At 39.0% G+C, this 72,089-nt stretch overlaps 2 protein-coding genes across 8 annotated transcripts in view; one reads left to right on the top strand and one right to left on the bottom strand.

Annotated features, from left to right (window-relative positions):
- Window positions 1-2,497, top strand: part of GAL (galanin and GMAP prepropeptide) — a 7,601-nt gene extending 5,104 nt beyond the window's left edge. The window contains exons 5-6 of the mRNA XM_041421160.1: window positions 175-252; window positions 2,190-2,497. Of these exons, the coding sequence (XP_041277094.1) occupies window positions 175-252; window positions 2,190-2,242 (131 nt within the window). The 3' untranslated portion in view covers window positions 2,243-2,497. The remainder of the gene's footprint in view (window positions 1-174; window positions 253-2,189) is intronic.
- A 26,324-nt stretch (window positions 2,498-28,821) lies between these two features.
- CPT1A (carnitine palmitoyltransferase 1A) lies at window positions 28,822-71,510 on the bottom strand. 7 transcript variants are annotated; one of them, XM_041421095.1, is made up of 20 exons: window positions 67,453-71,510; window positions 54,677-54,756; window positions 54,380-54,534; window positions 53,243-53,382; window positions 52,672-52,843; window positions 49,464-49,565; window positions 48,628-48,765; window positions 47,696-47,773; window positions 46,887-46,994; window positions 45,968-46,055; window positions 43,451-43,646; window positions 42,700-42,888; window positions 41,589-41,694; window positions 39,724-39,840; window positions 38,686-38,850; window positions 37,822-37,956; window positions 36,578-36,730; window positions 35,418-35,522; window positions 33,412-33,504; window positions 28,822-31,936 (listed from the first exon to the last, which is right to left on the bottom strand). In XM_041421095.1, exons 3-20 carry the CDS (start codon window positions 54,518-54,520, stop codon window positions 31,850-31,852), a joined length of 2,313 nt encoding a protein of 770 aa, XP_041277029.1. In that variant the 5' UTR covers window positions 54,521-54,534; window positions 54,677-54,756; window positions 67,453-71,510; the 3' UTR covers window positions 28,822-31,849. The 7 variants fall into 7 exon arrangements, with proteins under 7 accessions (XP_041277029.1, XP_041277030.1, XP_041277031.1 ...); XM_041421096.1 differs by lacking the exon at window positions 67,453-71,510 and adding an exon at window positions 66,851-67,236; XM_041421097.1 differs by lacking the exon at window positions 67,453-71,510 and adding an exon at window positions 66,943-67,236.
- Between the last annotated feature and the right edge of the window lie 579 nt (window positions 71,511-72,089).

Raw genomic sequence — 72,089 nt, 5'->3', positions numbered from 1 at the left:
GCCTTTGCCCTTCCATGAAATGAGGTCTTCCATCAAGGATTTTGAGGAATAAGGAATTTCAGATAGTTTTGGTGGTTTTTTCCTCCCCAGAGTACTCATAGACTTAGCCACACTGTCTCATATGATGTGTCTTTGAACCAGGTTAACTGTGAGTAACACCAGCTTGTTTTACAGGGAGCCTTGGAAGACCCCTGGCTGATGAAAACATTGTGCGCACAGTAATTGAATTTTTGACCTACTTGCATCTGAAAGGTTAGTGAATAACTTTTAATCTTTCACAGTTTCTGGGAGGAAATTTACTGAGGAGACAAGACTATCCCTTAATGTACACATCTGCTGCAGGTTTGAGTGTGCAAGACTTGCAACAGCACCTCTGGCATCACTCACACAGAGCGCAGGTGACCCTGGAAAATTGCAGCTCAGTGGAGATCTGATGTGGCAGAGTTCTGATACCATTCCAGCACTTGTTAGTGCCAAAAGAAACACATCTCTCTTTTTGCACCTATTCTACAATAAAGTTGCAAGACAAAATTGCAGCAACACTAAGCTGAATGTTGGCAAACAGCTCAGAGTGCTCTGAAGTAAAAGCTCTGTACAGTTTAGGTCTTCTGAAACTGTCAACAAAATGTATAAAACCATAATACATAGTTGCAAAGACACCAACAGGTAGAAAAAAGTTATTCTACTGCAAGTGTTTGAGGATTTTTTCTGTCTCAAAAAGTAGACAATTCAATAAATCAGTAACTTCCATGTTCTTACCTTTGTATACAACAAATTATAAGCAACTCTGTGGCAAGTGTATGCTGTGAACTGTGTGTACATTTGTGTTTTAATTTCATTATTAAAAGAGACTTTCAATGGATTGGTTCATTTTCTGCATAGCTGGGATGCTTTTGACTCATTGTTTTCTGAATTATTTGTATCCACCCAAGGAAAATAATTCTCATTACTGAAAATGTGAACCCAATGTTTATTGAATTGAATTTGCATTTGAAAACAAAACCTCTTTATAGCTAGTCCTAAGGGCCTGAAATAATTCAAGTACATATTTAAAGTAGCTTATTAGCATATATATTTACTGTGGACCAAGCAGTTTGTCTGCTGTACCACTGTGAAGAAAGAGCCCAAAACTCTCCTTTACTCTGCTGTGTGAGCCTAGGAAGTAAAATCAATATTTGGACACAGGAAAAAGGGTGTAAAATAACCTAAATCACACACCTTCTGCGTAGGCTAAAAGCTACTAAATCAGACAAGAAAATAAAAAGCATCTCACAGAAATACAAATGGCTTCTTCCCTGCAACAAATGGGCTAAAAAGGTTCCTTTTGTAGGACAGTAATGACAAACAGTTGTTTTTATTCAGAAAAGGTGGTGGTATTACCATGTCCTCACGAAAAACAAAAAATGAGCCTGCAGATCTGGTTTTTGCAGACATAGTTCTTGTAGTCTCCGGTTGCAAGAGACACAGAATGTTGTCACATATTATCTCTTAACAATATTTATTGGGAAGGCTTAGTACAAACTCTTACACAAACCCAAAACTGTAAATTAGACAGGTGAAAACCGTATTTTTTCATGATAGAAATCCTTCAGCAGATTTGCTTAAATGAAACCTTACTACATTAAATACATTTGTTTAGATTTGTTCCTTGGTGGGGGAAGGGGGAAAACCCCACTCATGGGGTTCAGATTCAGGCAATAGCTATGCAGATTAGATATACATTTTAATCTGCAAGAAAAAGGCAGTATTTTTGCTGCTAAGAAGTGCCTTGGTAATAACTAAAAGTGGCCTTCATCTCTTTCTCTTGGAAATTATTCCCTCCAGCTTTAAGTGCTTCTCATAAAGAGCAACATGTAGAATGGCAGCTGTAATTGGATAATATTAAGTCTTATGAGATTCTGGGATCCAGCAATATCAATTGACATAATAAAATTAATATAATTGTTGTTCTGTCACTGCTGTTTCTGAAATGTTGTAATTGTGTCAGGAAGATATTATTGACAATCAAAAGGCAAAAAAAGGCAGTATTTTACAAATTAAAATATGAAAAGTTCAAAGATTTGCCTTTTATAATTGAGAAAAGTATTACAAAAATTTATATTACCAAAACTGGATTTCATTACTTAATTGCTAAGATAAATATGCATATTTACATATGTGCTAATTATAATTTTTTCCCTATTTTGCAGAGGTGGGAGCACTTGACAAGCTACCTACACCAGAGGAAATGAACCAGTCTTGAAGAATGCATTTTTTTGTTGCAATGTAGATTTAGACTGAATTCTAAACAAAAGACCAAAATGACCTGAAGTTAAGAAGTATGGTTTGCATTGATTTGATAAATGGTAAACAGTGTTCTGCCCTCTGGTTGGTTTGTTGGATTATTTTTTGCTTTTTTTCCCCTTCCCTCCCTCACCTGCAATGTCATCGTGTATAATTTTGCTTTGGTCAATTTTTTCTGTAGGTAAATGATAAAATAAAAATAAAGAGCAACAAAGTTGTTTCATTTTAAAATTATGTACATACCAGCACACAATGCATCATATAGAAAGCTTGGGGTAAATTGTAAGATTACACTGCATCTATACTCTGTGATATTAGAGCAGGATAAATCATATACATTATATATTAGGTACTTTAAATAACAGAAAAACAACTTCAGAGTGCTGCCCTGCGAATCATTTGGAGTCACAGATCTGTCTATAGTTCTGTGCTTCTAGGAAACATTACTCCCTGTTCATATTTTCGTAGACATGACATAAACTCCTGTTCCTAATAAATTTCATATTATTCAGCTCTACTACACCGGACCATTGGCTGGAGCATACCTTGATGCAATGCAAATTTAACTGTTTTGTGCAGGGTTACACAAATCTTATGTGTAGGATTCCCATGTCTTGGAGAACACTGGGGCTGCAGTCTTAATGAAGAAAAGCTCCTGGCTGCTGCAAGATTGAAAATTGCTTCATGAGATGCTTTATTCTGAGTCCAGCAAAGCACTTGGATCCATGTTCAATCCATGCAAAACAGCTTTGATGTACTGGACCAGGATGCTAGGCCTGCACACAATAAATGTCATATCCAGGCTGAGGAAAGGTTTGAGAGGTTACAGAACCTTAGAAAGGTTTTTCGTACTCAGACGACTTCCAGCCTCTGCACAGTGCAATGAAATATCATCCTTTCAAAATGCTGACGTGCACTGGAGTGCACAGACTGACAGAAAATTTGCAGACCTTTATCATCTAATCTGTTTTTCACTTTTAGCATAGCAGAATTCTAAAGGCCAAGCCACTAGTGTGTGCTTTGTACCCACAGAGCCATCCCACCCTGTCACTCAGGCTGTGGCTCTTCCTGTGATAGTCACTCAGCCTCTGATCTCATGTCTGATGTTTTCACTTTCCAAAGGGTGGAAACACACTTCATGTCAGATCCAGTGAGCCTCTGAGCTAGCCCTTCACACTACTGTGTTGTACTGGATTTCTTCTTGTTTTTTCAGAGTAATGAAAAAAGTATGCACTGCTAATAGACATGCTGCTAGTTCAGCATTATTTGGCAAATTTATGGGCTTCCCAAAATGTCAAAAAAAAAGACCGGAGTGAAATTTGACCTCTACATTGGTGTAGCTCAGAAAGTCCAAACTCTCATTTCCACTAGTCATGTCCACACTCCTCACATAACCTTGAAGGAGAGCTCACTAACATCAAGAGGTTTTCTTTTCGTGGTCTTCTGTGTACTTTAGCTCATTGACTGCCAAAATCCAGGATCTATTTGGAGAACCCAGTAGCAAACCATCTCTGGTAAAGCAGCTGAATCTATGATCAAATAAAAGGAACTTCATCTTAGCATTGAATTTCTTTCCTTTACAAAAAGGATAAGAAATTAGAAATAATATGATAGAATTAGAAAACAGTTATTACGTTGATCCAATTCAGCTTTGACCTTCAGCTCCTTAGAGTTGGAGTCATCCTGTTAGAATAGTTATTCAAAATTCTCAAATTTGAGATTATTTGAAAGAGTGGAAAACTCATAGGATCAGGAAGATTTAAGGCACTGTCTAAACAGGGAGGCTTACAAGGTTTTACATTGTGCTACACTGTTATGTGTATATATTTAGTAACCAGATTATTATAAACCAATTACCAAAAGCAGTCCACATACTTTCATTTAATAATTTCTGCATTCAAATACATATTGATAATATTCTGAAATAGAGACAGGTAGCATTTTCAGTTTGTTTCTTCACCCTTGTAATGCCTCTTATCTTTGCAAATATGAAGGGGGAAACCACAGTAAGGAGTTCTGGATCAATTCTTCTGGATCAATTTTGTAATTTCAGTAATATTATTATTTCATTAACACTCATTTTATTTAAAGTATGTCTTAAATCACTTAATCTCAAACATAAGTTCTGTAAATATTTGGAATAACATCTCCATAAGAAACCTCTTGGACAAACACCTGATAAAAATGTTCCATGTCCTTTAATCCACAAATTGAAAACAATAAGTTTCAATGGGGCAAATGGACAATAAAAGAATGTGAAATTTCAGTAAAAATAATTCAAAAATCCCCTTTTCCATCTCCTAGTATCATTTATTGCTTATTTGTATATATTCTATTCCATTGTCATGTAGGATTAGGTCAAACTTACATTTACATTACAGACAAAAGCCAAATAAAAAAACCCCAAATGAGTAAACATTTTTTTGTAATGTTTGCCAGTGATATGAAATTACCCTTCATGCAAATTTAACTCTGACAATGAACAGAAGGCTTGCATGATGCTGAATGACTGGACAATAAAATGGAAGATGAGATTAAATGCTGATGCAAGCAAATTATGTACGCAAAGACAACCAACTCTAATTTTATACATACGCATGCTGATGCTCCAAATTATGTCTGGAAATATAACTCAGACTCATTGTACACAGTCCTCTAAAAATGTTCTTTTAAACCTCACCAGTGGATAGAAAGCCAAAGGGAATAGTAGGAGTTGCAATGAAAATATACCATTCCCAATTTTTATTCCAACTGCAGTTCTGGAGAGCTTTTCCACTGCAGAGAAAAAAATCACTGTCAGGGCAGAAAAGCCATAGGGAAAAGTGACAAATATTTTTACAGTGATTTTCATACACAGAGGAACTAAATAGGTGGGAGATGAGAATCTTAAATGTTGTGCTAAAAGTGCTTTTTCTTGTAACCCAAGATATAATGATTAAATGCCAAATGATGATAAAATTGTCAAGTAACACTTTTAAACTCCACACCCAGAAAAAGTCAGAAAGCTTTCCCATACATCTCCTGATGAAATTGTGGCACAGGACTTTATGGAAGCCATGGGTGTTGAAACAGTTATATTCATGGAAGAAAAGTCCTTCAAGCTCCAAATGTTTAATTAATTTTTTTTTCAGACGAAATTAGGTACGTGAGAGCACAGAGCTATAAAACAACCCTTAGAACCTGATCCAAGGATTAATTAAACAGAACTCCTTCAGCTGCACAGCATTTGATGCCAGTTTACAAGAGAAACACGGAAATCACATATATTTGGCTAAAAATTCTGCAGAAATACTGAATTCTGAGCATTACCTATAACAAAAAAACTCCTATAATTTTATACAATGTTTCATCTACCTGCCAGGTAGTCTCATTAAAACTTGTTTAAATGCAAATGAGCTCAGCATAAAAGGGGGAATTTCTGGTGGCACAGCTGGCACAGAAGAGTCTATTCAGATTAGGAAGTCATCAGGGAGCTGACAGGATACATGTATTTCCCCACCTGTCTGCTCATGTAAAGGTCAGACTGCAGCATTAGCATAGAAAAATTAGGCAGGACTCAGAGCCCTGAGGATGTTTGAGGGGTTGCCAGAATCCTGCTTCCAGGTTTAATGTTACCGTGGTTCAAACTGCAGCTCCTTTTTCCTGAGGTCGTGGAGAATCTTGGTGTGAGTCCATTTACAAAAGATCCTGACATATCCTTAAGTGCTCTTTTGTATTTCCAAAGAGATGAGGAGCTATGATACGAGATAGCACATGGATTAATGTGTTTACATTAATAACCCCCCCAAAAAGTGGCAGAAGTATTTTAAAATTATTTCAGGATACGTGACACAAAATGGAAGCAAGTTAGAGAAGTATTTTGCAGTTTGTCCAGAATGCACATTACCTCAGGAGTTTTCCAAGTTTTAAAGGGTTAACAGAAAGTTTAGACTCAAGTGCTATTAGCAGAACAATTTTTCACCAATTCACAGAGTATTTCAATGGTGCAGTACTTCTGTCACTATTTTGTGTTTTATCACTTCTTTTTAAATAAATGCCAATAATAATTCTGATACCTAATTGTATGAGGACTGAGTGTGACCCAGCCATAGAAAACGACGCCTCACTGATCCCTTTACTACCCAGATTCAGTAGCTGAGTGTACAAATAGCAAGTTGTTAAGGTTTTTATTACCTCAGAGCGCTGGACATTTGTCAGTGCATGTGCCACACTCAGAAACTCCCAGAGCTGAGCTGTGAAAAGCCAGGGCTGAACTGAAGATGAGAATTATTTTATGTCCTTGCTTGTAAAGGAGCAAAAATGGTATCAAAAATTTATTCCCTAAAACTTTATCAAATTCCCTTGAGATTCTACTTATGCATTTCTAATTTAATTGATCTCCACAGATTTTTTTTCTAATTAAGTATATATAAATCATACAGCCTTTCTGAGTGCTAGGAGACATGAGTCCAATACAGAATGTCTGCCTGAGGAGAAATTCTAAAATACCTGCTACCATTCAGACTGGATTTTTTTACAGTTTCTGACATAAATGTTGCCTATGTATCACTCACCAACACAAATATAATTAATTCAGAATGTAATGCTTCTATAATTTCCCCTTCAAAACATTCAAAACAAGATATTGCATTTCCTTGAAATTATTCTATTCCATTAAAAATCATTCTACTGAATAATAATTGATCAGATTTATGAATGTTGTGGCTATTATTTACATTTATCAATATTAAAGCTAGCATTTCTTGACAAAATCTAAAACTGATGCTTGAATTATTTACATCAATATAAGTTCCTATGTCATCTCTTTAGGAGTATTCTTTGCTTACTATTTATTCAGATGACAGTGTAGGAGAATCACACCCTGATTCCCTAAGATCTTTCTGCAATTTGATTATGTTACCTGATTCTTCTTCAACTTCTGATCTAAAAGATAGCAGATTTAGGAATCATTAGCTTTCTGATAGCTTTCATATCTGTTGTTCTCTGCAGCAATTAAAGTAATAAAGTATTCTACTTATTCTCCAAAGGTTTCTGTGAGAATTTGGTGCATCTTTCTTGCAAATCAGAGTTTGAGGACACTTAGGTTGAGTGAGTGCTGCTAGGGCTCTCCATGGGCACTCTGAGCTCTGGAAATGAAGGGGGCAGTTCTGAAAAATGAAATTTACATCTGCTCCCTGCTAGCAGAGCGTGGGTGCTGGCTCTGAATCCAGAACAACCTTTTAAATGAGACATTTGGGTTTCCTCCTTCAATTCAAGCAGAATGAACCCAGGCCCTAAGGCTTAGAGATCCAGTAGAAGCAAACAGGAAAAAGAACCATGTTTTTACAGCTAAATGTTACATTTTTGCACCACTTTTCAAAACACAGTTTTTCAAATTATCCCTGCTTGGTTTTCCTGCTGATTACCCACTTAGCCACTGTTTAAAAATAAAGGTCATCAAATCCAAGATATAAGGGCTAAATCCTGACCTATGAAACTAACTGCAGTGGTACTGTTGACCTTGAAAGTACATTTATTTATATTAGCTAAGGTTCAGTTTCATCCAGTGCAGCAATGTTATTAAAAGAAATGAATTTTAACAAATCTCAGATCTTACATAAAAAAAGAAATTTCAGAAATAAGACTACAGTCACCCTCATGCCATCAACAATACTCCTCCTTTCCACCTGCTGCAAAGCACGCTGTTCATTAATTCCTAGTGTCACTTTGTGCTATCAGAACCATCTACTGATTCTAGACATTAAAGAAATTATACTCTATCTGTGTATTATTTATTTAATATCTGTGAAATTTTACTTAATTTCATGTAGTTCAAACTATGTAACACTTTTCCCCCCAAAATATTTACATTTTGCTTTTCTGTCTAGTCCATTTTTATTTTAATTCCTTTTGCAGTGCACATTATAGATGGTATTTTAGTGTTCACCAGAGCACTCAACCATCTGTTTAAATAGACATAATAATTTTGTCATGTTAATCATTATTTTGATATTCTTCTCCTCATTCTAGCTATATTTTAGCATAAAACATAGTAATTATCAAAAATTAATATTTGTGACAATTAATATTGTGCTGATAAGCCAGATATTGCTGACAGGATGAAAGAAAGAAGATGTAACTTGTTTTTTTCCTTCTATTATCTATAGTAGTTATTAAGCATAAGCTTTATTCTTCACCTCAGCCAGACAGAAAGGAAAAAGGACTTGTTTTTACTTTCTGGGGAAAAAACCCTAATATTTTTCACCACACTACCTTTTGTGAATTAATGGTGGAGTCACATCTGTAGACAGACTTGGGATACATTCTTCAGAAGAATTAAAGCAATAAAGGATTTTAATTCTTTATTTTGAAGAACGATTTGAGGACTTTTTTTTTTGAGGTGTTAAGATGCAGAAACACACTTGATTGGATCTATTAGACTGTGCAAGGAAGTCAAGTATTGAATTACCAACAAGATTTGAAATTTTAATTAGCTATATGCAATATGAACCATTATTAAAGCAAGAACTTATGTGCTGTTACAAATCCAACTTTATACACGTCTTAATCTTAGGATGCCAAAATAAATGCCCTCTGCAGGTGAAAGTATGGAGAACACTAATAACTTATGCTATCAAAGTTTTGTCTGTGTTACTATTGATTTACGTATTTTTTTTAGCAAAAATGTGATGTTGTGCAGCAAATAAAATGAACTGACAAACATCTCAAGGGCAAAAACCTGGCAGGAAAGTGTCAGGGCAAGTCCAGAGCAAGGCGGCTGCAGGTTCTGGGCCAGGCAACGCAGGACACCCCACACCAGCAGCCACTGCCTGCCAGCTGTGGCTGTGCTGTGCTCTGCCTCCCCCCACACCGGACAGCAGGCTGGATGAGGCAGGCATCACCTGAATTTCCTCTGAAATATTACACGACTGTGGTATCACCTAATTTCCTCTGAAACATTGCAAGACTTTGGCACCAAGATGCTTGAAATCGTGCTAGGGACTTGCGTCGCCTTCTGAAAACCTTAGCCTTGTGCTATATGGGAAAAAAATGTGCAGAACTTTCAATTCCTGTTAAGATTAATAAGCCTAAAATCACACAAAGAGCTGAAATTATAGCCTGCAGCAGGAAGGACCTTCCTTTAGAAGAAGAAGGTATGACTAAAGAGATGAACACTGAATGTACGAGTACGTTCTGAAAAGAGCCAGGAAACTCTGGTTTTGGTTATGGCACTTCCCTTCTGAGCTCCCTGGTTCCTTGTGCCAGCAAAACCACGACCAGAGGGGACAGATACACTGTATTCCTGGGCTCATCTTCTGTTCAGCTGTGCCTTTTCTACCAAACACTTATTTTGTTGACCATGAACATGGGAATAGTTTTTCCCTTTGCTGTTACTAAACCAGTGTGTTTCAGGTGAGTTACTATGCCCTGTCTCACAACACTTTTCTACTTTTTTCCCTAAAGGTAAAAAACCAAAACTTGCTAAACTTTGGTAAGAGTTTCCAGAAGATATTTGGAATATCGAGGTTTCCGATATTTGGGGGATCAAGGTTTACAGCTTTCTTTGTTTTTTTTTTGTTTTTTTTTTTTCCTTTAATTTAAAATATTATGTGGAACGTGTTAGGGCTGCTTGTTCTTAATACTTTAGTTCTCTAGTTTTTGTGCATGCAGGTGAAAGAAACGATAAAGCAGAGGAGGCTGCCAGTCTAGAAGACTGCAGCACTCCAGCACTATTCTTCTGAGTGTAATAGATGGCTTAAATAGCCACAAGGTGGTAATAGTGCTCTTCATGGAAAAGCTCAGGCAAGCAAGGTTAACTCTATAGAGATGTCTGATTTGCTAAGAATGATAATTGCAAAGAGCCTTTGGAAATGAGGAAGTGGAAACTTGCAGCAGAACACTGTGTGCTGGCCAAGAGAAAAGTGCCCTGGCTCAGTGATACCCACTGACAGTAAACTGTGATTTAAAAAATGCTCTTGTAGGAGCACAACAAACATTAAGGAATCATGGGAGTAAAGTCAGGTGATAAAATCCACAAGAGTCGTGCAGTGGCTGTCTGGGTAAATTGCCAAAGTTTTAGTGAGAAATAACAGGGAAAAGCACTCATAACTTTTGCATTCGAAATAAGTAAGCTTATAGCGTCTTCTGATTTGAGCTGAGGTATAGTTAGTTTTCTTCCCAGAGGCTAATATGAGGCTGTGTTTTGAATTTCTGCTGAACACAGGGTTGATAATACAGAGCTGTTTTTGTTATTGCTGAGCTTAAAAGTGCTTAAAAGCACAAGAAGAAATCTTATATTTATAAAATACATATTTATTTATGTACATCTGTTTTATGGAAGACAAACTTATCCATTTAGAGAGTAATAACTTTGGATATTTGGGCTTGTAGACAGGGTATCACTCCCAGGCATAAACCAATTGTCTGATCATTCACATAAATCAATAGAAACATTGCTGATTTAGAAACTGTTCTAAAAACACAGCAAATGTCTGTGGACTCCAAGGAACACCCCAATGTGAAAATTGTATGAAAAAAATTTCCAGACAGTAGATGGATATTCATGCAGAGTGTGACACATGTGAAGTGACACTTCAATTTCTAATCATAGAGCTCAGCAATTATTATGTGGGCAAGCAATTTCATTACAAGGTTTTACTTACTCTAAGATGATGCTCGAAGAACATTATTGCAATGCAATCTAAAATTTATTTCACATCATTTCACAAGGGATCTGTAATTCTTCTTGTGTTCCACTTAAACCCTGCTAGCCATGGCAGACTTTACAGCACAGTGCTCTACACAGGCTGGAACAAAAGGAAAATAATGAATTTAAATTTTACCATCACTTCTGAGTCCAGACTTTTAAATCATCCCATAAAGTAAAGTAAAGTAAAGTCAAGGTACTATTTCCACAACTAGATACTACCTCCACTAAAAGTTTTAGAATTGGGCCTTTTATCCATGACCAAATAAAGACGAAGGATTGCATCAATTGCCCGTGATGATGGATCATTGAATCATGTGAGTAATAGTTCTCTCATCTTCTGGCTGTCTAATCCATGGTTAGTGAGTGCTCTTCATGCACCCTTCACCAAAAGGACTCAACTCACAAATTGCTGCCCATTTGTGAGGGCAGCACATTTCGTCTGAAGAAACAGACTTTGCAATGATGTGACTTTTATGCTTGTCATCTCTGCAAAAGGTAGCAAGTCAATGGAAAAAAAGTAAATCACACTACCTTGACCCACAGCAATTTTCTTTTGTCTTGGTACAAAGAGATTCTCACTTAAGCATATAACAGGACAGAATTTAGTTTACTTTATCAAAAAGGGTTTTCTTTTTTTTCCTCATCTCCTTAAAAGGACCTCATAGATGCTGTTTCTCTTCAATAATATATTTTAAAAAAGTTTTAATTATAATTCTGTAACCTTTTTTCCTCTTGTGACTTCCCTGACCCATTTAAAGATCTTGCCTTTAACCACTCTAAGGTTTACAATACCTCTTTCTGTAGAAAAGGTAACAATGGCCTCCAAGCCTGTAAACAGGGAGAAACCAGACTGCCTGTGGGGTGTCCAACAGTTTGAACTCCATGACTAGTTCTCAGAGCAAGGAGCTCTCATTCTCAGGAGTGCCAGCAAGAATAAACAACTTTTAGGTATGGCAAGGCAGAGGCAGACATTGGTACTGGGCAGTGGGCACGCAGAATTGCATGGCATGGATTTACTCTCAGGGATGGTACAAACCAAAAACCCCTTAGCCCACCAAATTAAGTCCTCTGCTTTCAGTACCAGTGAGCTTACACAATCCCTGTGCTTGTTAATAAGACAGAGCTGCCCACATGTTGAGAAAAAGAAATGTTTAGCGTAAGTAAGTTTTAAGTAGAATGAGTTACACAGATTTATAATACTGTGTGATTTAGTATGTTCTTTGCTTAACTGTACTTGCTCAGCAGGAGCAGTGTGATTTGCTCAAACCTTGGGCTGCAAACTGTGAGGATATATCTAGGTGTCAGGAATCACACCTAGATATGTTTTCAGCTGAAATAGAGTTAATTAATGAATTTAATAATAATAGAGTTAATTTGCAGCTGGAACAGAGTTAATTTTCTTACTAACTTTCCCATCATCTGATACAGTGATGTGTTTCATCTTTAGAGAAGGACGAAAAGGAAGGAAGGAAATTGAGAAGGAAATTGGCAACACACATTTTGGTTGTAGCTAAGTAGTGTTTATCTTGAGTCCAGGGCTTTTTTAGTTTCCATGCTCTACCAGCAAGCAGGTGCACCAAGGAAGAAGACAAGGGAGCTGTACCCATCAGCAGGAGCTGCAACTTGACAAGATAAGAACAGGGTATGGCCTGCCTGCATGAGCACAGAGGAAAAAAATCTAACAAGGTGTTAAAAGACCCCAGACCAAAAATTGCCATTCCACCAAGAGGTACATGCAAAGTGCTTGAAGAACAGAGGAGGGGTGGGTACATGAGTTATAAGGGTATAATTGCTTTAATTATTTCTTTGTTCTGGGTCCCTCTTGAGAGGCACCCAACTTGACTTGCTGCTGTACCACACCATAAAATTATTTATTTTTATAAATGCAGTGCCTGGGATTCTGCTCCTGGGGACCCAGGGAGAATCCTGGGTCATAAAAGGAGGAAGTTCAAAAGGGCTCAGGTCACAGCAGGTAAAGTTCTGTGGCGCTCTGTCTGCAACTGCTCAGGCAGAGGCTTCTCCTTTAACATAAATGTTATTCCTCACTGTGTCTCTGCATATTCAAATTAGGCTACCTGGAAAAGGTTAAATCAAACAACAGCTCTGTGGAGCTCATTCAGGAGGCAACATTTCTGACAGAGATTAAAGGGGCTGTGAGTGCCCTCAGATCCTTCCTTATAAAAGCATATTCTGTACAGGTAAATGCCACATCTTTCTTCTGTGCAGTGAATACATTGGTATTGTGCCACATTATGTTATTAGAGTTCTTATTGTCCTGAAATGATCATCCCAATAAGGATGCTGGGAAATAGCTAGTTCACAGAAACCAATTAAGAAAGTTGTGTCTTCCTTTGTCATAACTCATCTGATGTTCCTTCTGTATCCATCACAGCAACATAATCAACCCTCTTTCAACCCAGCACTAAGAGTATCAAAAGAGAATTAACCTAAAGAAGAATTTATGAGTGGATACTGAGGAAAGTTCTGCCAATTCTGTGTAATAATTAAGTTCTCATTAGTGTGTGGGATGGATTGAAATGAGATTAAATTTGTAATAAATTATCAAAGCTGTGACTGAAATGACCTATGGGAGCTTGTTTGGACAAGTTGTTACAGATCACTACAGTTTGCTTAATAAAAGACAGGAAAGAAAAAAGAAAAAGTTCTTTTCTTCATTTTCAGAACTTCAGCTAGATAACACTTCTGTGGGAAATTTAGGAGGAAGATATTCCTGTATTTCCCTCACCTTTGGTATTTTCTCTGCTGCTAGGCCTGCTAACTGAGAAATAAAAATGTAAGCTGTGCTGAGTTTTGCTTGCTGCAGTTAAGATGTAGAAAGTGATCCCATTTTCACTATTTACAAGTATTCTATCACTGCACATTGTCACCTTGCACATCAGCACACAACATCCTTCAAACACCTGGGGAATGCCTGACATTTAGTCAACTTCTGTGTTGTGGTTTTTTTTCTTTCAGGTACAGATTATTTCCAGATCTCCTGGGGTCAGCTACCATTAGCTACCCTGGTATAATGGAGCCTGGCACACAGTCACAAAAGTAGCCTAGTATCTTACACCTAATTTTCACAAACTCATCTGCACACAAACACTGTGAGACAAAAATTTGGGAAGGACCGAGACCACCTGAACTGAGATTTATATAATTTATGATCTTCAGCTTTTTTACAGGTTAAATGCTTGGGCAGCGTTTGAATGACAGAAGGGAGTGCCAGCAGATGCCATAGAACTGTAAGATAAGCACACAGATAAACCCTACCTTTTATCTTATGTTTTTGCTTGTAGTCAAGCTTTCAAAACCAGACAAACATAATTCATTACCTGTTATTTTACCAGGAAACAGAACTATGCACCTTATTGCAGGGTTTAAAACACCAGTTCTGAGGCCTTTTAAGGCTACCAAGTAAGGAGGTAGTCTACTTTTTACTGATATTTAAAATAACCTACATGGTATGCAGCCCTCTTCTTATATTAAGAAGATGCTTATATTACTATATTAATTGAAAAAAGACAAATGCTTGTGAGTAATGATTGAGTGGAATGTGAAATTTGCTGCTGCTTGACAACAGAATGTCACTGAGTAGGCAGCCCTTCTACAAATACCTTTGAAACCAAGACATTTGAATTAATAAGTCACTTAAAGAACAGAGAATGCTACACCTACTTCAGATATTATTCAGGTGGCATTTTCTCTAGAGACTGTGGATTATATCTGACCTACTGTTGACTTTTAAGATTTATGTCCAATACTTCAGGAACAATTTCAAGGAGTGAGTGATGATCCAGGAGTCACCCCTGTAATACTCTATATCCTCTGGTTTATCAAAAGTTAGTCAGTCTTGCCTAAGAAGTTTTACTCTAGATTGAGGCATTACTACAATGATCTTGGAGCAGTTCAACTTGAAATCAAAATACTGTGAATATGTATATACATTAATCCTGAGGTGAATTTAACCTCCATGGGATTATTTGTCAAAGCAGGATAATCTTTGGCAGAATTGAGACACTAATGATGCCTTATTCCTCTCACTGGGACACTGAATGCCAGGATAAGGAGTAAATGATTCTTCCACAGGTGTCAGAAAAACTTTATGGAATTGCAGCAAGTTATAAACTTCTCCACACTTTTGAATCATCTGTGCTGGCAGAAAACCAGTGCAGGCCAACAGCAGATATGAGGCAGTCTCACACCTGCTGCCTTGAAATGGGTCTGTGTTGGTGGAGCAGTTTTCCTGAATTGTTTGTTTCTTGCTCTCATTGTTACTAGATGGCAGAAGATATGCCTCTGATAATGATGGACAATATTACAAGCTTATTCTGGATGATTTTTTCTTTTCAAAGCAATTTTAAAAGAAAAACTCTACATAATTTAACAGTATAATATGCAAGCTACATATCCATTGTTTTTTATCACATGAAAAGTAAAATACTTTTCAGATGGTGTAAGTAGTTCTAACTACAAGGGATTATTCACACTAAAGAGAATCCATTAGTTAGTTTGGTATACTGACTGAAATCTACAGGATAACAGAGTGAGGTCAGGATTTTTGAAAGTGGTCTCCATTATTCTGTCTCTGCTGCCAGTGCCAATCTGAATTCTCTAAGAGCATAATTCACTAAGCACCCTGTGCTGCTCTCTCTCCAAAACCAGTGGTATTCTAAGAATACAATTATTTGTTGGAAAAAAACCTCACCAAGTTAGAAGTTTTGTGATTTTTCTGTGTATCTGAAGTAGAGAAAAGGCTGACAACAGTTTAATGCACTCCCCACATCCAAAAGAAGAGCAGCAGGATGACAGCAGAAAACAGAAACAGCCCTGACAAGATAAGGATGCTGTGAAGCAGTGTGAATATCACAGAATCAAAGCATGATTTGGGTTTCATCTCCTGGTAGGGAGCTAGATAAATAGATACTCTCAAGGCTTAGCAAGAACAACACCCCAGGCTTGTAAGATGAACAGCTATGTCTGCAGCAGCTGCTGTGCAGATGTGGGACCCAAAGCCAACACCTGCTTATGTCAGAGGAAACTTCTCCTTCTCAGCGCAGCAATAATAGCTTAGGAAAATTAATCATAGGTACCAAGCACTGCTCTCTGCAGAATGCCCAGGAAATACATGCATTTTTGGTTTTTTTCTGATTTGGACTAAACAACCTGACTTCAACACCAAGGAAAGTTCGGAACATCAAAAGAAGATTTACAGCACGACATACACAGGTAAGCTGATTTTAATAAAACAAAGCTTTGCTGATGTTTGCTGCAAACCTCTCCTCACGCTGAAAATCCTCACGCTGCATATTATATTAATCAATAGTTACTGAATGTAACTATTGTGAAGTTGCAGTGTAAGTTTCTTTAAAGACCAGAAAGTGTTAAATCAATTTGTTCCAGGATGAAACTTTATTTTTTCTCATTAAAGTTACACCTGAGAGTTATGAAAGCTAAAGGCTTACTAATATGGCTCGTCTTTTCTTCTCCTTACATTATGCACGAGACAGTACAAGCAAATGAAAAGCTTATAGCTCCCCATACAATTTCCAAAATTGTCTGTGGGAAGCACCAGTATTCAAAATACCAGATAAATATGTCTTTGCCATCCTCAGAGAGCTTCCTTCCAAACCCTGCCATGTGGTGCAGCAATATTCATTCAACTCCATGATTATATTTAGCTTCTCTCTGTTCCTGGGCCTGTCACCCTCACACGCTTGGCTGCTAAAGGAGTGAGGTCCTCCTGTAAGCTCTGTCTTTGTGATCACCTGACACAGCCGATGAAAAATACCTTTTGCAACACAAAATGTTCCCACATGTGATCACATTATCTTTAAAAATGTAGCTTTGGAGAGCTTCCTGCTGTAGTTACTGCCCACTGTCCCCAGTGGTGTTGGCATGCAACAGAAAAATACAGTCTTCTCTTCCATGGTTTCTCATCCTGCAAAAAATGTTTTTGAAGTTGTTACTCAGATCTCCTAAGATTTCTAATTTGTAAACATTTTAAAAAGAACAACTTCTTTCACCATGAATATTCCTAGTAGATGTAAACTTTATACAACAGTTGCTAAGATACTTGCATAAAAGGAATTTAGCTGAACCTGACACATTCTCGTATTCTGCTGTGTCAATTGAAAAACCAATATTTAGTTGCTAGGATTTACCTTAGTAGTCAAAACAAGTTTGAGCACCATGTTAATCCTGTGAGTTTTTCACATGATGCATTGCAAGATACATTCCACAGCTGAACATTTCTTCTCTATCAGCATTTCAATCATGGCTCGTTGTTCCTACAGAAAGCAAAATCTGAATGGAATATTTATATAATTTAACAGACCCTCATCAGCCCCCAGCCAAACACAAACTGCCACTCTCTCATGACCTAGTGGATCCCTCTGTCAGTGAATTTTGACACTGCACAATGTCTCTGAAGAGATTAATTTTTCAATATCCCTCCTAGAATATTTAGGTTTTTATTACTTAGCTACATTTACAGAGAATGGCCGGTCTGCTCTCCCTCAGCTGTTATATTAAACATCTGATATTGTATTAAAGAAAATGTCAAATGCCAAGTTTCCCTCAAAGACATAAAGAGTGGTGAAAATTAAAATAAAAATCAAATTCTATAGCACACAGTCTAATTAGAATCTGACACTAGCATTCAGGAGGTTTGCCATTAAATCAAAAAATTAATACCCATTTATTTTGTGTAAAAATTTAACCGTATGAGTTTCTCTGGAACATCTGGAACCAAGAAAATTGCACTTTTGCATAATAAAATCTACTGCAAAGACAGACATCTTTCAAATACTTTCAAAGTACAGAACACAAACTCATTCATGTAGTTCAAATACATTTCCTCCATACTTGCTAAGGCATCTACATGCAAAAGATCTTTTTTTCCCCCCTTTCTAGACTAAGATTTTATAGCTTCAAACTCTTATTTTGTTTCCATGCTCCTTTCAAATATGAAAACTTCTCCTACGCCGCATCAATAATGTAATTATGCCTTAATGTTTCTCTTGTTACAAAGAATTGAAGCATTACACTGCCTTTTACCAGCTTCCTTGCTAGGACAGAATACAGAGGGATGTGTTTTTAGCTACAGTAATTACCTTAATTTTGTAGGAACATAAGATTGCTGTGTAATCGGCTATTACTAATGCAATTACTCTGAAGAAATGGCTCACAAAGAGATGTGTCAGGGGTGCTTCTACATCAGCACAGATTGAAGTAATTTAATAATGAGTCACATTTGGTCTCTGAAGTGGGTAATACTGAATGGCAAATATCCACTCTGTAATGAAGATTTATGAAAGCATTATTTTGGCGTGTAGTTACAGGACAGCTACTGGGTTTTGCAAATTAACTACACACCTCTTCTCTTTCCAAACATGTAATTTATGTCCTAGTTGAGACCCCAGCTGGGCTCAGAGTGCCTTTCTGGGAGGTACCTGGTCAGGACCTGGTATTCCTTACTCTTCTAAAAGCCCAACTCAGAGCTTGCTGAAGTAAATGGCGAGATTTTGGGTGAGTTATGGACTCAGAAGCGACAGTACAGGAAAACAAGGGGGAGGTAGGGGCCTGTCATCCCACTTCCAAGAGTCCTAACTTAAGAAGGCCCTTGACAACATAACTGCATTCACCCCAATATTTTCCTGAGTCAAAGCCATGGAAATTTGGTGAGTGCCTGAAGCCCAGCCCAGAAGCACGTGACACAGTGCAAAAGTGAACTCAGATCTTTACAGTCTCTCTTTAGCTCCTTAGCCACATAATTTCTGTCCGTAGCGTGCAAATAACTGGTACATTTCAAAATTATTAGCACATCTCAAAAGGCCAGACATAGCTTAATTAGTTATGGACTGTGGTTGCAAAAAACCACCATAGTGGTTTTTTGCAATCACAAAATCATAAACACTACAAAATATGCCACAGCAGGTTGCCACACTGCAACAGCTGGAATGAAAACCATTTGGGTGAAGATCAACAGCTCACAAGTATCTCCACAGAATGAGCTGATTTACCATGGCTTTCCTGCAGAAGCAGAAACACAGACACACCCGGAGTACCAAACACACACAGAGCTGTCACTACAACAGCTATGTAAGTCTTTTTCTCCCATTTTTTTTTCTATTCCTGCAACTGAAAAGCATAAACTTTCACCTAAAATCACCTAAACATAGGAAATAAATCATGACAGTAGGGTTCTGTCATTCAGTAAGAAATGACTGCTCTCCTTAACAGCATAATAGAATGAGAAGAATATAATAACTTTATATCAGTACAAAATTAATCACTTTCAGCAATATTAACTACAAAGGTATGTATACAGAAGGCCAGACCTGGCCAGGGTTAACACAACAGGTTGTGAAAAAGAATCAGATTCTGCAGATAACAGAAGCTGGCCAGTGTGGGGCTATATTACTATGACAGCAAAAGGAGAAAATGTCTAGATTAAAAATACTGAAAGGGAGTTTCCTGAACTCCCTTTGAGTGAAGAATGAAAAGATTTACTGAGGTCACTAACAGAAGGCTAAAACGAACAAGTCAGGATGCAACCTCCAGCCCCCCAACTCTTCAAACAACAACAAAAAGGAAAACAAACCCCAAACTAAACACAAAACCTAACAAAACAGGGAGTATTCAAAGAGTAAAATGGGGATGAGCTGTTTATTAGATAGGGAGAAAAAGGGGCACCTGCTTTACAGGTTTCTGCCTCATCAGCACAACCTGGAGAACGATCTGTGGTTCTGCCGTACTCTCAGGGCTCCAGAGCACCAACAGATCCCACAACCTCCTCCTCCCCTCCTGGCCAGAGGCCATCAACATCAAGTAAGCCTTTAAATTAGCAGAATATTGTTCTCAATTCTCTCACAGAGAATCATTAAAAAAAAAAAAATTGTCATTGAAAATTCTTTCACGATCCAAAAGAGTGTTTGGCCAGTTCAAGCTAAAGCATTTGAACAGGACTATTCAATATCTCCAGGAAGGTGAATACACACTGCCTGCATTTTGCCTCAGCATCTGTTGTTTAGTGTTCAGTATCCAGTGGTTCTAAGAATGACATATCAATGAGGCGAAGTATTTTTTTGCATGCCATGGGTGACTAGTAAAAGTCCTGAAGTATGAGATTAAGGCAAGGAAAAATGGCATAACCTACTGTCTTTCCTTTCAGAATCGCCTGAACATGCCAATATGCATAGACACCCAAAACTTTGTACCAGGGATTTATTGTCTCCAGGAAATTTGTTTCACAATTTTAGAAATTCCATTTAAAAATAGTTTAGGCTCTTGTTTCACAATTTTTGGAAATCTGTTTCACAATTTTTGAAGTTCCATTTTTAAATAGTTTAGGTTCTTGGCTCACACTATCCTCTCTGGAAGAACACTTCAGAACCTGACTCTTTGAACAGTTAAGAAAACCTCCTTTCCTTTCCAAATTCAAGTGATACATATCCGTTAACGCCTTCTAGTCCTCTTCAACATCAGTTTCCTGAATTCAGTTATGAAGAGGAAGCATATGTCTTCTCAGACTTAATTTGCCTAGACTAAATCAAACTCCTCTGTTCTCTCTATTAAAGACACATACTCCATTCTCTCATTTGTCCCAGGAGACTTGGAGGACTGCATCTGTTCCAAATCAAGTTTATTTTTCGTGAGCACAGATGACCAGAACTCCACACAGTAAACCAAATGATGATTTCCCAGCATTTTATAAAATACTACAAACATCCTTCCTTCTGCTACTAAAAATATACTTTCCAGTATTCCCTAGAACAGTATAAAGCTTTTTCATAGCTGTATGATATGAACCAACAGTGGTAGCCAATGGTGACCTTCTGATTCACCATTTAATTCACATCTTTCTTTTTGCCTCCCCTTGCCTCAAACCAGTACAAAACTAATACAGAATTAGAAGCTATTTCTTGAATCTTGCTACTTTATTCCAGTTTACACTCTTCCTGAGGTGTATCTCTCATATTTCCATTTCCTTTCATGTTCCTCTGCATTCTGCTTTTTATTAAAACCTGGGCCCTTTTGACATTTACCCTTTTTCTGTCCATATATGTCAGATCTTCAAGTGGACCATGTAGTGTAAAAAGAGAAGGGGTTTCCTGTCAGAATGTGTTACATTTTTTTATAATCTCTACATTGAATAGGAAATATTTAATCCCTAATAATATTAAGTATAGTTGACTAAATTTGATGTCACCTGGTCTAACCAAGCAGGGACTGACTTCAAACATAAATAATAGGAAGGGCAGCTAATAGCAGCTTTCAATTTTTATGTAAATATCTCATGGAGTGGGTTGTATTTTAATTCTCTGTATTATTTCTTTTAAATTTTCCCAGTCATTTTTCCTCTTTATTATTTTCCTAACTCTTGACTAGTCAAAATTCCTATTTTTTTTTGCCATCATTGTTTGAGTTCATCTGTCTTTTGAACTTAGTAACTTGACACTTTGTATTCTGGCATTGTTCCCTGCTGTGTGTTCTCAAATAAAGATGCATCTCATGATGAGAACATGCTACATGAAATTCAGCTTTTCAAGAATTCTAAGTTCATCTTGTAACGTATTTCTTTTTTTCTACTCCTCCCAGTGATTTTAATTCTTATTTTTAATTTATGCTCCTCATTTCTACATTTAATCCATGTTTATGTCACTAGTCCTAACCCTAATTTGTTGTTTAGTGGTTATGATCCTACTGGAACTCAATCATACTGGGAATTTTAGGAAGTGTATTTCTGTTCTATACTGAGTAGCTCCTACTTCTAACAGATTGCTTCTGATTTTTCTTAATTTATCATGTGGAAGACTATGTTCTCACTGCATAATGAAGCTATATCAATTCTGCTGAATGGGTGCAGACAGGGAAGGGTTAAACAAAAAGTCTCTTGCTCCATCTGCATGCAACAGTCAGATCCTGCCTCATGTCCTTTACTTATTGTCTGACTTTGGGATACAATATATTTTCATTCAAATAAAAAACTTTCTGAACTTAATTTTGGGGTAGAATGCTTCCTTGAAAGAATAAAAATGATCATCCAGTTAACATATGACTAGTATTAATCCAACATTCTGTGAAGGGAATGAATGACATCCCTACATTTCTTTATGTAAATATAATACAGAGGTAATGCTCAGCTTTGTTTAGGCTAAAAAGAACATATTTAAAATACTGTAACTAATGGAAAAAAAAAAAACCCTGTATTTTTTATAAATGAAGCTGATGCTAGTGTGTACTGTACATTTTTCTTTTTCATTTTTTTAAAAATCTTAGTGGCTTTTAATCACTCAGTTTCATGAACTCAGTTGCTGTAACAATTACTGCAGTTTCAGTTGTTGAAAAAATCAGCATTGGGAAAGCAATCAGTATTTATGATTAAACATGCAAAACAACATAAAAATATTTTAACTGGTTTAAGTTTTGAAATTTAAGCTCTACTTTTAAGCAGAATGTTCAGTTTCTACTAAAGAAAAAGGTTTGTCTCTGTGCAATTTAATCAGATCCAAATCTACACACTGAGCTTCTCTCTATCAAATTTACATTTTGTAAAATATACCTAGTCCATCAAAGAATGAAATCTAATTATTGTGTGTACATCTCTGTGCGTATTATTCATGTATGAAAGCATCAGTAAGACAGGGAACCTTCATTTTTGTACACAGCATTTGCATTCTACACAGGATTTTCCAAACATGCTTCCAGATTCACTTCTTATTCCTCATGCTATGGATTATATGAAGTCATCAGCCCTGCACAAAATTCTGAGCTTCTGTGACACAAATCTACATCAACTGTGGATCTTTCTATCTCAGTATCAGATGAATAATTTTTAACACAAACATGATGTTTGTCTTAAAGCACATGTCCTGTATGTTTGTCCTTTCATCTACACACTGCAATTAGTAACCCTTAAATGCTGAAACATTTTTACTTGAAGACACTGAGATTTGGTGCAGTTATGTGGTTTCTTGGACTTTGTAGTCCCTAAAACATCAGGTAAGCTACACAGGTTGAAAAAAAGAGAAAAAACACGCACAACTACAAGGAAATGATTCTATCGTTTTGAAATGGTAAGTACTGTTTTTATCCTTTTTTTTTAATTGCTGCTACCTAACAAGTCTGCCTCTTACTTAAAAAGGCTCTGCAATTAAATATTAAAGGAAATAATTAGTGTTAAAAATACAGGCTAAACACATGCTCATTAGATTTTGAAACATCTCTATTAAGTAAGATAATGAAATGTTTTTGAGGCAAATGAACTGCACAATTGCACTGATATTAAGAAACCTGAATAAAAAGACAAATGTGTGAAAAATCCTAATGGAAGAAAATATTCTCCCTTTTTTGGTAAAAGTCAACGTGCTTTTGAGCACCCCAGGAGAGTCTAAAAAGGGTTATCAGAAACAGCATAATCTATAGAATACCAAATTTTACGGTTCACAAGTTAAATAAATGTCTTTTTCTCACCAAAAACTGTATTTTTAATTCTGGTGTTACTTCTAGCACATTTTGAAACCAGAAACCATTATACGCAGAAAGTATAGAGTGCCAGCTAAACTACTGTGTGAACACAATTGAAAATACACAAGCCTTCACAACCCATTTCAAAAAGAGGAAAAGGAATGTATGTTGTACTTTACATTGTAAGAACACAAAATGAATCTTGAACTTGTATTTAATTCCTTCCCATCTAAGGAAAGAGGAAAATGAAAAAAAAGAAACCAAAGGACATCACAAAAGCTGAAGAGAAAAATCCCAAGAAACTTTCAGTTCCTTGTCTTAATTCTTGTACTTACTGTAAAGCGAGTAGAACAAAAAAGCTCAAGCAAACAAAACTAAAGAACATATTCCAGCATGCCCCCCATCAGGGTCTTCTTCCCTGCCATTACAGCAAATAAATGACAATTGGAATTTGAAAGGGGAGCACTACCTTTAACTTGAGTGTGTGTTTTACCCTTCTGATGGCTTCTGGCAAATAAAAGCAAACAGGTTCCACACCTGGAGCATTTGCTGAGAGATTTCCACTCCCAGCCCCTGCTGCTGCTGAGAGCAGCATCTGTGCTGGTACGGGGCTCAATGTGAAAAGGCTTTGTGTTTCAACTTCTATCAAAATTAAAGACGATATAAAATTATAATAATAAATAATGAAAGAAAGCATGTGAAAATATTTTGAGCAAGCTATATTTAGGTAAAGAAATACTTCTGTACATTAAAACTGAAATTCAAATATTTTGTTGCTGCTTAAATGAAAACGTGTTCTCCATCTAAACAGCACTAACTTTAGGACAGCAAAACCCAGGGTTTTTTTAACAACTTCCCGGCATTTCAAGTTCACATAATTATCTAAATATTACTGAGACATTCCAAATCCCATCACTGAAGAAAATCCCGTAGCCCTCAAGGCTTCTCATTTATAGAGAAACAGTGTCCCTTGGTGGCAAACGGGGGTAAATGCAGAATTATTCAGGGGCTTGTGCTAAAAGTGATTTATATGGAAAGTAATCTATATTAAAACTTCAAATAATTTTAACATATCTATTACTCTTATGTCCCTGGAGTGCCTAGCAATTTTTCAGCTAAAAAATAAATGAAAATAATAAGTGGTGGTGTCTCCATTACCTTTGGCTCATCTGCCCTGTTGCTGCTTAAGAACACAAACACAAGCAGTTGCAAATGAACAATTTATGATACACTAGTTGACAGTATATTATCTAGACAAATATATACATTTGTACCTATATAACATCAAAATATCTGGAGACAATTTTTGTTTTTATCGTACCTGACCGAAGATAAATATTTCGGTTGTGATAATCAGGAATTAGATTAACTAATTTTAGCTTCTGTGTGCCACAACTGTTTGTATGAACTGTATTTGAGTACCTACTTCCAACTGGTGGATAACCTGGAATGAAAAACTGATGATTAGTTTAAATCTAATGAGATGTAATTCCAAGCACATAAAGATTTTCCTATGAGTACTACCTAAAGCTTTATAATTACAGCTGGAACCTCTAAAAACAAATGGATCACGGTGCATTAAGATGTTTGCTTTCCCCCCCTTGATTTCTGGAAGCACCTATTAAGATCTGAAACTATAGCTCCTTAACATGCCATTGTAACACTTCATTTCATTTATTTAGTTGTGGTTGATAAATCAAGAGCTTTCCCCAGGATAAAGAAATCTTCACATAGATTTTTCTGTTTGTTTGTTAAACAGCTGTTGAATAGAAAGTAATATGTTTTATATATACAAAATAGCACTATATATATATATACACACACACATACATATGCAGAAGCATAGCTAGACAAAACTTATTGCAAGTTCAAGGAACTACCTTATTATTCTTGGTACGGCACTTACTAAGTGTGACTTCCCATGCTAGCACAGTACAAATGAGCCAATTTTCTCTAGCATATAATTTTGCTATCAGTTACAGCATATAATTACCACAGGGCTGGAATGAGTTCTGTGTGAACATCTGGCTTCCTCTGCTACACTGTGCAATGCTAATAACTTGCAGCCAGACTTGTAAACATTTGTACTCTGAAGAATTGCTGTCTCAGTAACAATACTGACTGTCTCTCTTACTTCAGCCAGGAATATGAAGTTTTAAATCTTAACGGGTGTGCTTTAAAACCTACTTTAAATCCCAAACAAAGACAATAAATTTTATAATTTTCCTGCATAAATAAGGTTTTTAAAAGCATGGATTGTATTCAAGTGTAACACTGTGAATAGTCAATTTATCAATGGCAGAATGATTTTTGCTTGTAATTCAAGTAAAAATATTCCTAAAGAATGACAATGAACAGTAACATACTTCATAGTAACACTGGCATTCAGTGTTTTCAACACCAAGAAGCATTCTCTTATTTCTAAATGGCCCTGAAGAAGTTAGGCAATAGTCACAACCAAGTATGTAAAAAATGACTTAAATTTGAACTACATAAATTGACAGGATAAGTGGGATTTAGTCTAAGTAAGAAATAATCATCTGAAACTGACTACAAATTCAGCTGTACCACAAATCATTGTTCCAAAATGAGCAACTGCGTGCTGTGGCACTTCATCACAGGTGTGGTGCCACCTGCACTCACAGGAAACCAATCTTTCAACTACCTTGCCAATCCACCAACTCATTAAGGGAAATTAAATCTGAGTCAGCAGCCAGGAGGGCCAACCCTGTCCTGGGGGCATCAGGGACAGCCTGGCAAGGGAGGGGATTGTCCCACTCTGCTCTGCATTGGAGCAGCCTCGTCTCCAGTGCTGGGGGCAGTTTTGGGTGCCACAATATAAAAATGACATGAAGTTATTAGAGAGTGTCCAAAGGAGGGCCATAGGGATGGTGAAGGGCCTTGAGGGGAAGCCGTGCCAGGAGCAGCTGAGGTCACTAGGTCTGTTCAGCCTGGAGAACAGGAGACTGAGGGGAGACCTCATTGCAGTCTGCAATTTTCTCCTGAAGGGGAGAGGCAGGTACAGGTCTCTTCTCTCTGGTGACCAGTGCCAGGACCCGAGGGAATGGCCTGAAGTTGTGTTACAGCGGGTCTAGGTTGGATATTAGAAAAAGATTTTTTACCTAGAGGTGGCTGGGCACTGGAACAGGCTCTCCAGGGAAGTGGCCACAGCACCAAACCAGACAGAGCTCAAGAAGTGTTTGGAAAACGCTCTCAGGCACAGGGTGGGATCCTTGGGGTGTCCTGTGCTGGGCCAGGAGTTGGACTGGATGATCCTGATGGGTCCCTTCCAACTCAGCATGTTCTATGATTCTACAGTTACAGTGTCATCTTCCCAAAAGTCACACTTCTAGAGTGAGCCTTGCTGCTCTCAGTACACACTTTGACCCCTGAACAGACAACCTTAAAAATCCTGTTTTCTAATTACAGTACCTTTCAGAAACATCTTTCATGAAAAGCCCAAATTTCTGTAACTCATCTTGCACATACCTCGGAATTTATATTTAAATAAGAATTTTATATTTGATCAAGAATTTTAAGAGAATAATTAAGTTGTAAAGAACATCCCTGCAGAGGCAGGGGCTGCTGATGTTAGAGGCAGATTTGAATACTCAGCCCTGGTCTTTTACATACACTGCAAATGGGAAAAAGCTGAAATGTTAATCAATGAGCTGCCCAGGGTTATTTGGTGCAGTCCCACTTGGCAGTTTGGGTTCAGGTGGCCTTAGGAGAAGATCCCTTCCTAACTATCCTGAACTGGAATCAGAAAGTGCAAGGGAAAGACAGGAGCCAATTAGACTTGAGCCTTGAGGACCAGAAACAGGCAAAAATTCCAGATGCTATTGTGCCTTGCTCCGCAATGTAGGAAATCTACAGAGCAACATTTTTCTTTGCCTCTCATTTGTGAACAGATCAGATAGTGTTTGAAAGCACCCCTTACCCTCTGGCACTTAGAATAAACCCCATTTTAGACAGTCAGTGGTTGGACAGATTCTTCCAATTAGCATAAAACCTTGCCTGCATACTTACTGTTTAATCATACACAGAAGCACAAGTGTGAGGTAAACCACAGACATCACTGAGGGAATTCTAGTACATAAAATAATGCATGCCTTGTGCATAAAAAGATGAGTGTTTTAACCAAGAACTCCCTTGTAGCATCAATAAAAGATTTTGATGTCACTGCAGTATTACATTCTTGTGAAAGAAATATTACTATTCTTTTGTAAAAGATGTGCTAAGGGAAACAGTTTGAGCGTTTCATGTCTTTGAAACAAAAACATTTATTCTTACCTGCAACTGGAGATAGGAATGATATGAACACCTGAAGAAAAGAAAATTTTACTTATAACAATTTTAGGTATTAAATGATTCATTTTTAAAAAGCCAAATGACCAAACAAAAACCATGACTTAGTGATGCTGAAATGGGAAGTTACATATATTTTCATAACATAACAAAGCATATAAATGCTGTGGCCTGTTCAGCATAACCAGATATCATTACATATTTTTAATATAATTTGTCTGTTCAGTTCTGGTTCAGATGCATTCACAACTATAATAGCATCACACTTAATACCTATATTTGTGTTTCAAAAATAAACCAACTACACAGAAAACGGAACAAAGACAGAAACCAACTACAGCTGGGTTTTCTAGTTTCAAACTGGAATTTGTTTGAACTTGTCAATTTGCTCTCCACCTGTGTGTGCTGCGCTTCCTCCTTACATAGAGAACAGTTTAGGAAGGTAAGCAAGCAGCATAGAAACAAGCAATCAGTTTTATTTCAATACAATTTTTTCAACCTGATCAGAATTTCGCTCTAATACCTTCAAGAAAAAGGGCAAAGGAAGGAGACATTCATATATAGTGTGATGATAAACTGTAAGGAAGCGAGCTGGTCACAAAGATTTTTCTAAATTTAATTTTTAGCTCCTGGTACAGAGACCAACAAACTTTCATTATCTTCAACTTATCTTTCTTTCAAGAAAGCAACTGTTCCACCTGATCACATCTTTATTATCTGTATGACTGTTCCTCCTGGAGGGAGAATGCTTGAAGTTGAACACTGAAATTCTTATGTGGCATCACTACAGAAAAAAGAAAGCGGACACAATTTGATGGCAGACAAGGCTGAATCCACATGTTCAGCTTCTTCTGGGAGATTTAATTCCCTGTAGTTTTAATTGTTCATTAACACATTCCCTATTAACTAGAAGACATGTTTAAATCACTGCAAAAATAAACTGAACAGTTCACTGCTGCTGCTCCTAACTGGATTTAGCAGCAATGGTTTCACAAGTCCTGAATTTCAAGCACCTACGGCAAGGGAGCTGGGAAGAAGATACAAAAGATATTAAACATTGTTCAAAGTAGTGGCAATTGTGAAATTTTATTTTGTTTTTTGAAGTCACAGAAGAAAGTAGAAAATAGAGACAAAGTGTTGGACGTAAATAACCAACAACAGATGTAAAGTAACTAAACAAGATTAAAAAAAATCCACCACCTTAAATTAATATATTTTACATGAGAAAACAATTGGTACAAAGGTTGAATTAGAACCATGATTTTCAAGGTCAGGCACACACTTCCCTAGTCCCTCAAAAGCCTCAAGCCTTAAAAGAATATTCAGCTGGGAAGAGTATTAATCCCTAACAATGGCACCCTGTAAATGGACTCCATGCTTGCCTAACTTCTGCCATGAAATAGCTGAAATAATAAATTTGAAAAATGCTCACTCCAAGTATATTCCACCAATTCCACACTGCCATTTCATAAACAGAAAAAATTATTATCATCCAACCTGGCTTTTAGCCACCTCCTCAACCCTAAATTTGATCTCCTAAACAATTAATTGAGAATCAATGATTCAAAGTTTTAGTATCAAATTAGCAGTTTTACTGGAATATGAACATTTAACTTTACAATAAAATACACTGTACTAGAAGGCTCATTCAAATCTAGGTAATTTCAGTTACATTCCTATGGCTTTGAGCAAAAAAACCCAAGCAGTTTTACTGTATGTACACAATATTGAACATCAAGATTTAAATTATTTATTAATAACCTACATTCACTGTGGATTTCTAAGATTTACATCCAAAAAGCATATTTTATTTACATGCTGATGACATTTTAAAGAAAAAGAAATAAAATATTATCTGCTCAGGAACTATATCTATTCCAAAATTTAAAAAGATACATTTAACACCACAAAATATTTTAAACATTTACAATAAAAAACAGCTTTCTGTGCCAATCATACTTACTCTCCAAGAATGCAAAATTGCACTAACAACAATTAGACTAGAAACACTTAAGACCTGAGAGTCAAATCTAAACCTTTTTTTTTGTTTAAAGAAAATCCTAAAAGCTAATATGTTAATTTAAACACAGACTGGTCAGTGGTCAATTAAAAAAAAAGCCAACACCAAAAACAACCCCCAAAACCCCCAGTGCATTATTTTTGCAGCTCCAAAAATAGATCACTATAAAATTGTTGCAGTAGCTTGGTAAGTGCCAGGCCTGCCAGATGCAGTAAGGCTTATTTCAAAGTGTCCTTTCCCACACACTGTACCCTAATCAAATAATGAGTGTCTTGGATCAGCTCCTGTGAGGATTCCCACATTTATGTTAGCATGCAGTCACTTAAGTATGCATCTTGGATTTTTGAGGGCTCCCACCCCAAGGACACACACACAGGTGTTTGAATAGCTAGATCAGAGTAAAAATAAGCATGAAGAGGCATAGAAAGTTAGAAATACTGGCCAGAAAACATTCAAAGTCTAATGAGAAGTTTTATATCCACCCCAAGGGTCTTTTAAACTCAGCAGAGCTCAGGAGCATCATTCACTGTATTAGTAACCATCATGTACCATATATAAAATAATATTTATAATAACAAAAACGGCTGTGCTAACAAGTACACTTTACTGCACTGCAGGGTGTAAAAAAAGTACCACAGCTATAAAGCCTGGGGAAGAGAAGCATCATGCAGAAGTTGCTCCATTTGGTAGCAGCCATTTTATTTCTGCACTCAGAAACACCATGCTCCTTCCTGAGTGAAAAAACTTCCCCTCCCTCTCTCCCTCTATCCTTCAGAAACTGCTTGACCAAGAGCATCTCCCAGGAGAGGTTTGAGAAGGCCATGACTTTCCCACTCTGGAGCTATTTCCCATGGCTTTAGTAGCTTGCCCTTCTCCTGCAGGTGGCTGGCAATGCAGCAGTGGTCCTTCCAGGCAGACTGCAATCCATCAGCCCACACGGGCAGCCTGGCTTTGCAGGCTTCCCAACAGCTTGGGAACTCAATTAACGTTTCCCAGGACCCAGAAACCCAAGTGACCACCAATTCCACCCACTAAAACAAACACATGAATATCTGTCAATCCCAAACAAAGTCTGTCCTGCCCTTCCTAAGGACCAACCTTTGCTATTTCAGACAGGAGCATTTCATTAGAATTTTAAACCTGACTGCACCATTTGGCAACATATTCACGTCTGCTTATGCCACTTCATCCTAATGTGTAATTTGAAAACCAGATCTGCCTTACTACAACCTTCCCTCTTTCACCACTGAAACAACTCCCAGCATGTGCCTTTTGCCTGGGCTAAGGATCTTGTTTTTCTAAGGCACTGGCATGAACAAGCACACAGGTCCATTTATTTATACAGAAATAAAATCAATGTCATGAACAGGCTTGCAGGCAGTAAGAAAAATGTGATACCTGCTAATGAGAGGACACATTGTACTATCCAATGGCTGGGTTTCTTTTTTTTTTTTGCTTTCAAAAATCACAACATTTCTACAACTTAGCGTGTTAAGGTGGGTTACAGCAAAGATTTTTTGGTATGTTTGACAGAGTTTACCTCTAAAAAGAAACCAAGGAAGGCAAATGGCCACAAGTTTTGTCACACGTTTGCATAAAGCAGCAGATACACTGAAGAACATTCTGCTATTAATACACAGCAAATCTAGCTTTTTCTAGTATTGAAGTCTGTGTGTTTTATCCCTTTGATTCTGGAAACAAGTAAACAAATTTAAAGTTAAAAAAAAAACCGAAACAGAGAAAGTGTATACAAATTAAGAGAAAACTGCAGAAGTTAGAATATACGTGACTTCATGCAATGACACTATGCTTCCTCTCTAGAAACACAGAAGATTTTAGAAGTCATCCTTTGTTGAAATAAGCTCTTCCATACTACTGACAAAAAAAAAAAAAACCCAAAACAAACCACAACAAAAAAGACACATTTAATATACTGCTAAGGTTTTAATAGGTGATCAAGAAGGTGCTGACTCAGTTTCTTCTCCAGCTACTCTTCAACAAACCTTGCTCTTGTTCACTGTGCAGCAGAGTTCTCATCCCACCAAGAGGAGATTGCTGGGCATCAAGAAAGCAGATCACTTGGTGCAGTTTTTGCTGAGGTTAAATAAAGCCATGATGTCAACCATTGCTTTCTCGATGTTCTTTCCAAAGCGATGAGAATCCTTTAAAAAGAAACAAACAAAAACCAAAACCAAATACTTGTACTGTCCATCAACAGATATTTTTCAGGCAAAAGAAGAAACTTTTTAATATTTTGTAGTTTTTGAGCTTCTGGAATTCAAGCATCTATTTTACCATACAATGGGGATTTTAATAACAGAACTTTTAATACTATACAGATTAATCCAGGTTTATGCAGTACTGACCAATGAGGAGTTCATTATGCATTTACTTTCCTACAGTCAGAAATGAGATCATATCCTCTTGAAATCAGATGCAGGCATAGCTTTCTGCTACTTTTAAAACTGCTGGTTTTGATATTGCTTTTCCCACAAGATTTTGCAACAGCTCATTTTCAGAAAACAAAGGAGTGTTCAGTGAGTGGATGACTAATGACCAAGAAGTACTGAAAGAGCAGAAAAATTATTTTTATTCGAGTTCCTACCAGAAATGCTGAATCATTTGCCATTGAAAAAAGAATTGGAAATGAAACTTTCTAAGTGTAAACAAAACAGGAAGTTGTTCTGTTTATTCTAAGCATCAGATGAACGGTACAAGAAAGAAATTAAGATTACAAATGTAAATTATTAGGTACATTACAGGATCTACAATGACCCTATTAATATCAAGGCCACACACACAAAATGGCTGCCTTTTCTGTATGGACCTTTGACTTGATTGATAAGTAAAAAGAACAGAGTGAAATTTAAAGTACAAACTAACATGCATCTGAAGAACAATTTCAACTATGAAAAAAACAAAGTTGTATGTACTAATCTTTAATGATTAACCAGAAGCACCATGATCTCCTGGACAAGTTAAGGTCAAAAGAGGAAAACTAGGTCAGCTATGTAACCCTGAATGAACTCAGCATACTTAGTAAGGCCATAAAAATATAAAGTGGAAGGATGAATTGAACTCAAAGCAGTCCTCCACAACAGCAGCATATTCAACGTATGACATCTACTGTCCTCTAATAATGGGTGTTATTTTAATAAATTTTTTGATTAGTTATGTTTCTTAAGCACAGATTACAATTTATGGGTCAGCTTTGCTCAGTATTATTTAAACCAGGAAGGCTTAAATAGACAGCATACATTTTACTCTGTCTTTTCTGTCTTTACAGCTGCAGCCTGAGACAAACCAAAACTGTAACAAGAAAAACCAAGATATGCCCATCTTTCTGTTCAGGGGACACGTGATCATTGCACATGAGTTGCAGGGAACTATACATGTGCAAAGATGATCCTGGGCCACATGTTTTCTTTATGCTTGAAAGTGTAAGTGAAATAGAATATGGTATCCTTGATTCATTAAACTATTAAATTGATACAGCTGGAGACAAAAAACTCCAACAAAGCAGCATATACTGAGAAAGAAAAAAGACATTATTTATATTTTAGACAATGAGTAGAACAGTTCCATAAGCACACAGCAGAACAGATCTATTAAACCATAGGAAAGGACTGACTCTTACCGTCTCAGAACAAGATATTTTGCTGGAGACATGGAAATGGATGCAATTCTCACCCAAGATCATGTAAGAAACACCATAACCATCATCAGCCACCTAGGGGAGAAAGAAGAAACAAATACCTTCTGAACTTTTTCTTTCTCCTTCATTCTCAATCAAGTTATGTACAATTAAGAAATTGTTACAGTTTTTAAAATCAGTTGCAATTTCCTCGAGTCAAATTTCAACTTCTATATTTAATGCATAATTTCTGAAGATTGGCTCCACTTAAGGAATAGTTCTAGTCTCATCTGAAGTGCCTGGAATAACCACTTTCTGAATATTTGTCTGCAATATTTCCCAGCTTTAACAGTTTGAAATTAAATGCTTATTCAGGTATTATTTGGAAATAGAAAGGCAATAGGAAGTCCTGGTGCTAAGCTGCTATACAGCTTCAGTGTTTAAGCAGCAAGGAATAAATTAGTTCAGTTGTATACCTAAACCATCAGCCTCCTGGGGTCATCCTGCAGATGTAAACAAACAGTGTAAAAGCCTTGCATCACCAAAAGCCTTGCCAAATGCAAGTTTTCTTCTGACTCTACAGCAAACACCTGATTCTGAACACCTGTATCACGAGCAGAAGTCTGGTCCAATTTCAACATTAGTAGCATTAACTGTGCCAAGTTTCAGACTGATGTTATATTCAAACTGTGCCTGGTAAACACAGATTATCCTGATGTCACCCCTCTTCATGTCCTGCCTAACTCAAAGGATCACAAACCTTCCATGTCCTTGCTGTGACTGCTGCTTAGCAGTCTGACAGTCTTCTCACTCTTCCCACTGTGAGTGCTACAGAGATAAACTCTACTGAATGCTTAAAAAACCCTTTAGAACAAACAAAAACCACATGCATGGAAAGCTGAGGTACTGAATCTCTGGGCTAATCCAGCAAACCAAAGCACAGTTTTTGTAAAGAAAAACAAAAAAGGAAAACAGTGTTAGAAATTCCTGCAGTCAAGACCCTTTTCTATTGCCTTTTGAGCATTCAGAATACTGATCTCATTATGGCTAGAGGAAGTCAGTATCTCAAAAATGAGCCATAGCTAGGCCTCCTTGATACTGCAAGTCAAATCCATTCCAACTTCAAAACTACTGAAAGCTGAATCAGAAACATGAGTAAATAAATATCAACAATTTAACACACCCCACCTCCCATGCCCCATCTTCCAGCTTGACAACCAGCCAAAATACACTGGACTTGTCACCCAGATTTCTGTGGGGCAAAGAGCAATCCTGTGATACCTCTCATTGTTCCTTCAATAGAAATGCTTCTTGAAAACAGATTAATCTATTATAATAGCCCCATAAAGGCTGCTTAAGAGGTCTTGTTGACACCAATAGTCTCATCAATGGTCAAGCTCAAATACCAATAAAAAATCACAGCAAATAAGCAGCTTGTCAAACCTCTAACACTGGTTTCTTGAAAGTTTACAGAAGCCATAGAATATGGCTGTATTCTTGACTTGGCCATTATTCACTCTTAGGTGGGCAAGCAGTACAATGTGAGCAGCTTAACCTGGAGGAATGTATGAACCCACTTATTCATCAAGCAGGAAATATAAGAACAAGTGAAGTACAAGTACTTTTACAGATCCCAACCTCAAAATCTAGTTTAAGTAATGAGGCATTCGTCACTGTAATAACAGCCTGATGTACAGAAGATCTAGGCACAGGCAATGTGCTAAGAAGCCAAACTTCATCAGATCTCTTTGCCATGGAGCCCTGTACCACATCTCATAACTGTGCAATTCCTTAAGAATAATCCCTTCTTGTAGTGGGATACCAGCAAAAGGTGATGCAGATTTTTCTGAGCACAGCCACATTATGGGAAAGTATTAAATACATACATTTAAAAGCATGAGCTGCCCCTTTGATATGCAACAGTGAGGGATTACAGATCTGAATTTTTTTGACTGGTGTCTTGAGTGTAAAACCCGTATTTAGTGGGTACTTGTATTCAGGAAACATACCGGTCCAAACCCTCCACCAGAGGACAACATCTCTGGGTTCTTCTTCAGATCAATGTGCTGCTGGGGTGTCTGGCTCGTTGACAGCCTCCAAGGTTCTGACAAAACCTTTATTAGATATGAAGGAGATGCAAACAAATAGAAAACACTGTTTAAGAACATGCAACTTCGTCAAAAAGCAGTCAGGATAGCAAGTGCAATACTGCTTTATAAACTGTTAGAAAACACTTTATAAAGCAACATTAAGGACAATTCCCATTTCAATGGAATGAAAAGCTAAAAGCTTAATGAAACAGTTAAACTTGTCCTGATGTGGAAACCATTATCATATGAGGAAGTGATGTCAATTCCTCAAAGAGAATAAAATAGAATTTCAATAGAAATGCTACTTCAAACAAGATTATCTGGTCTGCAGCCTTGTAACTTACACACAAAAGGTCTGGTTTTAACAAGACCATTTTTAGTCATATTCAAATCCCAGGAAGATCCTACATCAAGATAGAAGCTTGTAAAATCTCTAACAACACATCTTGATAGTTTGTGGAAAATGTAGGAAGTTTTTTTATTCTTGACTTAGCCACATTTAGGAGAGCCAGCACACAAATGTGAGTAGCTTAATTTTGAGGCAAGGTGGAACACATTTTTTATTAACCAGAAAAAATGAACAAGTGCAGTGTAATTACTTTTATAAAATCCAACCTTAAAATTTAGTTTAAATTACTAATTTGTCAGAGTAATATACAGCAACATTAATGCCATATACAGCTCCTTTAACTCTTAGTAAATTAAAAGGATTTGAATTTGCCAGTTTCACAAGAAAATTCTCAGAGAAAACACACAGCTTCTGCTGTACTCCTTTGAAAACACACAAAGCAAAAAAATCTTTTCAACACTGACTATATATTTCCTGCAATTCTAAGTAACATGTATTATGCTAAAAAGCTCACCAAAAGCATTCTTCTAGGTCTATCAACAAATGCATACATAAAGGAAAACAAAGGAAAATGAAACTAATGCAACAATTTATCAGCAGATGTTAAACAGCACTAGCAGCAATTTTCCCTTAGGAAAACCAGAGCTGTACAAGTATCTTGAGCAGACACCACAAGACACTAACTCACCAAAGGACTAATTATGAAGAGTTACCAACAGAAGTCACCTACCTCCTTGAGGAAAGGCGAATCCACGGCGAGGTACTTGGACACGACGTAAAGGCAGAAGAGGTGGCGGTCGATGCCGGCCCCGGTCATGGCGAGGCGATACAAGTGCTGATGCTTGTCAGCTGCCTGCCGGAAGAACTTCAGCGTATTTTCTCTCTAGCAAAGGAAAAAAGATTAAGAAAACTCAGTTTAGTGAGCTGCATTAAGGGTGAAGGCGCAAAAACTAAGTTACAGCAATGACTCTCAAGCTTGAGCACTTAAAGGTCAAGTACAAGACAACTGATCTCAAATAACATCCCCTGGCTTTTCAACCTCATGTGTTTAATTTCAGGTATTAGCAAGTGTCTGCTGCTACCTGCTGTAAACTGCATAATGAAAACTAATCTGTGTTTTAAGTGTTATCTAACCCTACAATCAAACATGATTACAACTCAAGTTTACTACGTTATTTATAGCTTCCATACGTTATTTATAGCTTCTATAGATACTGGTATTAAAGAGTTACAGAGAGCACATCTCAACGTGATTTAAGAAAACAAACTGCCAGGGATATTTTAGAAGGCAAACTGCCAACACTGAAGGTACAGAGGTCCATAAATGCTGGTCATCACAATCAACATATAAGAGCAACCACTTCCTTCCTGTTAATTATTCTTGCTTCCCTGTCAGAAAGGAAAGCTTAACTGGTATGAGATTAGTTGTTCTACAAATCTATGTCTGAGTTTTACAAGACAAAATTTTCACACATAATCATAGTTTCCTGGAGTTCAGAAGCAGGTAAATAAGGGTATATCTGGTTAAGTCCTGCTATTCTTTTTTTGGTATGCCCCAGAAGTTCTGTTTTATTGACAGAAAACATGGAAAATTACCTTAAGGAGCTCTTCCTTCTGAAAAAAACCACATCACTCTAAACGCTCAAAAACTATTTGGTGACTTACATGGTTGTCTAGTGGTAACTCATGTGCCTTATGAATTATCACAGAATCCTAAGTTGGCTGGGTTGGAAGGGACCTTTAAGATCATTTTATTCCAACCTCCCTGCCATGGGCAGGGACATCTTCCATGAGACCAGGTTGCTCAGGGTTCCATCCAGCCTGGCCTTGAACACTGTCAGGAATGGGGCAACCACAGCTTCTCTGGGCAACATGTCCCAGTGCCTCACCACCCTCACAGTGAAGAATTTATTCCTAAAACCCAATCCAAACCCACTCTCACAATTGTATAAGGCACCAACACCATGAGCTTACACTCTCAGTGGGGTCTTCCATGGCTTGGACGAAACGACAGGACTCGACTGTGCACGAACGAACCGTTTCGGTCCTGCCTTCTCGGAACAGCCGCGTCATGGACGCTTCATACGTTAAGGAAAACTTTCCCATGTCCTTGAAAAAGGGACAAATAAGAACTTCAAGGTTTAGATAGACTTGGGCCCTCTTTCCTAATCAACAGCCCAAGCTAAGCACACAGGCTATGAATCACTCCACAGATTAAACTCAACATTTAAGTTTGCAGTAGCCCACTATTAGCCCACTTACCCAAAGATAATGAAGGCAAAAATAAGATTAGCAGCAGGATTTGATAAACACTAACAGAACAACCAGACTAGCAAGGATGACTCTCTGCATTTCATATTCAACCTTCTTCAGTTTATAAGAGAAGCTGAATGTTGCTACACTGGTCTTTTCTGACAGCACATTACAGGAAAGGAGAACTAACAGAAGAAATACGGGTAGGCATTTCTGTTAATCCTCTTAGGGAATGTCCATGACTACTGCATCCTGTGTGACTCTAATCTAAAAGGTAAATTTAACATTGTTTAGACTATAAACACAGCTACTAGAAGTTTCATATCTTCCTTCTAGTCTAAAATGCCTAGGGGTAGACCAATTAAGCAGAAGAAAAAAAAATCAGAAATGTATCAATATGTGAACCACTGTAGAATTGATTTTCAGCTAGTAATCTGCTTAGGGTTTGTATCCCTTTGCACTGAATGTCTTTAACAACCTTGTACAAGCAGAGCAAGATTACCCTACCCAGGGACATGTTTTAGCCACAGACACATCACACCCAGCCTCAGGAGGTTCTGTGGGGCAGAAACAATCTGTTCTTACCCGGTAGTGAGCGAGCTGCAGGGCAAGCTGCACAAAGGCATCAGGGCTGGTTTTCACTTTCTTTATTAGTCCTTTCCCAAAAGTATCAAAACAAAAGGAACAGAAGTCCACATCATCTGCTAGAGCTACAGCAGTGCTCAGAGACTTCTCAATCACTTCTTGGCACTTAAACAAACAAACAGACAAACAAATACCTGTATGTATACAAACATGCATTCATGGTATTTGAGAGAACTATTGAAAAAGTACAAGTATTTTTAACTGTTAAACAGGAAATGCTTGCTGTTATGCATGCTAGGAACATAATTACCTAAATAATTTCCCTTTAGAGAAAGAAGCAATCTTTGCTAGAAAGTTAAAATTAAAAAAGCTAATAAAAATGTTTTAAGCCAGTACACCTCCAAAAATAACTCTTATAAAACCCACTAGCATTAAAACTGTTCAGATCAGAAGAACAGAAAATAATGGCCTACATTTACAGAATGGCCTTAACAGTGTGGCTTCCAAGCTCCCATACATGCTTAATTAAATAAATCACCAACCATTAGCTTTTTGTTCAAAATTAAAATCCAAATAGGTGGTGGCAGTTCTTCTAGAAACTCGGACAAAAAAAAACAACTTAGAAAAATCAAATATTATTAGATAAACTATAAGAACAAAAAAAAAGAAAGCTATTCTAAAGGAACTATTAGACAAGAGTATTTGTTGTGACAACAGTAACGAAGCCTCAGCCAGTAAACAGTTATTTTAATACAGTCACTATTTAAAAGAGATGGCCACTTATTTTTGACATATTGCCAACAAAGAAACCTTCTAGTAAAATGCTGGCATTTCCCAGTCAGAATTTTTAAAGATTGATATCAAAACCCCCTGATTTTCTAAGCAAACTCAGTAATGGCTACAACCTGAAGTACACAACCTACAGCACTCAAAGGAATTTAGAACTGATTTATAGGGTTATCAATAATTACATACATTATTTGACCACTGGGGAAAAGAGATGTTTCTCTCTCATACCACTAAATCTACTGAACTTACTTCTTCTGGAATTTCCCACTGCAGTTTGGTAGGAATGGGAATGTTCGGATTGGGATCTCCTCTGCAATGTCCATCTACTGAATAGCCCAGTTCAAGATACTCAGTTGCCATCACATTCTGCAAAGAATGACACTTCTTCAGAATTGCAACACTTACTGCCATTGTGAAAGCAATATAACCTATTTTCACTACACAGTGAAATAAAATATACAATCCATTTCCAAATACTGAAAACAACTGCAAGTGAAGCCCCCAGTTTTACAAAAAGAACACCAGATGTGCACCAGACACTTATTCAATTACACGGGTGCTTTTTGTTAGATGCTACTGATTTAATAAAAAACTTTTCAATTCAAAACCCACCTCAAACTAAGTAGAAGCAAAAAACTGAACTCAGACTTCACCATCTTTGTTCAATTTAGATTCTAGAGAATTTCTTCAAGTTTGTTACTTGTCAAAACTTACTCATCAAGGAATAATTTATTTCAGAGTAAGTGCAAATCCCTGCAAGAATTCATTTATTTTTAATATTTGTATCTCTTTCAGAATTGCAGTTTATTTCACATGTGCACTAGAGCTCCTGGGTGGGAAAGAAGAATGTTTCCAAGATGAAAAACACAACCATAAAAGGCCTTGTCTTATAAGATATCAAGCATCCTCAATGTTAAAAAAAAATTTAAGAAACAACAAACCCACACACAAAACAAAGAACTACCAAAAGATTTGAATCTGCTCCATATGGAAAGAAAAAGCTTGATGATTTATTTCTAATCTCTTATTTTAATTTCATTTTCTCTTCATTTTCTCATTTCACTTACTGGCCAGAACATGACAAATATGAAATAAAGCTTAATCCATTCAATTCTAAAAACAGACAATCTGTAAAGAGCTAACAATAGACAACTTCCTAGAAAATTCAGTCTTGTTTCAGTAATCTTAATTCTTAGCAGAAAAATGTATCAACTAATATTAAGTACAGATATATTAATTAAGCATATAAAATCATTCATTAAAAGCAAAAAAAGTATCCCTCTTTCATTGAGATAGTCTACACTGCACTGCCACGTCACTCTCAAATCCATTTGTCCTTCTTTCTTCCCTGGGTGGAGAATGCAATGAGGCTTTTTTTTTTTTTATTCTTATACAGATGGAAACATTTCTATAACAAAACTCAGAAATTACTTGGGGGCCAGTCTGATGCAAGACCCATATGCACAAATATATACAAAATCAAAATTAAATAACATCTCTGAAATAGTTTTAATTGATCTGAGTCCCGTAACTGTTTGCAGGTTTAAGCTTCAAAATGAAAAAAAGAAAACAAAAATCAATTAGGATTTCAAGAGCTAAACTAAGCATATGATGAATGCAAAGCAAAGTGAATTTATTGCCTTCATTGCAAATAAATACAAGAGATAATGTCAACAGCATATCAGTCTGCATCTTAGCAAACAATACTTAGACAAAAAGTTAAACTGTGTATAATTTTTTAAGTTTTACAAGTAAGCATGGGAGTTTTATAGCACAAAAAAACTTAAGAGCTTTAGGAGAATGTACATACAAAAAATACAATACCATACCAAGGAGGCAATGATCTGTGGATTTAAAACATTAAAGAAAAGGTAGCTGGGGAGCTGTATCACTTTTCTGTGAAGACATCTAAGCTCACTGAAATGCTGTCCTTCAAAAAATAGCAGCGAGGGATTGGGCTCTTTTTCAAATTCTACAGCTGCTGTAGACATAGGCCCCAGGTCACTCATCAGCAACATGAATGCAAGGGATTGAGAGTTGCTGCTGGCCTTCAGGGCTGCTTCAAGCCCCTGTCACATTACCTTCTGCACCAGCTCTTGGTGCCAAACACCTACCTCCCACAGGTGTCCAACAATAGGAGCATCTGCCCAGGAGTGCTCTGCATTCAGACCCATTCTGCCATTTTTGAATATTACAAGAGTGAATGTCTTATCAAACCACCTACAAAAGAAATCAAGATTTCTTTATGGTTTTGTACATTTCAAAAGTGCTTTTGTATTGTAACTTCCTCTCTCTCTAAAATTCACATTCAAATGCACTAGAACTTATCCTTTTTTTTTTTTATAAGAACATTTAAATAAATAGACAGAAATTTGAACCTTGGAATTTCAAAAAGGCTAACTACAAGGCCCTGCACCTGGGTCAAGACAATGCCCAGTTCAAGAGACTGATGGATGAATGGATTTGGCAGCTCTGCAGAGAAGGACTTGGGGATGAAAAGTTCATCATGAGCTGGCAAGCAGCACTTGCAGTCCAGAAAGCCAATCATGTCCTGAGCTGCTTAAGAAGCAGCATGGCCAGAAAGGTGAGGGAGGGGATTCTGGCTCTTGATCTGTGGTGAGATCCCACCTAGAGAGCTCTGTCCAGCCCTGGGGCTCTCAGCACAAGAAGGACATGGAACTGTTAGCTGGGTCAGAGGAGAGTCATGAAAATGGCAAGAGTGCTGGAATACTTCTCCCATGAAGAAAGGGTGAGAGCTGGGCTTGTTCAGTCTGGAAAAGGCTCTGGGAACACCTTCTTGCAGCCCTTCAATATATAAAGAGAGCTTATAAGAAAAACTGAGAAAGACTTTTTATCATGGCTCATAGTGACAGGACATGGGGCAACAGATATAAACTGAAAGAGGGTAAATTTAGATGTGTTATAATGGAGAAGTATTTTTTACAGTGGGCTGGTGAGACACTGGAACAGATTGTCCAGAGAAGTTGTGGATGCCTGGTCATTGCAATGTTCAAGGTCAGGCTGTACTGGGCTTTGAGCAATCTGATGTACTGAGAACTGTCCCTTTCTGTTGCAGAGGGGGTTGGAACTAGATGAAGGTCCCTACTAACCCAAACCCTCCTGTGATTCTATGGAATTTATCAACTTAAAAGTCATCATTAATCCGTATGTATTGGCCAAATTCCAAAAAAAAGGAAGGCATTTTCCACAGCATCAGTACTGCACCTGTCATAACATCTGCCGTGTATCAATGACTTTGCATATGCATCCAGGGACCTCACTGGGTCCTCCTTCTTGTACCCCTGCTCCATGTCATCCAATGTCACAAAAAATGCTGCTTTTTCAACAGCATCTAAGGACTGCTTGTTCTTTCCACGGCTAAAATAAGCCTGACGAGCCTTAGCCCATGGTACTCTGGAGAGAAAAAAAAAAAAATAAAATTGGTTGGTAGCCAGATTACATAAATTTGTCAATGTTTGATTACCTTTAAAATCACTATGAGACATTCCCCCTACTTCTGTGGAATTTGATACAACTACTTTCTTTGCATTTAAACTATGAGAGCTGTGAAAAGCTCTGACAATACTGGTACAGTGGAATCCTAGGAATCAACTCAACACATCATCACACACATGCAAAACTTCATCCTCAGAAATTCAACATTTCTGCACATGCAATACTACAGCATTGATCATCTTCACTTAAAACTAAATCAAAGAAAGTGTCTATTATAAGGAAGAAGACAACAGTAAAAATAATAATCTGCATATAGGATTGCCACTGCAAAATTTTTTTAACTCCACACAATTACAAGTGACTTAAGCACTGTTACACATCAAAATTACACAAAATCAGTGACCAAGGTATAAAAAATTGACTGCAGACTATAAAAAAAATCTAAAGCCAATATTCAATGATTATGTTATGCAATGATTTCTAAATACTAAACTTATTTAAAAAGTAATAACCTCCATACCTATCTCCTGCAGTAAGAGCTGCAAGTTTCTCTTCACCTGGCTGAGGTTCTGAATCATCCTCAAGAATTCTCTGTATTTGCTGTTCAATTTCTCGGGGTCTCAACAATCTGCCATCGTGGTACAGCCACACTTTGAAGTATCGGCCCTTGTGATACACAACAATGTGTTTGCTGTCTTTCACATGCTGGAGGGTATCTAGAATTGCAATCACTTACGTCAACACAAAGCTGAAGTCTCAAAACACTAATGCACTAAATAACATCAGATGCCTATTGCATGCACTACAAGTTATTTCATCACAAAGATGCTCACGTGGAACAGTCAAATACCCAGATCTGACAATCATTTCCACATATATCACCACCAGTTTCCACATTGGAGGCCACTATTAAGCAACTAAATCTATATTTCTGTGTCTGAAAAACGAGCACTAGTTGCGTAGCCTGGTGAAGCAGTCAGAAAAGAACCTGCTAGATGAATATCAGGAAAGGTATTTTTAAATCATTTGCACTCAGATCCTGGACAATTCATGCAGAGTCTCAAGAAACTCAGAATTTATACCATCAGCTTTTGTTTACATTTGTCCTGGCAGATGCAGAGTGAATATTCCATATACGGCCAAAATGTGTAATGTTATGTCAAGCAGAAAACTAGGCCACATTTTTCCCCTCATTTTACTGTCTGTTTGGCTTAACTGGGATAAGCCTAAATTTAGTCAAGAAGGCATTGTATCAAGCCACAGGTGAAGCTGTTCACTTCATAGCATGTTTTGTCAAAAATCATGACTATTTAACAACTGCTCAAGTGACAGGATACAATGTTCATCAAGATTTTATCACCAATTAATGAAGACTATTTTTTCTTTTTTTTTTTCTTTAGAAACTGTAATATACATAAAGTAATTGAAATCAGGAGACAAGGAGTCAAGCTGCTCATGAGAACGTGTGAAAAATGTTTTTGGAACTCACTTAGACATATACAAATGACACAACTGTTTTTCCTTTAGAGAAGACATATACAAATGACACAACTGTTTTTCCTTTACAAAAACAGAAACAAAGCAAAATGGAAAAAGTATGATAGGAAATGTGAAAAGCCTAGGAGAAAAATACAGTGATTATTATATTGACTGTAGTTTAATTTGAAAGACTTTAAACAGGAGAAACTGAGGAGAACCACTAAGATATACAGGATGTATTTTAATCAGGTGCTAGTTAGAATGAGCCAGTTCTACACGTCTGTGCAAAACTCATTTTAGACTGAAAGAAAACCAATGCTGAATGTAAACTGTTTATACCTTTTATTTTATTTATACCTTTTATAACATGGAAAGGGCAAGGGTTGCACTCTTAGCACTTGAAGTATTGCAGTATTCTAAATAATAGTAGCTCATAGACTAAAGTTGTCCAAGAGAGATTTAAAAACCCGCTTGTCTACTTAAGCTAGTGGTTATGACACAGAGTAATGACACCAGGGATGTCCTTTCCTTCAGTTTGCAGATAAAGCTGTCTGAGGCATAGCTTGAAAAAAAAATCCACAACAATCTAGCAAAGGCCAGCAGCAGAACTGAGAGCAAAGTCCTTATCTGACACGTGCACCTACTGCTTTATCCACTACCCAATGCCACTTCTCCCCCTTATCCAACTTCTTACAGCAAATGTCAGCCTCCAGCAGGGAAGAGTGGGCAGATCCCCGCATCTGTTTAGAAACTCTTTGTTTTGAATTCTGTAGTTGAGTGGGAGTAACAAGTCTGAAGGCAGTTTGAAACATCAGAGTGAGTTACAGGCCCCACAGAAAGTAAAAAAACCCATCCTGTTTTCAAGTGGCAGCCCATAGTGCATTCCCAGTGGAGGTGACTAAACAATAACTCCCGCTTGTATTTCACTGTGATGCTGCCACGAGGATGCACTGTTGGGTAAGCAGGTGGAATCAGTTCTAAGAGGCTTTTCAGCATATGACACGATCAGAGAAGCCTAGATACAGCTTAAGCTTTTGTAGAAAAACACACCAGCACAAGTCTCCACTAAAATCGGCTGTGAAGCTCTCAAAGAGAAAGGAAATGAATATTTCCAATGTATTTTTCCACCTGCTGATTACAAATGGTAAGTCCTTCTAGATATAATCTGACTCCACTTACAGTGACAAAACTTAGGAAAAACAAAAACTTAGGCAACAAAAAAATGCCACTTTTAATACCTCAAAAATCATCTTGATCTTGGAAAAATAAAAGTAAAGATTATTTACAAACTCAAAAACAGGACAGACAATATTATCTTGAAGTTGGTTTTTTAATTTAAGTAAAGGAGAAAAATCACTAAAAAAAGATTCAAAATCTCCCCAAAATGAAAAACATCTAGGAACTCTACAACAATCCATTACAACCTCAGTCTGGAACACAGTATTGATATACACTTGTGCCAGTCAGATCTTTATCTGGAAAACCAGATTTTTAGCGAAAAGACACCAAGCCCTGAATTCCATCAAGGTGCTTTTTCTCCTTGGGTGGCCTTGCCTACCTGATTCCTCTCCTGGGACACGGGAAGTATTAAACATTCTTTCCCACTGAGCTGAGCAGAGTGGAACAGTGGATCCCATCAAAAGAATCTGTGAAGCAAACATACATTAAAATGTCATTTTGCATATACAATTACAAAATTAAAAAGTAAAGAAAAAACCCCAAGATCTGGTTAAACAAAGGCTTCAGAAGAGTAAGATTTGTAACACATTAATGCAGTGTTGAGTTTTTTCCTCCCCATTCATGGTTTTTCCTTAAACTACAAGTGGAATATTCCATGGAAATTCCAGAGCCATTATTTTTTCCCCTTCTACCAAAAACTCACCCTCCATGAGGGAAGACTGAAGCTAGCTAGCACCTGAAATTCAAAGAGTTCTCCATGGGTGGTCTGGATGCAAAACTTAACACATGCAGCATGCATTACCCCTTAATTCCCTCTTTTAAGCTATTTATGGCTGTGTAGGAACAAAAGTTCACACTTCTCAGATTTGTAGTTTCATACAATTAATTACATCCCTTCAATGGTCTTGAAAAAAACTACTTAATTGTTTCCACAGTCGTTGTTTACTACAATACACAGCCATTGGATAGTACAGGAACTCAAATGGGATATGCCTATCTTTGCTACCTAGAAATTAGTGCAACACAGGATGTTACCATCATCTTAACCTCCCACTGCCCCACTCTTGGTGGCCTCCAGACCTTTATTCCAACCATCCTGTACTGTATCCATACAATTCTGTATTTTTGAGTTGCTAGTTTCTGCCCATGTGCAATTCAAGTGATAGCCGAGATGATTTGGACCACAAAAATTCGTAACAATAAGACATTCCTCTCCTCTCCCATTCTGAAAACTGGTCAGCTTCTCTCGCAGATTGTGCTGCAAAAAGATCAAAAGCCATTTAAACTGATATACATACTGGCTTGATTTCTTGTCTGTCCAGTTTTTTCCGATAGAGCAGGATGGCATGGATAACATTACCAGCTCTAGCTGCCTGCAGGGTTGTGGGATATAAAGAAAGGAAGTCCTGTAAAGCAGATAAGAATCATAAGTTAATGATTACCAGACTACATTAGAAAAAAAACAAACCTGATAGTACTTCTCATCCACGTACTTAAATGTTTATTCTGGATAAAGCAGAAAAGGCTTTAAAATTTATGAAGTGCACAAGTGCAGTGAGCTGAGGAAACTTTTCTTCAGCAGTCACAATCTCCTTAAACATTATTAATCACATGAGTAGAAAATACAGTGCTACATAAAACTTGATCCAAGACCATCATATTTCTTTTTTCCTTTTTATTTTCAGTCTTTTACAATTTCACCTCCTGTATGTACATTTGCTAGTATGACCACACGCCTCCTTCAGCTGTGTTACCCTTTAAGTTTTACATGGAGCTTTTGGAAGATTGCTCTTTACAGTAAGGACAAAACTGTTTAAGTCATTACTGCATGAGTTTGCCAAAGTGGCAGCTGTGCTAGGGCTGTTAAGATAGGTGTATGTGTCACATACTTATGTGTACATGTACTTATATGTCACATACTTCAGGTATGTGACGCACCTGAAGGCACCTGAAGACACTGGCTGCAGGTTATACCAGAAGAAAGGAAAACAAAGGTTACATCCTCAGTGGCAACAGATTTCTAAGCAGAAAGACTCCATGAAGTAAGATGCCTGCCAGAAATGTTACAGTTTCTATGCAACATAAGGTATTTATGGGATTTACCTACCATTGCAAAATAGTTGCTATTAACCATGATTGGTCCACGTCCTCTAAGGTAGATATATTCTTCCCACCAATCACTAACCTGCAGCAGGAAGGAAAAAGCGAAGCAGTAAAATCTCATCATTTCCACAGTTTATGTCCTCTATGTTGATGGCTCCACCAGACAACATTCCATCCAGAAGTGGGAAGGAAACTGCTAGCACTTAAAAAGACAATAATCCCCACCCTGCTAATTTCTATCAGACTTCAGGGAAAACAGGGAAAAAAGGGCGAGAAAACTAAATCAAATTCAGCTATATCTCTCTGATAAGGTTTCAAAGAAGTCATGATCTCCCCATAATATTTAAAATGTATCAGATCTCCTGAATGCTTTACAGCCTTTGCTAGGACAGGTTAGGCTACCTGGGTACAAGTATGTTAGATAATACATCAGGAAGGAATTAACATTACAATTCTCACTATGATGTTGAGGGCTGGATTTTTTTTTTTGGTACCAAAAAAAAGAAAAGACAGCTCACCAACTCAGTTAGATACAGTTCTTTAATTTTCTTATATTTGCCTCAGCTGCTATATATTAAAAAAACTGTTCTAAATCATTCTTCTAAACTACATGGGCAGCCAGGCCCATTATTGAGTTATCAAGCTCAACAAGCAAATAAACAAACCCCAAAAGCAATCCTAACAGTAAAATTCTCCAGAATAACAAAACGCAAAATAAGGATTCATTTTTTCAAGTTTCATTCACCTTTGCTTGCCATACTGTTTACCAAATCACACAAATTATTTACATGCAAAGTCACATGTACTTTAATAAAATATTAAGCAGTTTCAATTTCCTTCTTTTACATTTAAGAAAGAATGCAGTTTAAGCAAAAAAGAGGACCAGGGAACAAATAATGTAATATGAACAACTGAGCCTCCTATTTATCTACTTACATAATTGGTGGCCCACCAGGATTTTAGCTTCAAATACCACTGAAGTCTTGGTCCCAAATTAAAAGCAAAATCTTTGGCAAGACCCTCCATTCTTTTGAACTTTTCATCATCCATAAGTGGTCGAACTGACTCCAGATACTAGGACACAAAAAAAGAATTAGCATCAGTACAGTAACTAATACGTAGCTTCTCACCATTCCTACATAAAGCACTTTAACATTAAATAAAGATTATCCAGTCTCAATCCATAAGGCTGCAAATACCATGTTTTTAAAATAAGAGTATATGCTCTTCTAAACGTCTGCTGCAAACTTCAAAAAATAAAATATTTTTTCAGACGTTTGTGAGCAAAACACAAGTGGAAGAGGTAACTTTTCTAAATATTTTCCACTCCAAAGGGTAAGGCATGCTGTTTCTTCAGTAGCAGAGAGATTTTTTTTTTTCTCCTCTAAAAATCAAACCTTCAGTTTCTGTGACATACTGCCATATTTACCCACTTTGCTACAAGGTTTTGTGTTACAACACACACATTTCATAACACTGTACAACTGGGGAGGATAACAAAAGTGTGCTTCAAACACCCTGGAAATCACACCTTGCGGCACAGCCTTACAACAGGCATGATGCCATCCAATGTGAATCACACTGGCTTCAAACCGCCACCAGTGTCACTGGTTTGTCACAGCCTTTATTTTAATTTCCATGCAAACGTTTGAATCTGTTACACCATATTAACACCCACAATGCAGTTTTTCATGAGGCATGGCAAAAACACCCCAAAAGGCATGGTATGGATCCTGTGTTACTGAAGAAAATGAACTGGTGAAGGTACATACCCTATTGACTGTGTCTTTAACAGCTGGAACTGGCAATCGTGGTAAAGATGTCTGGAAACTGTATAACATGGGTTTACGCCCTGAGAAAAGTTTTACAAGGGTCTGGAGAAAAGCAAAAAAAACCAAAATACACACACCAAATTATTAGGCTCAATGGAAGAAAAATGACAGAGTAAATGTGTAATGTAACTCATTGTCCTTTTCACTGGTGAATTGTACTGTACTAGATTTAGGAAGCTACCCCATTCATCACAGTTTCACATGTGAGAAAAGGCCTTGACAGAAACTAACTTCCTAAAGGTTACACAACATGGCAGTGGAAAAGCAAGACAGGCATGGTCATTCCTGACTTCCCAGTATCATCCTCTCTCAGACAATATTACTGTTTATGTAGGGCACACCTTGATTTCAATATAAATACAGTTACTTAGCACTTCTTTTCTTCATACATTCCCCTCTGGAAAGATTAAAAAACTCACGTCTACCCGCTGACCATTTACTGTATTACACAGTAGATACAAGAAACATATCTAAATTGTGCTTCAAAACACAATCATTATCAAGCCTGTGACTCAGCTAAGGTTTCTAGATAACTACAGTAATCTTTCAAAATAATAATTATGCTTTTGTATCATGGTTTAATGTTTTCCAAAGTTACAGCTCGACATCAATAATAGGATCGATGTTACAGGGAGTTAATTCAAGCATGAATCAATCTCAGGTAGTCTACTGCATGATTTGAACACACCAAATTGTGCAAGCATGCCAGTGTTACACTCAGTGCTTGTGTTACAAAAAAACCCCCCAGCAACAAAACAAAAACGCCAGAGAGAACTTAGCTGCAGATGTTGCAGAATCTCCTGTGAGCACAGGAGTGAAAACAGAAGCAGCTTTTCTGCCCACCGCTACTTCTCAGTTGCAGCACACACTGAGCCGAAGTTCTAGGCCATGCAACCACTAGGCTACTCATGAAAGGATTTTGACACTGTCACCTTATTTCAGCACGAAAGTCAAGTGAAGTGACTTGACTTTCCAACAACCCAGTGGAACTTTTACTGTCAAAGTGTAATCTTGGTCCAATACACAGGGTAGTATATATAAGCCACCAGACAAGATAGAATAAAAGAGAGGACATTATTTCACAACTAAATTCTGAAAACTTCTAACAAAACTGTTAGAATGTAGAGCTTTTCCTCCCTCTCAGCTTCCTGGGTCAGCACAGCTAGTGGAGACAGTTTCAGGCAGCACAAAACAACTAACAATTGCAGAGTATTACCAGCAACAAAGACCTCCCTGCACATGGATCTGTATCACAGCCATCAGATGTACATGGGATGCACCACAGTGGGCTGCCGGTGAAATCCAGCTGTGCTTCAGGACAAAATAATTTTGGAAACAGGTGGGAAAGAGAAAGCTCATATGGAAATCTAATTTCATACTTGGAGACAATTTTATTCCAAAATTCTTAAGCCAGAAAAGGCTAAAATTATTTTAAGAGAGTACCCGCTCAACTGACAAAAACCAGCAAACACATTTCACAGTACTTATCTCTAAAGAAAACTTATAATAGAGAATTTATACTAGTTTGAGACCAATAAAGTGCTCTGACAGACACACACATTGCATTACATCACTGACTTCATATGCAGACACAGCAAATAATGTCATTCTAACATATGTTGCATCTCTTCACATAAAATTAACACTTTTTCATTTATTTTTTAAAATGGCAACAAATATTTGGATTTTCCCCTAACACTGATACAGGAATTTTGATTTTACAAGGTGAAATATGCTGATTAAAAGTGCCACCAGACTTCCAAACAGTCTGAAAAATCACTTTGTACTGTGACTGAAATTAGAGCTCAGGTTTTTGATCTGCATGATCATTTGAAGAGAAAACAGTATTATAAACATCTAGAAAGGGTAGTTGGAGCTGTTTCACTAGTTTTGCTGGGTCTAATTAAATAGACCTTCATAGATGAGACACTGTTGGGCATACACCTGCAGTGTTCTGTACTTTAAAAACACATACAATACACAACAAAATACATATGCAACATATATGGTAGAAAAAATTGATAAATACAATATGCACCAAAGCATGGTAAGTAGCATTACAGTTCATACTGATTTAAGGTTGATAAGGCAATATTAAGAGCTTTGAAGAATCTATCTGGTAGGACATGCTGAAAACCAAGGCAGCTACAGCTCCAAGCAATTGACAGAAAGCCTTACCATTCAGAGCCTCTGCACTGTACCAGTTTGGGTCATGAGGCTGCTACTGCTTCCAGGAGAAACCATCAATTAGAAATTTCACTTGTACCAGACAAACATTAAACTCTATTTTAGTGTACACCATTCTGGATACCTATCCTTGAATAGCTTCCATAGTAAATCATGACCTGTGCTTAGTTTGACACACATCTGTTAATTTTTTGAGGCTGCAGAGACTAATTTATCACAGTACAGAAACTGAGCTATTTCTACCACAATACAGGCAAAAGTGAGATGAAAGAACCGAGTCCAAACAGCAAAACCTCACTTCATCTCTTGCAGCACCAACATCTACGTTTCCTCACTTTATACCCATCATATCCTTTAAGAATCCTTTTCCAAAGCACCACAACAATCCACAGGAGACATACCACTCTCACCTTATCCTTACCTGAAAACTGCATAACACGCTACCTACACCTTACGCTCCTTCCCCAACTCATTCTGGAGGCATGCCAATAAATGGGTTCAAAGAACACTCAGCAATATTTTCTTTAAGCAGAAGAATAACTTTATAATGGATGACTATTTATAATTTTATAATGGATGACTCTATCAAAGGAATCCTAACAAGGATTACAACAAAGAATTAGGGGAGCACTTTCTGTGAGGACAAGATTCTTTGGTGCTGCAGACAAAGATCTTTAACTGTACTTGCACATAGAGAAAAAGCAGGTATTGAGTCACACAGGCCCAAGGTGTTGGACAATTCAGAAGTTACTCTTGAAGTGTTTACCCTTCCTTCTAGAAGGCCATGATGATTAGTTTCATTACAGCATTAGAAGGGTGGCAGTAGAAATAGCTACCTAACAGCCTCCTGTCCCATGACACAAAAAACAAAAGAAAGAAATAAAACTACAATTTTTTTTTTTAAGGCTTTGAATACTGATCAGTTAGAAGTTAAGATGAAATGAAGCCAACACATCCTTACCATCCAAAACTTGGTGCCAGCACTAAGCTTGCCATGTTCAGCGAACATCCAACCATGGTAGGAGAGCAGCATTTTCAGGGAGTAGCGCATTGTGACGATAAGGGCAACCCAAAGCCCTGTGCCAAAAAGTACTCCACTCACAATGTTCTGTGTTTGGTTTGACATATAGCCACTATTTAAAACAAAAACCAACATATGCCAGTTAGTGTCCATTTAAGTTCCAAAGAGAAGCTGGTATAAGAAACAAAAATCTAATAGTACGGACAGGCCTTACACAAGATTTATGCCTGCTCACCCTGCTTTCATAAATTCCTTTCCAAAGAGCTTTTCATGCAGCAACATCAAAGGCCACAAAAGTTCCCAAATGTGCCTCCCAAATACCCAGAACTTTGCAGCAATACTTGTACAACCTCTCTATTTCATATCCTCATAATACAGCTCTTTATTTGGCTTATGGTGTCACAAATGTACTGTTCCAAAATGGATACATTTTAACAGAAATAGCTTTAAGAGCAGCTGCAAATAAAACTGATTTCCCTTTAGAGAAACATTAACATTTCAGTCTACTTACGTTGTATCAAGTGTTCGGTTGATCTTGGCTATTATCCCTAAGGAAGGATCAATTTTAGCATACATGGTTGACATCACACCCACAACTACAATAAGCCAGCTAGATGGGCTAGCAGGGTAAACACCGGTGATAATTCCATTCTGGAAAGAAAAGCCTTCACATAATTTTTTCATACCAAAGTGACTGACTTCATATAACCATGGAATGAAACAAAAATCAACACATTTAAGTCATTTAGTTATAAACAAGTAGTTAAGATTATCCAACGTTTTCTTACATGAGATTATCTCAGCAGTAGGGAATGGATTTACTTATGTTTGATTACTACAGAAAATTGTAACAATAATATCAACAATGAAAGGAACTTTTTACATTCTCTTGTAGACACCACTGATCCTGCTGCTGCAAGTCTTACTAAAAACACTGAAACTAACTAACAACTCTAAAACAAATGACACTTTGATAATTTCAACTTAAACTGAGTTAGACCCTCCTACATGAATACATGGCAAAAATATCCTACTGAACAAGACACTGAGAACCAGAATTAACTTTTTTATACAATTTAAACAGTTCTTCTCATGGCTTTATAAGAAAATTTTAATAAGAATTCTGTTCATATGTTTATAGTTTTGAAAGAAATGTTGAAGATAACCTCTAGTTTATGTAGAAAGCTACTAATGAAACAGATATTTACAATTATAATCCCATGAACAAAACAATCTTTATCAAATACTCATCAGAAACAATACTACTTAGCTATAATAAGAGTGTAGCCTTGTACCTCTAAGACATATGACACTAAAGATCACAACTGGTTGTACTTCCGACTTCTTCTAAAAGATTACATTATTACATGGTGCATTAGGAAGAATGAAGTCCGTTAATTTCTACATCTCCTTCATCTTGCTTCCATAGAATAAATAAAAAATATGTACCCTTTCAGTCTTTACAGTATCACCTTATGCCACCTTCCTCAGCACCCCTTGTCTTAAATAAAACCCCTAAGTCTTTCACAACGAAAAACCTTATTTACCATAAAGGAAAAAAAAATCAGTTTTCCCTAAAAAAACTTCAATAAATTCATGAAACATTAAATAACCCATAAGTTTGGTGGACAGCACTAGTTTAGCATACCTTGAATCTGATGAACTTCTTCTTCCATGAATAGACACCAGACAGGTAAATCTGTTTGAGTGCCTCATGGCTCATACGCAGGTCAATCCCATCTGGAGTTACTGTAAACTGAAAAGCTACTGCCTGGTGAGCTTCCGCCATTTTCAGAGCGAGTTCTGTCAAAAAACAAAGTTTAGAAAGAGTATTGCCTTCTTGTTCAGAGGAACTAGGACCTAGTCCATTTCCAGCAAGATATTTTCTACACTTTGATTTTGGCAAAGATTTCCAAGTATGAAAAAATTTACATATAGTACTTGCCTTTTCCTTACAGGCTCTGCTTGCACTTCAGTCTGAGTGTCCTGAAGGTTAATTTAAGGCACCTTTTTTAACCAAAGCAGCTGCAAATGGAAACAAAACAATTGTGTAACTCGGGCATTTTGGCAGCATCACAGATAGCTGCATATCACCTATCCAGGCAATACATAAAAAAATCAGAGCAGAACAGAAAGTGAAAGCTGAAACACAGAGAAAAAGCATATCACAGGTACAGAGCATCTTGCATTTCAAAGAACATTAAGAAAATGTTTTATTTGAAACAAAAGGTATCTAAAGTTTTCACCTCAGCTAGAGAAACAAAGCTGCCACATCTTCTCCCAACATTTTTTTCATATCCTAATTTCAAGATGATTACTCAAAGCAATAAGAGACTATAGTCCCTGTGGCTCTGTGCTGTGACCGACAAATAACTGCAAAAATCAAAACTATGCAGAGTTGAGGAAACCAAATCACAACTGTCAGAAAAATTACCTCCCCAAAGAAATCTGAAACCATAATGAAATTTCATGGAATTGCAGCTCAGCTTAACTGCCCAAACAAATATCAACAACCATGCCAATATAGACAGAAGACAATTATATCGGGCAGCCACAAAAGACTCAAACCAAAACCACCTGAAGTTTAAACAGAAATGTAAACCCAATGTAGCCCCAAGAACCCCACCATGTGCCTGAGAGTGATGTGCAAACACCTCTTGAATTCTGTCAGATCTGGGGCTGCAACCACCTCCTTTGGGACTCCCTTCCAGTGCTCAATCATCCTCCGGTGAAAAACCTTTTCCAAATATCTAACCCAAACCTCCCCAACAGAGCTTCAGGCCATTCCCTCGTGTTCTGTCACTGGTCACCAGAGAGAAGAGACCTGTACCTGCTTCTCCTCCTTCCCTCACCAGGAAGTTGTAATTGCAATGAGGTCTCCCCTCAATCTCCTGTTCTCCAGGCTGAACAGACCAAGTGACCTCAGCTGCTCCTGGCACGGCTTCCCCTCAAGGCCCTTCACCATCCCCATGGCCCTCCTTTGGACACTCTCTGATAGCTTCATGTCATTTTTATATTGTGGCACCCAAAACTGCCCCCAGCACTGGAGATGAGGCTGCTCCAGTGCAGAGCAGAGTGGGACAATCCCCTCCCTTGCCAGGCTGTCCCTGATGCCCCCAGGACAGGGTTGGCCCTCCTGGCTGCCAGGGCCCTGCTGAGTCAGATCCAACTTCCCATAAACAGGACCCCCAGGGCCCTTTCCTGCAGCACTGCTCTACACCCTCTCATTTCCTAATCTGTACACACAACCAGGGTTGCCCCAACACAAATGCAAAATCTGGTACTTGCCCTTGTTAAACTTGTGGGTAATTCCGTAGCTTTTCTTAGTTTCTATAACAAGCATTTATACATAAACACCCTGGAAGTCACTCCTACTAATTATTGATTCAGACAAATGTTTTTTAAGCACTTACAATTAGAAAGTAGATTTTTGCAGACAGACTCTATGTATAACATTGAAATGGTCAAAACTGTGTATTCCTGAGGAGATCATCATGATTCCAAAGCTGGTCTCTTGTCCAGCCTAATTTATAAGTTTAAAAAACTTTCATGCATAGCCCCAAAAACAATATCCTCCTAGAAGTATGACTAAATAGTAGTGGAACTTATTGCCCCATGTGTAGGTCAGGATTCATGGGCAAGTTTTAGATTGAGATTGGTACAAAACACATTATCAATACCAAGTGTTTTAAGGTTGCACTGGTATTTCTATGTAAACAGAATAAAAAAAGTACAACTACTTTATCCTTTTTAAATCCTAAAAGCTAAAATTCACATTTTGTTTGCAAACCTGAAGTAGTAATTAAATTCTGGTAGAATCTCATAACCTGATGAACAGCCTGTGAGGACTAACCGGTGCAATTTAGGTGGGCATTTCAAAAGCAGTTCATTACGACCAGAGTGCTGCTCCTCTAGTCTGTAAATACTCTACTCAACCAAAGTTATCCGAAACACAAAGAATGGGTGCCAAGATGTACGAGCAGACAACCAGGCACTTGGAATGCAGCAATTACAGTAGGCTTAGGAAAAAATACACAATATAGAAAGAGAAGGAATACTCAGCAGAGATGAATGAGGTAAGTGCACATCATCTATTAAGGCTGCTGACCAACAGGCATGGATTCTTTGCAGTATTTATCGTGCCTGTTCGTGGACCAGCCCGCAGTGATCCACCTCTGCCATACAACTACTGCTACAGCGCCTGATGGTAATTCACAGATCTCGCAAATCCATCAGCCACTGCTCGGGTTTTAGAAGCTGGGTGAATCAAGGCACCTAAAGCTCACAGTATCCTACAGATAGTAAGCAATTGATTTATGTGCGTGTAGTGTCTGATTAGAATAACAAAGAAGAGCAAATTAGAAGAAACAAACCAGCTTTGAACACCAGTTTCAAAAGCTTTAGCACAAGCCCTGTGTGCCGAGGAACAACTGCAATTTGTAGTACTTAATGACTCTGTCACTAACAACTGCTTACATGGGCTCTGCTGCAGGCAAGTACGAGGAAGTCAAAGTCAGCTGTCCACTCATTCATAAATTGGTCATCACCAGCTGACAAGAGAGCAATAACGCAGGGAGAGGCAGCAGTGATACAGGGTATAACCTGAACTCAACAGGGTTTGCAAAAGCTTTCGAAGTTAAGAATTTATCATATGTTTAGTGGCACTATTAAGGGTGGGATGATAAAACCCCAACAAACACATACAAAGAACTCAACCGTAGTTGCATACAGAGAATCAGGCGCCTGGATTTGTCTCAAGAAGGGCCAACAGGTTCTGCTCAGTTCACTCCTGGAATTTTGTATTCTGGAATGCCAGTGTCTGAAGTACAAGATCAGCTGGTTTCCCTTACCCTTCAACTCCTCTGTGACTTCTCAGCCTGGAAATTTGTAATTAACCTTCTTTGTTAATGAATGGAAAGAATTTCAGGAACCCTTTCATTTTTAAGCACATGCTTTTTTTACTGCCCAAGGCAGAAAAATATTCTAAATAGCGTCAAGCATTAACAGTCAACCTGACATGTTAATGAATTAAAATTTAGCATTCTCATAAAAATAAAAAAAAGCTTAATTAAGGAAAATATTCCTTATTCCCAAAGGAAAAAAATAATCCAGCAAGAATTAATCCTGAATAAAGCAAGCCAGCCCTGAAAACAAATACAGCGCAGTTCTAGGACTGCATTGCTTGACGTTAAGACGTGAAACAATAAAGCAGCTTGTTTCCTTTCATATTCTTTCCCTTCACTTTAAAAACCATAAGCCTTTAAAACTGCCCTGAATTATGATGGCGGAACACCAAAGGCTTCCCTCAGCCCGCCTCTTTGAACACTTGTTTTCCTCCTTCAAGGCCGATTTAATCCTACACCGCGGTACACTTCCCCTCGCCGCATTCCTGCGCTGCCACGTGCTCGCCAGCAAAGTAGGGGAAAGGGCGCGGGCGGAGCCTTGGACTTTTAAACTTGACTTGCCACCGTTCCCCAGGCAGCACCCACATCCATCAATCGCCCCAGCAGCGTCCTCCCAACTGCGGGTCTGCAGCAGAATTCTGCACAGCCTATACTAATTAACCTCCTTCCCAGCAGAGAGCCATGAACAACAGCTTTTGACTGTGCTAGCAGCTTGGCAGTGTCTTACTCAAAGGGGGGGAAAAAAAAACCAAACCTCAGCACAATAATTTCTACAACTCCTCTGAAATGGCTATTTTCATTCCTTTCAGTGTTCTCTTATAATACTAATGCACCTTAAAAAACCACACACTTGCCCCCTTAAAATTTGGTTTATTGATTGTGAGTTTTTTTCCTTTTATTTAAAGAAGAAAGCTGCCTGCCCCTTGCTCTTATCTGGTTTTATTTAAATTCAAACATGCTGTAACAGTTGCAGATGTTTCTCCTCTTCCTTTTTCATAGCTTTGCTTGAGCCAAACTAAACTAAGCACAATTTTTTCCTCATTGTTATAAACAAGCACTGCCAGGCGGGATGTCGCTTTTAAGTCAAGAAAACACATTACACACCAGAAAGCCTATGTGCTGATGGTCTGCAAAACTATGCTGCTACATCTACAATGCAAAAAGCATCCTCACGCTGTTATTTTTGCAGTTTCAGGACATTTACACCACAAAGACTGAGGTTCAACTCGCATACCTTATGACTTCAGGTTGCAGACACTGAACAGTCAGTGCTGGGGCTTACATGTTCCTACTATCACAGAAGGAGATAAGGCTTCAGCTCTGGAAAATCTGAGGCTAAGAGAGGTCCTACATGCAGGATGCTTCCATTTAAGTCAGGCATGCAAGAAGTTGCCAGTGGCTGGCAATGTCTCTCTGAAGCACAGCGAAAGGACTGCCATGTGCATTTTGAAATAGCAGCAAGCCGTGATACAAAAGCTAACTGCATTACAGCACACTGCACAAAACAAGGTATTAATTCTTGAAGCAGTTACTCCTGGAAATACTACTGAGTATGAATCTTTATCTTTCTGTGGATTTCATACACTTTACATGGATAAAGTGCTAGTGCTAAAAATAATAAAGTCACACCTATACCTCACAACAAGTGCAAATCCTAGGCTTTAAGAGGATGTCACTTGCTTCCTATACATTGCCTGGCTCATGCAATTCACTTTTTTCCTCATTTCCTCTTCCTCTTGAATAGAAAACTCCTGTCCTTTCTCCCTGTCAGCATTCTAAACATCTAACAAAAAGACACATATTACCTTGATCCCAAACAGCTTTGGTGAAAGACTTAATTCTATGACTCTCACTTTCAAGGCACATTGATAATTTAGTTTGAGTTTCTCCTCACAGGTCTCTAACACCTATTAATAGATTAGCTTTATTATGCAGGGCATATGACTGCCAGTAATCAAACCAAGCTCACAAAACAATTCTCTCCAATTATTCTGGTTGGATAATCAAAACTTGACAGTTTTCTACAGAAAGCAATGGCTGCTGCATAGTTTCTCTGAGAACACGGCTAGGCACCACCACACACAGGTCTGATACTGTCAGAGCTCTCAGACAGGTATCACTGGCACCCAAGGCACAGAGTGTTCATAGCAGGTATGATGGCAGTTCTGAAATCAGAATTGCCTGTATCATGGCATTTCTGAATCCAAAATTACACAGACCCCTCATAACTTCAGGCAGATACAAGGCACCACCAATCAAGCAATGAGAAGCATTTTATGACAATGGCTTTGTCTTCTGACTCCTGCCAAGTTCCTACTAGGCGAGCTTAGAAGCAAAAAAAAAAAAAAAAACCAACCAAACCAAAATAAAACAAAAAATCCAACGAACCACAACAGAAACTTGACCCTGAAGAATTCTTCATTCGTTTCTCACAATAAACTAACTTACTACAATAAGCTTGGCACTCCAGTTTCAAATAGAGGCTGGTGAGGAGAAAAGTATGATACTAAACTATTTAAAATGACATTGTTTAAGGAAGCTTTCAAGACAAGAAGTGGAGAAAAATATCAGATGAAAGTACATTAAACCCAATTTTAATTAGTAAACATACTTAAAACTCTATTAAAATTTCCATTTAAAGCTAGACACCTTGAATGAAGAATGGTTTTGGAAAACCAAGCAAGTACCCTAAAGTCTTGGTCTGACCCCAAACCAGTTTATTTAAAAGAGAAAAGCGAGGGAGAGGGAATCTATTCTATTAACATGCAAATCAGTAAGAGTTACTGTTTGAATGTTAAAAGCAGCCACAGAAAACTACAAAATAATTCTGGAACTCCCAAAAGTTCTCCTAAAAGACTTTAAGTCTGAAACCTCTTTAAATATTGAAAATATTGAAGAAATTTATCCAGTATTTTGCTGTCTACACATCAGATCTCCCTTCAGGAGGTGAGCTTACTACAGCTTTTATAAGAAAACAGACACCCAAAAGATTTATTTTGTACATTTAGTGATAACATATTTTGACACTTTAGGGTAGGTCACTGAATTTCACGAGTCTGAGGACAGACCTAATGAAATTAAAGCCAGTATTTAAACACTTGAACAGCAGCACTGTGTTTGTGCTGACACAGTGACCAAGTATTTTCTCTCAGCTGTGTAAGCCATTACTAAGGAAATCTGCGCTTTCTATCTCCCAGAAAGCCAAAACTATGAATGTATTTTGTTTTTCACAGATCACTAAAGAACTTTGTATGCTCATATCTGTTGATTTCATACCAGGCATTAAATCAAAATGAAGAGAATTGCAAACACTGAGATGTTTATCCAATCTCCTCATGCATTATGACACGTTTCACTTGCATTTCTGTTATTGATGGTCCTGTCAGTCCAAGACTTCAGTACCACCTACACAAAGTATTCAGATGAAACTACGGCAGCTGACTTTGCCCAGACAGTGTGTTTGCAATGAAATGATACATGGTAAAGCACAACAAAGCCAGTGCCAACATCCTCAAATAACTTCCTAGCCCGTTCATTTACTTCCACACTTTGCCACTTGCTACAGTTTAATTGACCTATACAATCATCCCAGAAGTGGATGCAAAAAATTAAAAAATAAAACCAACAAAAACCCCCACCCACCAGAGGAAAAAAATACCCAAACTGAAACTGCTGATGGATTTACAAGTACAGGGACTGAAACTGGGAGCAGTGGCTGAAAAATTAAAGGTTTCCATTGCCATCCAGATGGACCCTGACAGGCTGGAGCAACAGGCAGGCTGAAACCTTGTGAAGTTCAACAAGGAGGAGTGCAAAGTCCTGCAGGTGGGGAGGGCTATGCCCGCACACCAGACTGGGAGGCTGGAAACAAAGCTCAGCAAGTGGCACAGGGGCAGGAAGGTGCCCTTGCAGCCAGGCTGCAGAGCATGCTGACAGAACCCTGGGGGCATTAGGAGCACCAGGCTGAGCAAAGTGACCCTGCCCTTCTACTCAGCGCTGCTGAGACCCCATCTCAAAAACTCTGTGCAATTCTGGGCTCCCCAGTGAGAGAAATGAAACTACTGGAGACAGTCCAGTGAAGAGCCAGTAAGAGGATTAAGGGCTTGAAATATCAAACCTGCAGAGATGCTTTAAGAAATTTAATGTAGGAGTTTTCACAAGACATCTGCTGCAAAAAATAAACTTACAGAGCACTAAGGCCTGATCAAGAAATCTTGTGCTTCAGTTGCTTTAACTGAACAGCATACCTTGAAATTCAAATGGGTAGTAGCAGCCAAATATTCGAAAAGAGCAAGTTTTCTGCAATTGACAAAAATATGCCAGTAGTTTGGAGGATAAAAGAAGCTGGACTTTGAAGAATGAACTCTTTAGAAAATTATTCACCTCAGTTTTTCAGCACTACTCCAGTAACTTTGCCTTCACTGAAAAGTACCAAAGTGCCATTATACAAGGTTTTCAAATGTATATTGGTATTTTAAACACCACTACCGTGCCCAGTGAAAGTCTGCCAATTTTAAGGCAGCAGGTAGATTTCCTGAGCTGCTCCTATCAAATTAAAAATGACTGCATGATCAATAACAAAACAGATGCCACTTCAGTAAAGTATATGGAGGTTTTTCATGGGGTTTGCTATAAATACAATAACTTCAGGCACTGAAATAACTCAAAGTCCCATCCACTCTTGGGTCAGATAGTGGTGGGGATGCCAAAATTCTGCCCTACTGCAAGAGGATCGATAAGGTGATGCAGCTAACCAGGGAAAGCCAAAAGGATGCCAAAAATGCTCTCTCATGTGTGCATGTAGTGCTCCTTTGATGCATAGTTGAACAAAATTAAAGCTACAGAAAAAGCATTCAGTTTAAGAGAAATCTAAACAAACAGCAAATTTGTCTAGAGTTCTATGCCTTTCAAAGGAAATTCAGGTCTTGTTCTATAGAATCTCCAGTAAACAGTACAAAATATGCAGATGAAACATTGAAACACATGAACAAAAAAGACTGTCTGGTCTCTCCTATCTGTTTCTTTGATATTCTCTGAGGTAATGGCACCTTTCTGTATACAGCACTTATGCAAAAAGGTATCATGATACCAAAGCCTCAAAAAGAGCAGTTTATTGAGTTTATACTTAGCTCATGTGACATTCCACAAGGTGCTCACTTCTGAACTGACTATAATGATTAACCGGACATAGTGATTTGCTTGAGAATTTCTATTTCTAAATTGCTTCTTTGCCTACTAACCTTCAATAATGTCTCACCATGCTTCAGTATATAGGATGACACAGATACTTGCAGCTTTCAAGTCTTACCATTAACTCAGCTATCTTAAAATGACTAATCATATTTTACAGATACAAAATCTTTAAGAGAAATATGAGAGGAGTGAAGCCAAATCATATCTGTGCAAAAATTAGCCACAAGGACTAAGTTTACTCAAGGCTTCCCAGGTGAACCTAATGACTGTGGCATACAATAAAACAGAAACCAAAGAGTCACTCTCCTTTAAATGCTGAATTAACATAGCACTGATGAAAACAAAATTAGCCTGACAGGTGTTATCATGACACTTATGTTGGGACAAGTTCTCATATTTGATTATTGCTAATCATTGGCCCCAATCCTTCCCACCCTCATCTACACCTGAAACAGGCGTGGTCTCTTGGAATTGCAAATGTCTTTAAGGATTTCTCACAACTAAGAGATGAACAAATGCTGTGGCTCAAGCCAAGGTAGAGAACTAAATTCATGTATCTGCCCAGCTACAGCAACACTGGGACCCACAGCAAACCTCAGCCACAGGGGAGAGTTTGGAATCAGAACAGCTAAGGAGGCTTCAGTGACTTGTGGCTCCACAGACAGTCCTGACCTCAGCAACTTTCCAAGATCACCTGTAGGTGAATATATTCATTACCCTCTGCAGATATCTCTTTTGGAATCTTGGGCCAATTTTCTTATTCCCTTCCTCGGTGGTAAACTGGAGCAACAGGTCTATATGGATGGAAAGAGGTAATGACAAAGAGGCTGACGAATGCACCATAAACATATCCAAATATCTGTCTTCCTTAAAAGCAGGCTTGAGATCAACGCACAAGCCTTCTATCCCAGCAGCTCACTGGCCCTGGGATCCTGAATAAGGATCTGCACGAGGCAGACTCATTCCAATGTTCCCAGCTCCTAACAGACACTGCAGCAATGGCAATCGCTCAGCTGTAGCTGCAGCTCTCAAACAGAAAGTCAAGAGAAAGAGTCTGAACTTTGACTCACACACGGCTTTCAACTGCTCAAAGGGCTGGATCAGATTGGAACCATTTCAGAAAAGGTGATGCCAATGGAGAAAATAGTCACAGACCGTGGTTCTGAAACACTATTTTCCATTACACTGAATGGCACTGTTTACACTGAACATGTCCAAGATGGTGAGGAACTGTGGAGTGACAGAAAGTTCATGTGCTCCCCACTCAGTTCTTTCTGAGGGCTCCATCAGTGACTGCCAGCTCCTGTGACAAGCAAGTTAATTTCAGGGGCCAGACTCCAGTGTTAGGCTCAGTATCCAGTTTAAGGCATCTAACCAAGTGTTTGTCTGCAGGCTTTAAACTCCCATTCACCCCAACACAGATGTTCTCAGAGTGCAGACTGTTTTCACAGGCACTTCAAGGAGAAAAGTCATAGCAAGTTGTCTTCTCACCTGATCTGGAAACAGGGAAAGCAGAGGAGATTTGAAAACAATCTGTTAATTAATTACTAGGCTAACCCTAAGGAATATTAATCCCTACAGTTTTTGGATCATATGATCTCTCTCCTCTTCCCAATAGCACGTTCCTGTAGAAGATGGTTCCAAAATGTACACTTCAACAAATAAACACACAACCTCCCCAAAAACCCCAACAAACACAAACCACCAACATTCTCCAAAATCAAACCAGAAACTTTTACAACTGTTGGATTATTTCTAGGGGTTTTTTTTCTCCTTATACAGGACATACTATATTGTTCCTAGGCCTCTTAGATCATTCTAGCCTCTATTGCAATGCATGTTATACTGTCCACATCCCAGCAAGCTACATCCTCTGACCTTCTAGAAATCTGGAATAATCTAAGAGAGAAGCACATTCTGCTAAAACACTGTGCAGTTATCATACCACACAGAAACCTCCCCCACCTCATAAAAACTAGGCTCTAGACCTGGGTATTTCTTTTTAACTCTATAAAAGACATACCCAGGCATTTAGAATATACAAGTTGAACCCTTCTCTCTCTGAAATTAATGAGCTTCTGTGCTCCTGCAGTAAAGAAGAATTATTATCTTCCCTATGACAACAAGTGCTTCTGGAGTGACAGGACTTTTACGAGACATAAAAGATGTCACATTTTAGGACTTAAGAGATGCTGGAAGATGGACAACAATGTGTGGTGACAAGAAAGCAAACTGAGTTAATTGCTTTCACAGCAGTTCAATGGCCATTTACTGCACAAGGTTGGAAGACCTCAATAAGGTCTTTCAGCTTGCACGAGGCTCTAAGAATGAAGAACCGGTTCCAAAGATTTGCAAAAATATTGAAATTGACATTGACATTAAATTTAACCCAGACTTGAAGAAAGAAGGTTCAGTCTTTGGATCGTGTTTTTCCAAACGTGGAGTTCAGGACTACGATACAAGCATGCTGCAGGGCACAGACAATGCGTTTGGAATGTTAAAAAAAAAAAAAAATACAGAGCTTAGGAGTTCTGTTGACCGGCTGGGGCTTCATTTGTGGATTTTTTTTCGGGGGGTGGGGGCGTTATTTGTTTGTCTTTTTAGTGCAAACATTTGCTCAAGTCGCCTTTCACCCCAGACTTTTGAGAGAAGACTTGGGATTCACCGCCGCCCGGGGGGCACGGGAGGCCCCTCGCAGCTCCGGCTCCAGCCTCCCGCCCTTCCCGGCTCGGACCGGGGCCCGTACCGGGAGCGGGGCCGGGGCCGTCCCCGGGCTGCGCGCGCGCCCCCGCCCCGGCGCGCTCCCGCTGCCCGCGCGCGCCCACGTGACGGCAGCCGAGAAGTGGGTGAAAGGTCGCGCCGCGCCGCCCCGCCCCGGCCGCTCCAGGCCTTTCCACGCGCGCCGCGAAAGGCGCTGCCAAACAAAAGTTCCCAGGGAAAAGGACCGCGAGCGATGAGAGGAGCCGAGCGCAGCTCTCTCAGCGAGCTGGGGGGAAAAGGGGGTGCTCAGCTCGTGCAGCCGAGCGATTTCTAGTCCGGTTCTCAGCGCTGAAAAGCCTCAGTAGTTCAAGGTTACGCTTTTCTTGAACAAGGAATAGTGATTTCTTCCTGGAAGAGGCTCTTCAATCAGGGCTGAAACTCCCCAAAATTTTAAAAAGGACTCAGATCAACTTAACTTTCAAACTAAGTCTCGGCTGTGACAGAGGGCGATACCTGTGTAACCATGAGAAGTCACATTTCCTGCGCTAACAAAGACCCGCGCAACGCCACCTGTGCTATTGTAAACCGGCAGTCATTAGTTCATATCGATATGCTTACAGAAGGAAAAGAACCTGCTGGTTCGCCACTTGTTTTATGTAGCATCCAGTCCTGATGGTCAGAAAAAGCATAAAGGAGTTAGCAGATCTGGAAAATGAACACGTCAGACACTCGGGAAAACATAATGAAAGAAGAACGAAGGAATCAGATCTCCATTTTCAGTGCTAGTCCCTTACACACACGTGAAAAGGAAATGAGCAGTTTTCTGTACTGTAATTTCCTTTAGACTGCAGATTGTCCTCTAAGTGCTGACAAACTGCCAGGTTAAGAGGAAGAATGAGACGTTTGTCTTGGTCCTACTTTGCACTTTTCTCTTCCCAAAAAAGGTGCTTCCTGTTACAGTTTCATCAACACTAGTACACATCTATAACTGGATCACAGCCTAAGTAATGGTTTAAGTTCCATTTTCTATTTTAGACCAGAGAACACAGAGCAAAGACCAAAGCTGTGGGAATATGAGGCGAGAAAATGTGATGCTGCGAGAATCTCGGTCTACCTTTTTACAAGAAGTCTAATTAGCATTCTCATGCAGTAAACCTGTCACGCCTTGAACAAGGTACTACATTTCCTGTGTTTGTAGTTCCAGCAGTTTGTAGTGACTGCGGTTTTTATAGGTTTTACCGGCTGGAATCACATGGACGTATAGACTAGTCTCTCTCTCTCATACACACACAATAAATTCGCTTCCGCACTCGCAAACCCACCACCGATGCCACGCAGCGCGCACACTTCCACAGACGTGAAGCTCCTCCCGACTATGAGTCAAACCCACGAAGCTGCGGGTCACCCGTGTCACCTTTGTTTCGGCGGCGCCACAGATCCAGCGATTCTCCCGGTAAATTCTCCCGCTGTCCCTGTGTCACACCGCTCCCCCGCCCCCATCTGCGGCACTAAGGCACTGTCCCTCACACCGGGGCAAATCGCGAGCAAGATGCCAAGGACACCGCGCCTTTCCCGGACTCGCCAGCACCGCGCCCACCACCCTCCCCTGCGTTTCCACCCTTTTCTCCAGCAAGAACGAGCCCGCTTAGGAAGAGGCACCCGGCGCACTCGCACATGCACCACGGAACTTCGCGCTCGACCTAATGGAAACAATAATTAGGCTAAAACCGGACCGAGCGAGCCCGTCCGCCTGTCCCCGATGCTGCCCTTCCTCAGCCCCAAGGAAGGCGCACGGCGGCGCCGCGGGAGCGTCCCGGCCGAAGGGGGAGGGGAATTCATCCCGCGGTGAATCAGCCGGACACGGCGGGCACACGGCCGCCGCCGCCCCCCGCCCGGCCCCGGAGGCCGGCCCCGTGCCGCTCACCTGCGGAGACCGGCGGCGACGGGCGGCGAGCGGGCCGAGTGCCGCGGCGGCCGCTCGGGAACAGCGGTGGGACGGCGGCCGCTCCCCTGCACGCCCCGCGGAGGCGGAGCGGAGACGGGCGGGGAGGTGCCGTGGGAGGGATGGGGTGGCCTGGGATGGGCGGACGGCGGGGAGTCGGGACGCTGGCCGGCAGAGCCGTGGGGAAGTGTGGCCGTGGGGGTGGCGGTGCTGGGGTTGCGACAGGAAGCGGGAAACACGGTCCTTGTGGCCTCGCAGTCGTCCGCGGGAAAGAAGCTCCGGGACTGCGAGGAGAGGATCCGGGGCCGTAAACGAGGCGGGGGGAAACGTGCTCCTTGGAGGAGCATTGCGCGTGGGACACCTGTTCGCTGGTGAAGGGACTGCCAAGGAAAGCTGAGATTTCGAGCCCTCAGCCCCTCTGTGAGCCCAAGGCAGCTGCTTTCCTGGGCTCTGGCAAGAGGGGGATCAAGTCTTAGAGCAGGTGCAGATGGGAGTGTGAAGGAGCTTCCAAGGGAAGGCGCAGGACAGCAACAGCTCTCCCTCCTGGTGCCTTTTGCTCGGGAGCCCTGCTGGAGGGTCTTTCATTTGAGTTTTCTCTTTGGAGCCTGGGTTCTCACTGGCGCAGGTGAGCGGTATCCTTACAAGGCAGCGCCAGGGCAGAGCCCCGGTGAGTGCCAGCAAGAGCTCCCTTGTGTGTGGGAGCCCCAGCACGGAGCCAAGGTAGCCCCCCGTGGGAAGGACCAGCCAGCCCACTCTGCTCCAGCCAATAGTGGGATTGGAGGGGAAAAAGTACACTCAATGCATCTCAGTACAAGTGACTACATTCTTTTAAAAATGCAAAATCTTGAAAGTAATTAAAATTCAAAGGTGCCAGTCTCAGGGCAGAATGGCAGATGGCAGTCAGTTTGAAAATGACTAGTTTTTGAATTTGTAATGAACTTGCCACTTTCAAGAACTTGGCTATCAGATGCTTTGTTTGATGTTAGCATGATAACAGCTGGAAGCCTGCTCTGTCCCAAAAGAAGGTCATGGCCTGTTTGACTACAGTGGTGTCAGTATAGTCTCTCCTTCGAACTGCTAAGAGCTGGGATTCCTACATTTTTCCCATGTGGGCACACCCACCCAGCCATGCAATCCTCCCTGCTGCAATTTCCAGGATGTGGCTCAAAGCTTAGAAATACACAAATGGGACCAAATCCAGAAGTATGGACACTACAGACTAAATCTTTCCCTTACTCTAAAGATCATGCAGTGTCAATGAAAAGAAATCCCCACTTCTGATCAGAATTTTCCCTTCTAGTGTTGTATGCCTAATGATGCAATTTTAAGGTGTTATTCTTCCAGAAGGAAACATAAAGCCTAGGAAAAAGCAAGGGGAGGAGAAGAAAAAGCAGAGGCATTTAGATCTATTAATATCAGCAGGGGGAGAAAGAAAACGAATAAATCATCAGCTACACCCGTCAACAGCACTCATATCTACATACATTTGGCTAGGATAGGAATAGTGGATAGGAATGTAAGGTGGACAGTTACAAGAAGGTGGTTGGGTGGGAAAAAGCAGGTGTGTTTCTCATTAGACACAAAGGTAACCTAAAATGTCTTGTTAGGCATTTATTTACTTATTGTATCTTGCAGGTGCCTTTTACTATCAAGATATTTGTATAAAAAGAAAAGAACAAAAAATAACAAGTCTGTCTTCGTTCATTCTACCAGTACTTGTATACATATCTTAGTCTCCAGTCCTTGTTTTCATCTACACATGAAACCAGGAGAGTATCAGTCAGCTGAGAACATATGCTGATGTTAATTATTTTGTTCTCCAAATAATTGTGTGAACTGTCATGAATTAGGAAGCTCTGTCAAGACAGAGTGCTTACTTTAACGTGATTAGGCCCCCTGCAGATAACCTTAGTGAAGACATGAAATCTATTGCCTTACGTAAAGCTGTGATGATTGCAACTTAGCTAAACCTGACTTGGCTCTGTTTAGCTGGCAAGTGTAAACATCGCAGATAATCCTGCGAGTAATTCCCTCTGGTCCTGACACTGGCATCTAGGTCAGGCTGTATTCACCCATTAACCCACAGAAGCCAGGTTGGTAGTTCTATAAGAAGAACCTAATCAGAACATTTTGTGCCTTTTACCGTGGCAGTACACACTGCTGAAATGCTCTATCTCCTCTGCTAACTGTGTTTCTTCAGCTAAGAAGGTGATAAGATACAAGGTGATTCTGACACCCATGGCTGCAACTGCAATTTTCTGCATGCCTGCAGCATGGCCTGTGTTTCTGTAGCAACCTTACACTGCTCAGCAAAGTTAACTCAATTTTTTTCCCTTTAATTGTCCTATTTTTAATTTCTGAAAAATTATTAATATCATCAGCACAGACCACATGTGTTTGGTGCTGTAAGACTTATTGTCATTAATTCTGATCCTTGTAATCCAAAGAAATCAAAGTAATCAATGACAGGTCATGATAATCTGTGTTTTGTCAGACTGAAATAATAGCAGTTTACCATGAAGGTTATGTAGTTCTTGACTTAAATATATTTGGTTATCTTACCCCAGGCCTTCAAGACTTTCTGATTTCTGTACATGCAGCATGACCTCTCTGTAGCAGCTTTTCTTACTCAGTGTACTTACCTTACATTATTTTTACTTTTGTCTATTTTTAAGGTATGGCAAAATATTGTATCCTAAACCTGGATCTGTTATGGAAGCGTGGCTATCTCCAGTGCAATTTTGTGTTTCTCTGTTTTGGTTTATTTAAAAAAAACAAACTTCAGATTCTCAAGTTGCTTATGTCAAGCAGTTTAATATTGGTAACAGAATTAGTCTGCTCATTGGAACTGAATTATTCAAGATCTTCTGAGCACAAATTTATTGGCTGCAGTCTCAGTTTCTTGAGCAGGTATTTTCCCAATTTGCTTTCTAGTGAAAACACCGCTGCAGTTTCATTTTAAACAGGGCCAAGACTGGTTTGTTTTTCTTTTTTCTTTCATGTTATCTCCCATGGTATTTAAAAATGAAGGTGTCCATACTTAGAATGTAAGCACAGGTAAGTCAATGTTCCACAGTCACTGATATCCTGAGTGGCAACACAAGGTAGTATAGAAAATGAAGTGAAGAACAGCTCAAAAATGTAGCTTTGTAACTTTGCATGAAAAGGTAAGTGTATGCATGTTTGTGTGCCAGCAGCCAAGGGTGAGGGCAAAGCAGGCCGGACAGGACCCTCTCTGACAAGGGCATCTTCTCTTGGCATCTGAGCAAGGTGAGCAGGACAGGTCCTCTGAGAGCAAACTGGGCTGGCTGGATCATTAGACGAGTCTTCAGCAATGGGGCAAGTCCGAGGCTGTCAGGTGGAGAACAGCCAGGTGCGAGTCAGCTGCAGGAAGGCACTGAGAATGAGACCGGGCGCTTAAAATGCGCTCCCAGGCTAAGCAGGGAGCCCCACTGGGACCCTGCAGAGCAGATTCTCCCAACAGCTCATTTAAAAACCAGACAGCTGCATCCTTTTCTAAGGAGGCCCAGAGGTCTGGCAGACAAAAGCCCAGGAGAGGGGAAGGGAGAATATCCTCAAGGCCCTGACAATGCACACGTGAGCATGAGTGTGGACTCACTAAATGGCCACATTTGCCTTGCACGAGGTGATGTAGGAAAAGTATTAATTTATTTGTTTTCCAAATAATTGTGCAAATTGGAAGAACTCCCTGGTCAACTCCCTGGAGGGCAGAGAGGCCCTGCTGAGACCTTGACAAATTAGAGGTCAATCAATCTCCAACCATGTGAAGTCTAACAAGGGCAAGTGCCGGATTCTGCACCTGGGGCTGGGCAATCCTGGTTGTGTGTACAGATTAGGAAATGAGAGGCTGCAGAGCAGTGCTGCAGGAAAGGGACATGGGGGTCCTGTTTATGGGAAGTTGGATCTGACTCAGCAGGGCCCTGGCAGCCAGGAGGGCCAACCCTGTCCTGGGGGCATCAGGGACAGCCTGGCAAGGGAGGGGATTGTCCCACTCTGCTCTGCACTGGAGCAGCCTCATCTCCAGTGCTGGGGGCAGTTTTGGGTGCCACAATATAAAAATGACATGAAGCTATTAGAGAGTGTCCAAAGGAGGGCTATGGGGATGGTGAAGGGCCTTGAGGGGAAGCCGTGCCAGGAGCAGCTGAGGTCACTTGGTCTGTTCAGCCTGGAGAACAGGAGACTGAGGGGAGATTCTGTAATTCCAGGGAGAACTACAGAATTAAGGGAGAAGCTGTAATTCCAGTTACAGCTTCCTCCTGAGGGGAAGAGGAGGGGCAGACACTGATCTCTTCACTCTCATGGCCAGTGACAGGACTTGAGGAAACAGCATGAAGTTGAGTTGGGGGAAGTTTAGGTTAGATATTTGGGAAAGGTTTTTTACCCAGAGGGTGGCTGGGCACTGGAACAGGCTCCCCAGTGAAGTGGTCACAGCCCCAAAGTTGACAGAATTCAGGATGTGTTTGGACAATGCTTTCAGGCACTTGGTGGGATTCTTGGGGTGGCCTGCACATGGCCAGGAGTTAGACTCGATGATCCTGATGAGTCTCTTTCAACTCTATGTTTCTATAAAAGATGCTTCTATGAAAGTCTGCAAAATC

This window comes from Onychostruthus taczanowskii, unplaced genomic scaffold (genome assembly GCF_017590055.1).
Source record: "Onychostruthus taczanowskii isolate IOZ18803 unplaced genomic scaffold, ASM1759005v1 scaffold69, whole genome shotgun sequence".
NCBI classification, from domain to species: domain Eukaryota; kingdom Metazoa; phylum Chordata; class Aves; order Passeriformes; family Passeridae; genus Onychostruthus; species Onychostruthus taczanowskii.
This window is presented reverse-complemented; position numbering and strand designations above follow the sequence as displayed.

What these genes read in the sequence shown, in the direction of transcription:
- CPT1A (XM_041421095.1), bottom strand. Translation starts at nt 54,520, where the DNA reads ATGGCGGAAGCTCACCAGGCAGTAGCTTTTCAGTTTACAGTAACTCCA. An exon ending in TGCAGCTCGCTCACTACCGG is followed by an intron (nt 37,957 to 38,685) that starts GTAAGAACAGAT and finishes CCCTTTTTCAAG; the next exon opens with GACATGGGAAAGTTTTCCTT. An exon ending in TGGAAGACCCCACTGAGAGT is followed by an intron (nt 36,731 to 37,821) that starts GTAAGCTCATGG and finishes TTCCTTTGCTAG; the next exon opens with AGAGAAAATACGCTGAAGTT.